We start from the raw sequence: 72089 nt of genomic DNA on the forward strand, positions 1-72089 counted from the left end.
TGGTGAGTTCTGAATGTTGGTAACTTATTTGCTTTCTTAATTGTGTCTTGGTTATTATTGTATCTTGTTGTTGATGAATATCATTTGTTTCGGTTCTTAGTGTTAATCAAAGCAATCTTTTATTTGGTATCATTGTTCTTTCATGGTGTTCATTAAATTTGTTCTTTCATTTGGTATCATTGTTCTTTCATCGTGTTCATCAAAGCAATCTTTCTTATTTGTGTCTTGCTTATTGTTGTAGCTTGTTGTTCATGGCAAAAATGATGGAAATTTAAAAGATTGATGAAGAACGAATTATAACTTCAGTGGGTTTAAGTAAAACTCTAACCCATATATGTATAACTTCAACAATAGAATCTCAATAATCATAAATTTTATATAGATCGTGTTATAACTCCAGCGGTATTTTGTATAACTCTTACACAATTTCTTACAGCTTCAAGTAACAGAGTATATAACTCCTGTAATTCTGACCCTAAATTTTGCATAAAAAATATTACTAAACAACCTAATTTGATATAGTTATTCATGTTATAGCTAAATTTATACAATCATTAATTAAAGTTATAGGATGTAGAATTTCAGCCAAATTTGTGAAACTCCAGTGTTGGGGTTAACCTTCTACATTATATACTTAGAGTTGTACAGTATATGCTTAGAGTTATACATTATGTGCAGTGAGTTATACATTCTATGCGTTGAGTTATACAATATATGCCTAGAGCTATACATTATATACTTGGAGTTAAACATTGTATGCCTAGAGTTTTACAGTATATGCTTAGAGTTATACATTTGTAGATACCCGTATCCGTCGATATTGGAATTTATAGAGAACCCGACAAACACCCGATGATGATAGGACACATGTATTCTATTAGTTGTCATTCTCATTATTTGGGTTCGTTTTACGATGTAGAATGAGCGTTGTCGACGGAGTATTTTATTAATTTAAATTAAATGTTTTTTTTAAAGTGAATTCATTTTATTGCTTTATTTTGAATTTATTTTTTCAAGTTTATTTTATTGAAAATAAAATAAATAATTGATTTGAAAAATCATGTTATGAGTGTATTTGATTTGAAAAATCATTTGTTTTAATGTGTTAATCGATTTGAAAAATCGATTTAAAAATCGAAAAGAACTCGTTTTAAACATGCGTTTTGGAGCTCGATTTTAGCTCGGTTTTTGAGCCCGTTTTCTTTATGAGTTGGAACGAATCTCGAGTACACTAACCAACCTAAGCCTCTACCCATCGAACCCCAGTTCGAACCCCATAATCACGGCCCAAATCCCGTCCCAAACACTCCCCAACAACCCGCATAAAACACGAGCATCCCCCCTGTTTTGCGTGCCAAATCCCGAGCCCAAAACCCGCTCCAAACACCACCAAAACCCGTGCCCATTAACCCTAACCCATACCCTAGTATCCTAACCATATTACCTTAGCTTAGCCACCAAGAAAACCCCTCTCAAACCCTCACAAAAGCTGCTGGACAGCAGCTATGCGTGACTGAGCCCGTCTGCCTCTCCCCTCTAAAAACCCTACTTTAACTCCTTATAAATACCCCCCCTTCACCATACATTCATGCCTCTAAGTTCTCCATACATACTACCGTCATTCACAAGCTTTAAACTCCAGAAACAAACCCTAATTGCTTCTCAAAAACCCTCGACAAAACCGACATACAAACAGAGAATCAGTTTGTGTGTCCTCTTTGAAACCGTTCGTTCTCCCTTCAAACCTCCATCAAAATTCGAGTTTCTTGTTCCAAATTAACCATACAACATCCATCTACACATTAGACAAATATTTACGAGCCAAATTGCCCTTGAGAGTACACGAATTCCCTCAAAAACAGAGTGTTATACACTCTTTTTTCCTTTCCTGTCTGTCCAGTTCTGTTTGTGCTCGTTTTTCGTGCCCAATCACTAAAAAAGAGCAGGGATTGTTTTAAGATCTCTGTTCTCCTCTCTTTCTAGTTTTCAAAACATCTTTTACATCAAATTTTCACCGTGAAACGAGAGAGAAATCGCAGTTTGAAAGTTGCTGTCCAGATTTGCAAAAAACGACCCAATACGGTGTCAACGATATATGTAGGTTGAGGGTGCATCAAATCCTCCTCTTTCTCCCTTTTATTTCGTTTTTTATGTTTGTTTTTTTTTTATAGTTCGTTTTTTTTGTTTATCGTTTTTGTTTATCGTTTGTTCTTATTAACTATGAAACTAGTTTAGTCCGAGTATGAGTTAAAGTACCACCATGAACACCCGCGTTGACTTGAGATGGGAAAGAAACCGCTACATCAGTCGGTTGTATACCCCCGTCTCATTTACATATCCTCGTGTTCAAGGTAGGGCATTAATAAAACAAATTCTGACTTCGCTCTTCGCTTTTGACCCCTCTCTTCTCTCGTGTGATTCGACCTACCCCTGGACCGTTTACATGTTAGTATGACCTTTGATTGTTAACATATAACTCGTTTAGATGACATTAGATCAATTTAATAAACTAATTAGACACTTTAGGGTACATCGACATAGCTTTAAAAATCAACTGACGATTCTGTAACTTAATTGAATGCATCTCTCTATTTCACCTAATTTCTCGCTAGTATAAGAGTGCGTGATTAGCACCTTCTTATTAACACTCGATGAGTTAAATTAATTAGCGAATTTGACCTAATTTAACCCCTTAGGCCGTGTAGAATACACCTTTGCGCGACATCCTTCCAATCGATCAACGTTGTTTCTAACTCGTTTTCTAACTTGTTTCCTATCCCGTTTCGCAATCATCTATCTAACCTAATGAATCTAACCTAAGGATTAGGGTATGCTAGATCGTGTAGGCCGTGTTTGGCCGTGTCCTTGTAGTCCCTTTTCTCGTTGTTTTCTCATCTTTATCTTGTTATTTCGTATCTTGTAATTACTTTGTTTATCGAGTCGTGTTTGGTAGTTTGTTTGTAATTTTCAAGTTAGTTTTCTCTTATCGAGTCAAAACCTCTTTCAAAAAACCTTAGTCTTGTTTGGTTAGATGGTTGTTGTAATATCCCAACTATTTTAGGTATTTCATATTTTATATTTTTTTCTAATCTGTGTAAAAATATATAGATTTGGTAGTATTGTGTTTAATTTTCGGTAAACTCGTTTTCGATCTTTTCAATAAGGAAAAAAATAGAGATAGTCAATTTAATATAAAGCCTTTTATTTTCGCTTTCTACCTCATTAGTGTTTATAGGTCTTTATCCTATCTATACTATTCTTATTATTGACCCTAATTATGTCAATCACTTTATAATACCACTCAAATTTTATAATGTCATTATTTTATAATGTCATTATTTTATAGTGTAATACCCCAAATATTTCGAGTACTATTTCTTTCAAAAAAAATAGATAAAAGTTTCTCCGTATAATTTGTTTTATGAAAAAAATAAACAAACAAAAGTCTATATTTTATTTAGTAACTATATGGTTCGACGTTTTCCTAATTTGACTTGTATTCCTATTTAGTATTTCCAACTCTCATTTATTGATTATTTAAACCCTTAGAAATCAACGCCCTCATCCCTAATTGTTTGTTTTCGTCATCGAGCCGTTCTTTTCTCTGCACACCTTTTTCCATTGTCTCTTTATGGTTCCTTATGCATAATTTTATGGCCATGTCCATCATTAATCTACCTATTAGTCATCAACCATATTTCTTACATAGCAAGCAAATAACTTTGTGCAATTTTGAAGACCATCGCTTTTGCATCGTATTTCATCGAATTTTTCGGGTTCAATTTTAAGAGCAACATATGAAAGACCTATTATTGTTTACTGATCGCTACTTTGAGGTAACACGATTCTACCGATCCTAATACTCTTACTATTGTTTGGGGTTATATGTTATACTTGCTAATTATTATTGTTTGTTTGGGGTTTGTGTGATGATTACATGAATTTTGTATCTTATGACTTTCCTTTGTGTTTTATAATGATTAATATTGACAATAATACTAATTATATTTTATATTTGTTTTTTTTATGGTTAGTTTGGTGAGAGGGAGGATAATAGAAGAAACAAACTCAGTTGAGGTGAAAGTTGCGTATTAAGTTAGACGTTGAATTGGCATAATGAAAGTTTGGGACATGATCATTCATATCTGATTTTTGACGATGGTAAACACGTAAGATTGGAATATTTTGGGTAGAATATAAGTTTTGAGTATTATGCAATATGGATTTTACGCATGAATACAAGATTGAGACTTCGGTTGCTATACTGTATTTTAATCTGTCCGTCCTTTGATCTTGACTTGTGGGTGAGTAGCTTAGAGTCTTACTCTAAGTGTTGAGCACAGTTCTTTGAACCTTTGACAATATTGATATTGAAATTGAGATGGAAATTGGTTACTGGTATTGAGTTAATTGAGTTTGAAATCGATATTGAGATAATTCGTTTAATCTTTTATTTATCGTATTCGTTATTTAATTTAATTCCCGAGTCATTTATATAATTAGAGACGGGTTTTGAGTCGGGTTGGTTAAAATGGAAAACTGCTATATCGGGGAATTTTCCATTTAAGGAAACTTTCCATGTTAGGAAGTTTCTATTTTTAGTAACCTTCTATTTTGGGAACGGGAATAGTTAAGTAATCCTTCATCATTTATTTATCTTTCAGAGGGCGAATTGGTTGTGGAATATTACTGAGCACCCAACTATTTGACTGCGGTACTGAGGTAGGGAAATACACTTGACTTATTATCGTTGTTGTTGAATTGTGTTGACTTGTTTGTGTTTCCTATGACCAAACTGTGAACGTTGACTTTTATTCGTGGTTGTTGATTCATGTTATGATTCATATCCTGGAATGTGCTTGACTGAATTTATCGTATTGAGTATATTATCACAACATTCGGTAACCGGCATGATTCTATGATTTACCAGTTTAATGACATACATATTGTGTTGCATTAATTTCTTGAGCATTCATATGCATTGGAGATGGAGGATGTTGTGGTGATGTGGTGTGGTGATGATGATGTTGTGATAAGGCCTAGGCGGGTTCTGCAGGACTTGCCCTGGTGTCCTCAACAAGGCGCGGATCGGCTACGGTCGATATATAGTCTAATGGGATCGGTATGGGTGGGTTGTACTTGGTTATGAGATATGAGTTGAGATGGAGATGGAGGTGACGGAGGAGCATGCATATCATACTTTGTTGTTTCATTGTATTCCCTACTCAACCTCGTGGTTGACCCCTGTGTATTCGTGAACACCGTGATGATCCAAATATTGGGAGCGGACTTGACAAGTTATGAGGTAGGATGGGAGCTTGATGGGCGTGAGACACTGGATCAGAAGACTTAGTAGCTAGATCATTATTTAGAAGACTTTCACTTTTATTTATGCTAGTTCTTTGAAATTTATGTAAAAGAGGTTTTGTAATAGTTAAGTTAAAGTAATTATATAATTTGCCTTGGAGTTATTTTGTTATTCACTACCTCGGGAAACCGAGATGGTAACAGTCCGGTTTATTAGGGAATGTCTCGTTAAAGGCTCCTTCATAAATCGGGGTGTTACAAAGTGGTATCAGAGCGAACGATCCTCAGGCCTAAAAACAAATGAACAAAAATAATGAACATAGGAAGAGTCAAATAAAATGAACCCAGGCTAGTAACTGTTAGGAGCCCCAGGATTGGAATGAGTTAGGGGCCCCCTCAAACCAAGACACTGGCCCTTTCAGTCTAACCTGGTAACCCTTGAGTGATGCAGAGAGTGGGTAGTAACAAAATAAAGGATCAGACCTTGCCTATATTATACTAACAGTTTTGCAGGAGCGGAATGAGGTAAGTAATGATGTGATACGTGGTTAAAGATGAGCAATGAAAGAATATGGTTGATATTGGCATGCTGACTTATTTGAATAATTGAGTGAAATTTTAGTGTATGGATGACATGTGTTGTGAATTATGAATTATATGATGATATGCATGCGGCTTTCTGATCCCTGAACCCTTAGGTAGAGATATAATATAATGATGTGTTTAATGAGTTGATCATAGAGGCACCATAAGCTATAGCTACCTAAAAGGTTAGATGTAGGAGGGATATGACCATGATTGACTGTAATGGTTAGTAGAGTCAACCAGACTATGTTGTTACAGGATGAAGAATCAAGTTAAGTCCTATGTGTAAAGCTAGTAGACCGAAACAGGTGTCGTGTCCGTTGATAATTGTTTTGCTGTTATTCTAAGTGTGTATATACTTCTTGTTGAATGTCTTATTCTTTGCAAGAGTTTACTGTTTTGCTTACTATGCAAATGTGATCGAATTTTGAGATTTATGATTGTTATTATTTTACTAATTGCCTTAGCAATCCATGTCTAGTGGTATGTGGAATGTGTTGCCCTAAGCCATGAATGTTATATAGTTGTGTGTTGAAAATTTCATGCCAATTTTTACGTCTAATTATATACATTTAATTTAGTTATAAGGTTAGTATTCAATAAGTAACACCTTAGTGATTTCTAGGATATATTTTCGTATTTAAATAAGTTGTGATTGTTACGATGAGAAACTAATGCATTGTCTATACATACATGATTATTGAGTTATTTAGTTGATTTTATTTTCGGTTTCACAATCTTTACCGTTTTCTAGATGGCAATTACATGTATATGGTGCAACGTGATTTCTATGCCTCAAATGATATGTAACATGTGTTGGAGGAAGAATGGTTGTGTGATAATGTGAAGTAATTTAAAGGAACCCAAAAAAAAAAAAAAAAAAAATTTAATAAATTCCAGAATGTTACCTTGTTTGTACAGGCTGCCATTTAAAATGTGTTCTCTATATGATGGTGAAAATTGTATGTGTGATAACGTTCTGATTTAGCTTTTCAATGCTTTTCGTTTCATGCTAATATGAATTATATTTTGAGAGAAATAAATATTTTAGTTGACAAAGGTGGTCGATTATTCTTGCGCACGATTCTGTTTCGACCCATGTTTTTGAAAAAGAAACCATTTAAAACGTGTTTATTGTTTATGCATAATTTCAACTCCAATGTTTAGAATATTCATTCACGTTTTCAAAATGATAAGCCACGTAAAATCTTAACGAGTCGTTATTTAATAGTGATTTTTGCAAGTTGCCCAATTTTCTGTCTAATTGTTGTAAAGTTTTTGTTCCGACCAACTGAGTTGTAAAATTTGTTATAAGTAAATTCCTTAAGCTTTGCAATTGATTCTCTTTCCTATGATTAGTTAATTCATTATATTTCCTAAAAACGATAATAGCTCGCAAAATAGCTAAGCGGTTATTTAATTATGAATTTTGAAAGTTGTTGCATGATGTTTGATTGTTGAAATTGTAAGTTATGTGAGTTTCATATAAAAGTTTAATCAAATATGAATTATGTGATGTAACCATGTAATACTCTGATATGAATTCTGTAGCATGAACGGTAGGCATATGATATGAGCATGAACCTTGTTATATGATAATATAATCTTATTTGTCTCGGTGAGTTTTATGTAAAGTAGTCTCAATTATACAAATGCTATTACATTGCTTGAATTTTGCCTAGTGTCTATCTCTAAACCTGATTTGCAGAAATATGGATTTTACTTCTATGATATGATTACAGATATGAAATATTTTAATTCGTCAAGTATGAACTATGAGTTAGTTGATTGTCTACATTGATGTAAATGTGTTAATTTGGTGTCAAAGCATCCAAGTGTTTGTTACCTTGATTTTGTGTAATGCGTAGCATGAAACTGACAAGTGTGTTTTGTTGCTTGAAAAGTCGGATGCTAGTTGCCAGTATAGAGTAATTAGCTTATCAGATGAATTGTGTCTATTGTTTCAGTAATCTTCTTGAACATTGGATGTGGAATTTTATAATGGGGTTACGGGGACGTAACCACGTTTTAAGGAGGATGGGATTGTAAAATCTTGATGGTTTACGATCTGGCTAAGTGGTATGTTATGATTGGCTGACTGAGAATTGACCATGCATGGAGTCTGCTGTTTTAATTTGTTATTATTCGGTCAATGTTGTGGTTCTTTAAGTGCCACATACTTCTGTCGTATGTTCAACTTTGGGGACAAAGTTTCTTAAGGGGGATAGAATATAACACTTCGCGTTTTAGAGCTTATGTATACGTACTACTTGTGTTTGTCTTATGCTTGTGGATGTTTGGTTATCGTTACGGGGTGGCGAACTTCGGGACGAAGTTCATTTTAAGGGGGGAGATTGTAATACTCCGATATTTTTACATTTTGTATATACGCTTTTCGTGATTTATTTTCGAAAAAAACAAATATATATATATTTACTACTTATTTTGGTTGGGTCGTACAGTAGGTTGTGTTTGTAGTCCATGATAAACTATGTTTACACTATTTTATTCCATTCCCTAACCCTATTATAAAATAGCCTACCATCTTATTTATTCTGCCCTTTCCTTCTTTTGTTGTTTCATGAATCCATGTGCCGCCCATATTCATCAGGCACAAATTGTTTTGAATTTAAGTTCGAGGACGAACTTTATTTTTAAGGTGGATGGATTATAATAACCTAAAATTTTAAAGAGGAGTTTTCGTTTTCATCAAATCCGAACATCGAGGACGAAGTTCCTTTTAAGAGGGGAAGATTGTAATATCCCAACTATTTTAGGTATTTCATATTTTATATTTTTTTTCTATTCTGTGTAAAAATATATAGATTTGGTAGTATTGTGTTTAATTTTCGGTAAACTCGTTTTCGATCTTTTCAATCAGGAAAAAAATAGAGATAGTCAATTTAATATAAAGCCTTTTATTTCCGCTTTCTACCTCATTAGTGTTTATAGGTCCTTATCCTATCTATACTATTCTTATTATTGACCCTAATTATGTCAATCACTTTATAATACCACTCAAATTTTATAATGTCATTATTTTATAGTGTAATACCCCAAATATTTCGAGTACTATTTCTTTCAAAAAAAATATAGATAAAAGTTTCTCCGTATAATTTGTTTTATGAGAAAAATAAACAAACAAAAGTCTATACTTTATTTAGTAACTATATGGTTCGACGTTTTCCGAATTTGACTTGTATTCCTATTTAGTATTTCCAACTCTCATTTATTGATTATTTAAACCCTTAGAAATCAACGCCCTCATCCCTAATTGTTTGTTTTCGTCATCGAGCCGTTCTTTTCTCTGCACACCTTTTTCCATTGTCTCTTTATGGTTCCTTATGCATAATTTTATGGCCATGTCCATCATTAGTCTACCTATTAGTCATCAACCATATTTCTTACATAGCAAGCAAATAACTTTGTGCAATTTTGAAGACCATCGCTTTTGCATCGTATTTCATCGAATTTTTCGGGTTCAATTTTAAGAGCAACATATGAAAGACCTATTATTGTTTACTGATCGCTACTTTGAGGTAACACGATTCTACCGATCCTAATACTCTTACTATTGTTTGGGGTTATATGTTATACTTGCTAATTATTATTGTTTGTTTGGGGTTTGTGTGATGATTACATGAATTTTGTATCTTATGACTTTCCTTTGTGTTTTATAATGATTAATATTGACAATAATAGTAATTATATTTTATATTTGTTTTTTTTTTATGGTTAGTTTGGTGAGAGGGAGGATAATAGAAGAAACAAACTCAGTTGAGGTGAAAGTTGCGTATTAAGTTAGACGTTGAATTGGCATAATGAAAGTTTGGGACATGATCATTCATATCTGATTTTTGACGATGGTAAACACGTAAGATTGGAATATTTTGGGTAGAATATAAGTTTTGAGTATTATGCAATATGGATTTTACGCATGAATACGAGATTGAGACTTCGGTTGCTATACTGTATTTTAATCTGTCCGTCCTTTGATCTTGACTTGTGGGTGAGTAGCTTAGAGTCTTACTCTAAGTGTTGAGCACAGTTCTTTGAACCTTTGACAATATTGATATTGAAATTGAGATGGAAATTGGTTACTGGTATTGAGTTAATTGAGTTTGAAATCGATATTGAGATAATTCGTTTAATCTTTTATTTATCGTATTCGTTATTTAATTTAATTCCCGAGTCATTTATATAATTAGAGACGGGTTTTGAGTCGGGTTGGTTAAAATGGAAAACTGCTATATCGGGGAATTTTCCATTTAAGGAAACTTTCCATGTTAGGAAGTTTCTATTTTTAGTAACCTTCTATTTTGGGAACGGGAATAGTTAAGTAATCCTTTATCATTTATTTATCTTTCAGAGGGCGAATTGGTTGTGGAATATTACTGAGCACCCAACTATTTGACTGCGAGGTAGGGAAATACACTTGACTTATTATCGTTGTTGTTGAATTGTGTTGACTTGTTTGTGTTTCCTATGACCAAACTGTGAACGTTGACTTTTATTCGTGGTTGTTGATTCATGTTATGATTCATATCCTGGAATGTGCTTGACTGAATTGATCGTATTGAGTATATTATCACAACATTCGGTAACCGGCATGATTCTATGATTTACCAGTTTAATGACATACATATTGTGTTGCATTAATATCTTGAGCATTCATATGCATTGGAGATGGAGGATGTTGTGGTGATGTGGTGTGGTGATGATGATGTTGTGATAAGGCCCAGGCGGGTTCTGCAGGACTTGCCCTGGTGTCCTCAACAAGCGAGTGCGGATCGGCTACGGTCGATATATAGTCTACCGGTGATCGGTATGGCTGGGTTGTACGGGTTATGAGATATGAGTTGAGATGGAGATGGAGGTGACGGAGGAGCATGCATATCATACTTTGTTGTTTCATTGTATTCCCTACTCAACCTCGTGGTTGACCACTGTGTATTCGTGAACACCGTGATGATCCAAATATTGGGAGCGGACTTGACGGGTTATGAGATAGGATGGGAGCTTGATGGGCGTGAGACACTGGATCAGAAGACTTAGTAGCTAGATCATTATTTAGAAGACTTTCACTTTTATTTATGCTAGTTCTTTGAAATTTATGTAAAAGAGGTTTTGTAATAGTTAAGTTAAAGTAATTATATAATTTGCCTTGGAGTTATTTTGTTATTCACTACCTCGGGAAACCGAGATGGTAACAGTCCGGTTTATTAGGGAATGTCTTGTTAAAGGCTCCTTCATAAATCGGGGTGTTACAGTTGTGCCCTAATGCATATAAGGGCGTAGTAAATCGCATGTTGTTTAAAGCAACATGGCCCGATTTATGCTAATGCATGCTTTGGTGTGTGACCCAATGTCTAATTCGATAAGATTAAGTGAAAGCACGCATTACGAGGAGTGACCCAAGGCCGTGAGTCATGTGAGCCGTGGGCCACCCCTTTGTGCACGTTTCCCTAGGCCGAATTGGCCGTATAATGCGTCTTGTACGGTTTTGTGTATAGCGTTGTATTTTAGATCGAGTTGTATCTTTAATTTCTTGTTGTGTCGGCATGAAATGCCTGGGTTGTAATAGGGTAGATCCCAACGGCTCCCCCATTCCCATCAAGCCTTGTTTGTTTGCTTTACATGTTGTTAGATCAATCAACCCACATGCTAAATTACAACTTTGACAAAGTTAGTTTAGTTGCATCTAAAACGACATAGAAATTGTTGTCACATGTTAGGGTTTTAAAACGATGTTTGCATATCATATATCGTAGTAGCTATGACCTTGTTTGAAATCCGACACTTGACTTAGTAGAGGCCGTTATCGACGGGCGGGGTTAGGTGTCTTTATGGGCTTCCTAACACGTACCCTCACCCCTTACTCAAGATCTATGGTTTGTGGATCCATCTAAATACCATTGGATTACGAGAGTCATTCTATTCGAGTGATATAGGGTACAAGTCTTTATCTTTAATCACTCGTAGTCGATTGGCTTTATGCTTTTCGATGAAAGGTGTAAAGTTGACTTGAACGGTTCCAAGTTCCCAAAAAACTTGGTGGCGACTCTAATTTGTCTTAATTCGATTCGAAAGAACCTCGAGTCGATTATGCCTAGTGTGGATCCCGTGGACGCAGTTCCCGAGGGCCTTGTCCACGATTTGGCGACTCACGGCTGGGGAAAAAGAGGACTAGTTACACTTTGTTTCTAGGGTCTTTTCCTCCGAGGTGAAACTTGAAAAGAAAGTATTGGAAAGTAAAACATTACTCATAGTACTACGATTCATGCATAATCCCTTAAGGATTTTCCCGGGCCGTCCCAGCGTTTCTTTGTGATGCGTGGGGGGCGACGTCCCACTATGCCAGGAACTCGCACATTGCTTGCTTCCGCTCTGCCTCGCGTGGTTCTTGATGGTGGGGATGCTCTTCTAGGTACTCTACATAAAGGCCCTTGCTCTATAAGACCGCAAAAGGATGGAGGGCATAGACCTTCTTGTAGAAGACTTGCCGAGACTTAGAGATGTCTAGGAGCATACATCCTTATAACATGAGAATGACAATGTGCTAGGTGTTTTTTCCCGAGTCTTTTCAAAATTTCCATGTCAATTTCAAAACCGGACTTTTGAACAACTTACTTTCAAAATAGCATGATTTTCAAAACGCGGAATGCTGCCCAAATAGGACTAGAATTTTCGGCCAAAATGAGCTTTTATAGCCGGCATGCTGCCCATTTCAAATCTCATTTTCAAATCAATTATTCATTTTTTCCAAATTCAATCCAAAATGTTTCTCGAACCTCAACCAAGCATGAAATGCGTCGAGTCGTGTCCGGGTCCTGGCCGTGTTAGGCTAGACGTTTTTTTCGTTCCAAGAGTCTAGAACACGACCCTGTTGGGTCACCCAAGCTCACCTCTTGGGCTTTGAGTCATGTTGGTCTACCTTTTGGTCTAGGATAGTCCACAGAAACGTCCAAGCTAGGCCATTTAGGGCGTTTCACTTGAACCTATGGGCTATGTTAGTCCAATCACGGGTTTAGTCACACCGAGTCCAGTTTAGATCGAGCTATGACAGCTTGAGTCATGTCGTTTTGTCGAGTCTAAAATGAGTCAAGGTCTAAATCCAACCGTGAGTCGAACCTTTTGGTTAATCAGTCTCAAGTCGATTCTTTGTTTAAGTCAAGTTGGTGTCGTGTCCTTAAGTGTGCAGGGGCTCTTACATTCGAATATTGACTCAGTTCGGTGTTTTCTTGTAGAAAGGCCGCCAAAAACCCGACTTCAAGCAATGGAAGATGCTGTTAACAAACTCACTGAGGCCGTGAACCTCATGATGACCAGAATGGATGCAATCGAATCTAAGCTGTGTGAAGATTCCTCTTCATCTACCCCACCTCTGACTGATCTGGAGAAACGGTTCAAATTCATTGAAGACCGTCTGAAGCTCTCCCAGGGGAAGAACATCCACTACGAAAATGCTAGGGCCTATGCCCCAGTTCAGGATACGTTGCCCACAAAGATGGTACTCACTGATATCCCAAAGTTTAAGAGCACAGAAGATCCAGTCCACTATGTTAAGGCCTATAAGGGGTACTTAGCACTGAAGGGAGTACCTGCTGACATGCTCTCTGAAATTTTTGCCCAATCTCTCGATGAACACCCGAAGACGTGGTTCTACAATCTTGACCTTAAGAACTTCCCCACTTTCGAAGATATTACGGTGGAGTTCTGCAAGCACTATGCTGATAATGTTGAGATTCAAACCAACATAAGAACGTTGGAGGTGATGACACAGAAAGACAAAGAAGGCTTTACTGAATTCCTTGCAAGATGGCGCGGCGTGAAACTAGCCAAGAAGCCCGACGAAGTTGAAATGGTAGATAAGTTCGTAAAGAATCTACGACCTATTTACCGCAATGCTCTGAAATACCAGAATTTTGGCTCTTTCAAAGAATTGATAAGAATCGGGATAAAGGTAGAAGATGATGTCATAAGGGCAGAGGCTGAAAAGCCGAAAGGGTACCAAGAGGCGTCATCGTCTAAGGGCAAGGCCCCAGCAACGACCCATTTAGCTGAAGGCATCAATCTCTTAGAAGGGCAATCGAAGAAGTCGCAGCGCCAAACACTTAGGGCATTCACCGATATCGGATGCACTTACACATACGCTCTCCAAAGGCTCATAGCCCAAGGAAAGCTGAAGCCTATTGGTCCAACTCCGGACCCTCCCGCTAAACAACAAGGCAAATGGTACAAACTAAATGCCTACTGTGCTTTCCATCAAGGGAAGGGACACGATACTGAAAGGTGCTATCGACTGAAGCACGAAATCCAAGACATGATTGAGAATGGAACACTCCCGATCCCAACTGTTAAACCCAATAACATCACGAATCCATTTGGCGATCAGGCCAACTTTGTTTCTGTCGAAGACAATGTCGATTATTCCCATCTTAGCCGCCCATGTCACTTGAAAGGGGTGTTTATCGGGAAGATATTTGTGGATTGCTTTGAATTCTTGCCAAACCCGAAGAAAGAAATTCAAGTCGGGAGTCTTGCTCCAGAATGTACTCCTCTCGTTAACGAAGTTAATAAAAGACAATTCGATTCACCAACCTTCATCACTGGCGTAGATCCTCAGAGGACTACCTTGGGATGGAGGCAGACCATCATTGGGATCAAGGACAAAGGCCGAGCATCTAAGCTGACAGCTGAACAAGAGAAAGCTTAAGACCAGATTTGAAAATTATGAGTCGGGATCTGTTTTCTTATCTTAGTTGAGTCGAGTCTAGGATTTTCTTTTATTAAAGTTGAGTCGTTTGTTCCACGATGACTTAGGGTGTGTCCTAGGAATCGTCCCTTCGAGTCTGTTAAGCATGTGTCATTCCAATAAAAGTTGCAGTTCGTTTCCCAATATGTCTTGTTTTCAATCCTCAATCGTTATGAAAGCATGATAAAATGCACAACACGCTCAAAGGCATCCCTGGGGTAGAAATATATCCCGTTTCAAAATGTAAGGTACACTAGGATCCTGTGTTTGATTCCTTTACCTATTCCATGTCTGGCGGTAGAAAACCTCCATCTGAACCAATGTTTATGACAAGCTTTTAAATGATTCTATGACGAACCCGGACTAGCTCCTTGTTTCCCCTATCGATGACGGAAGGCAAGCCTTTTCCCCAACAAAATCATCCCATCTCGAAGAGAGAAGATATCAACCCGTTCTAACAAGGAATTTTTAGTTCCTACCCAAATTAGTTGGCGAAGCCCAGTTTTCAAAGTGTATCCATTTATGACTAAGAGAATGAATAGAAGATCATTTTCAAAGAGAGAAAAAAAATGAAAAAGAATGAAAAATGAGAAAAAGAGAAAAATTGGAAAAATGAAAAAAAGGAAAAAGAAAAGTGATGAAAGAAAAAGGAAAAAAGAAAAAAAGATGTTGAAGTCATTGCAGAACGCTTTTGGTTGAATGTCGAAGTTACGGAAGCCAGAAGTCAAGTCAAGTACCCATAGTTGAAGTTCAATGGGTGAAGCCCAAAAGCTTAAGTAGTAACCTCTTTACCCTCTAAGTCCTTCCTGAGACGATTCAAGGATAGTCGGGAATTTTGAGAATCATTCCGCTTGTGTTGTTACACCCAGCCTTTAGGGTCCAGACATGGAAATTTGAACCCACATCATTTTTCAACCCATTTGCACTCGTGGTCATCAAACCCGAGACACCCATTCCAACCACATCAGCAGCCATAGCCCTTGGCCTTAGCACCACAAGACAAACCTTCAGAATGATGGTTAACCATTCCAACTTGTTATTACCAAGCTCCACATCCCAAAAGATCCAAGCCTTTTACACCTAACCCCAAACACGGGATTTAACGGTACTTTACAGGCTAGAATGGGATATGACATGATACTTTAGGTGAAACCTTCGATTGTGTACACACAATCAAAATGCCATGTTTATGCACCATGATCGAACTACGTCGGATTTGATTTCGCTCCACGCGGATACGTAGGCAGTCCTTCAGAATAAGGGATTCAATCCACTCATCAACCAAGTTGTCATCTTGTCGGTTTCTTACGGGTCTTAACCAAGTCCAAATGAAGCCACCTTTGTTTGAGTCGGTCTTAGCACTCGATGTAGGCTAGGATAAGGATATAGGTTCGGATGAATAGTATCGAGTCTCAGAATGAGCTTTATCTAATGGTTTATGCAAAGATGTTGAGTCACGTAGATGTGGGTTTGTGTTGGGAACAGAAAATATGAAAAACCCGCTGAAAAGAAAGAAGGCGTGGAAGAAAAATAGTAAAAGCCCGCTGAAAAGAAAGAAGGCGGTGGCAAGAAATGATGAAAACTCACTGAAAAGAAAGGAGGCGAGGAGAAGAGTGACAGAATGTTCCCGACAAAAGTCATGAGTGATGTCTAAGTGTTCTCATAAAATCAGTCTGTGTTTAGTGTCTGGGCGAAGCCAACGTTGTCGCTCCGTGAGTTTAATCCCCTTGTCAATGCCAAGTGATCTTGATTCCTATGTGCCCTCGGGAGCACGCCCATACCATACGAAATCTTCGTCCCAAGTCCGACGACCTTGTGATTCCCGTTTGTCGTCTTTTGGCGCCAGAATGGCCAATTTACATTTCTACCCCCAACAAGTCAATAATCGAATTAAAACCCGTGCACACTTACGGTTTTATTTTCCTCTTTTGTTTTACGGTAGCGGGCTACGCCCACGTTTGTTTACGGGTCATACAGAGTGTCTGAGTCGTATTTGCTGCTCACCCGTCAAGGTTCGATTTCAAAATGCCAAAGATTTCAGAATTCCGAAATTTCAAAAACTTTTTGCGAATTATGGGATAGATGATCCAAGTAGTGGTACATTTCAAGTCAAGGTTCAAATCTCAAAGTTCAAAATCAAATTTTGGGTCGACGACCCAACATCCAAGTGATTCATTTCAAATTCAAAATTTGGGTCGATAGCCCAATTATTCAAAATTTTCAACATGTTCAAATTTCGGGTCGATTACCCAGTCTTTCAAACTCAAATTTCGGGTCGATGACCCAATATTCCAAGTGATGTCAAATTCAAAATTCGGGTCGATGACCCAGTCTTTCAAATTCAATTTCAGGTCGACGACCCAGCATTCCAACACTTCAACTTCAGACCTTGGCTCGATGGCCCAACTTTCTAAGTGATGTCAAATTCAAACTTCGGGTCGATGACCCAATTATTCACAATTTTCAAATTCAATTTTCGGGTCGATGACCCAATCTTTTAAATGATCCAATTTTAAGATCGATGATCCAAATGTGCTTATGTGATGATTATTGCTTGTACATTTTCTATGTTTCAAATATAACAGGATATGCTTCAACTGGGGGCTCTAAAGTCTTCGACTTTAGAGCCATTGCAAACTGGGGGCTCTGAAACCGTTGGCTTCAGAGACCATTATCAAGATGAAATGGATGACATCCACTCAGAATTCAATTCAATACAAGAGTATGAAATGGAAGAATTCCGTAGCTGAAAGCAAATAATGAAAGTGGCGGAAACCTCCTTGGAAAGTCCCGTCCCGTTCGGACAAGCGCCCAGTGAGATGATAAGTTTTGGGCAAATGTCACGGATGATGAATTTTGGACATACGCCAGAGATGATAAACTTTGGGCATGTGTCGGCGATTCTGCGAACTACGACGCGGTTTGATTCTCGCCGAAACGGATACGTAGGCGCCTAAGGATAAGGCTCAATCCACCATATATGCAATTTGTGGGTCGACGACCAATGACGATAATTTGACACAACAGAAGCAAGAGTCAATCCCCAACGAAGTTTCAGGTATGATCTCTTCTTATGGCTGGCGAGCTTATATACGCAAGTCTAATGGACTATAAACGACCCGAAGAATCCTCAGGTCGAGAGGGACCTGGGGTATACTTTGACTTTCGCCTTGTCCAAGCCTCAGTCAAAGTGGGGGCTCTGTAGATACCCGTATCCGTCGATATTGGAATTTATAGAGAACCCGACAAACACCCGATGATGATAGGACACATGTATTCTATTAGTTATCATTGTCATTATTTGGGTTCGTTTTACGATGTAGAATGAGCGTTGTCGACGGAGTATTTTATTAATTTAAATGATATTTAAATTAAATGTTTTTTTAAAGTGAATTCATTTTATTGCTTTATTTTGAATTTATTTTCTCAAGTTTATTTTATTGAAAATAAAATAAATAATTGATTTGAAAAAATCATGTTATGAGTGTATTTGATTTGAAAAATCATTTGTTTTAATGTGTTAATCGATTTGAAAAATCGATTTAAAAATCGAAAAGAACTCGTTTTAAACATGCGTTTTGGAGCTCGATTTTAGCTCGGTTTTTGAGCCCGTTTTCTTTATGAGTTGGCACGAATATCGAGTACACTAACCAACCTAAGACTCTACCCATACAACCCCAGTTCGAACCCCATAACCACGGCCCAAATCCCGTCCCAAACACTCCCCAACAGCCCGCATAAAACACGAGCAGCCCCCCCTGTTTTGCGTGCCAAATCCCGAGCCCAAAACTCGCTCCAAACACCACCAAAACCCGTGCCCATTAACCCTAGCCCATACCCTAGTATCCTATCCATATTACCTTAGCTTAGCCACCAAGAAAACCCCTCTCAAACCCTCACAAAAGCTGCTGGACAGCAGCTATGCGTGAATGAGCCCGTCTGCCTCTCCCCTCTAAAATCCCTACCTTAACTCCGTATAAATACCCCCCCTTCACCATACATTCATGCCTCTAAGTTCTCCATACATACTACCGTCATTCGCAAGCTTTAAACTCCAGAAACAAACCCTAATTGCCTCTCAAAAACCCTCGACAAAACCGACATACAAACAGAGAATCAGTTTGTGTGTCCTCTTTGAAACCGTTCGTTCTCCCTTCAAACCTCCATCAAAATTCGAGTTTCTTGTTCCAAATTAACCATACAACATCCATCTACACATTAGACAAAGATTTACGAGCCAAATTGCCCTTGAGAGTACACGAATTCCCTCGAAAAATAGAGTGTTATACACTCTGTTTTCGCGGCTTTTCCCTGTCTGTCCAGTTCTGTTTGTGCTCGTTTTTCGTGCCCAATAACTCAAAACGAGCAGGGATTGTTTTAAGATCTCTGTTCTCCTCTCTTTATAGTTTTCAAAACATCTTTTACATCGAATTTCACCTTGAAACGAGAGAGAAATCGGAGTTTGAAAGTTGCTGTCCAGATTTGCAAAAAACGTGTTGTTTGCTTTGTTTCTTCGTCGACGACGGCCTCTCGAGATAAAATCTACGATCGATTACGACCCAAGACGGTGTCAACGATATATGTAGGTTGAGGGTGCATCAAATCCTCCTCTTTCTCCCTTTTATTTCGTTTTTTATGTTTGTTTTTTTTATAGTTCGTTTTTTTTGTTTATCGTTATTGTTTATCGTTTGTTCTTATTAACTATGAAACTAGTTTAGTCCGAGTATGAGTTAAAGTACCACCATGAACACCCGCGTTGACTTGAGATGGGAAAGAAACCGCTACATCAGTCGGTCGTACACCCCCATCTCATTTACATATCCTCGTGTTCAAGGTCGGGCATTAATAAAACAAATTCTGACTTCGCTCTTCGCTTTTGACCCCTCTCTTCTCTCGTGTGATTCGACCTACCCCTGGACCGTTTACATGTTAGTATGACCTCTGATTGTTAACATATAACTCGTTTAGATGACATTAGATCAATTTAATAACCTAATTAGACACTTTAGGGTACATCGACATAGCTTTAAAAATCCACTGACGATTCTGTAACTTAATTGAATGCATCTCTCTCTTTCACCTAATTTCTCGCTAGTATAAGAGTGCGTGATTAGCACCTTCTTATAACACTCGATGAGTTAAATTAATTAGCGAATTTGACCTAATTTGACCCCTTAGGCCGTGTAGAATACACCTTTGCGCGACATCCTTCCAATCGATCAACGTTGTTTCTAACTCGTTTTCTAACTTGTTTCCTATCCCGTTTCGCAATCATCTATCTAACCTAATGAATCTAACCTAAGGATTAGGGTATGCTAGATCGTGTAGGCCGTGTTTGGCTGTGTCCTTGTAGTCCCTTTTCTCGTTGTTTTCTCATCTTTATCTCGTTATTTCGTATCTTGTAATTACTTTGTTTATCAAGTCGTGTTTGGTAGTTTGTTTGTAATTTTCAAGTTAGTTTTCTCTTATCGAGTCAAAACCTCTTTCAAAAAACCTTAGTCTTGTTTGGTTAGATGGTTGTGCCCTAATGCATGTAAGGGCGTAGTAAATCGCATGTTGTTTAAAGCAACATGGCCCGATTTATGCTAATGCATGCTTTGGTGTGTGACCCAATGTCTAATTAGATAAGATTAAGTGAAAGCACGCATTACGAGGAGTGAACCAAGGCCGTGAGTCATGTGAGCCGTGGGCCACCCCTTTGTGCACGTTTCCCTAGGCCGAATTGGCCGTATAATGCGTCTTGTACGGTTTTGTGTATAGCGTTGTATTTTAGATCGAGTTGTATCTTTAATTTCTTGTTGTGTCGGCATGAAATGCCTGGGTTGTAATAGGGTAGATCCCAAAGGCTCCCCCATTCCCATCAAGCCTTGTTTGTTTGCTTTACATGTTGTTAGATCAATCAACCCACATGCTAAATTACAACTTTGACAAAGTTAGTTTAGTTGCATCTAAAACGACATAGAAATTGTTGTCACATGTTAAGGTTTTAAAACGATGTTTGCATATCATATATCGTAGTAGCTATGACCTTGTTTGAAATCCGACTCTTGACTTAGTAGAGGCCGTTATCGACGGGCGGGGTTAGGTGTCCTTATGGGCTTCCTAACACGTACCCTCACCCCTTACTCAAGATCTATGGTTTCTGGATCCGTCTAAATACCATTGGATTACGAGAGTCATTCTAATCGAGTGATATAGGGTACAAGTCTTTATCTTTAATAACTCGTAGTCGATTGGCTTTATGCTTTTCGATGAAAGGTGTAAAGTTGACTTGAACGGTTCCAAGTTCCCAATAAACTTGGTGGCGACTCTAATTTGTCTTAATTCGATTCGAAAGAACCTCGAGTCGATTATGCCTAGTGTGGATCCCGAGGACGCAGTTCCCGAGGGCCTTGTCCACAACATTCTATGCTTAGAGTTATACATTATATGCTTAGAGTTATACATTCTATGCTTAGAGTTATACATTATGTGCAGTGAGTTATACATTCTATGCCTAGAGTTATACATTCTATGCTTAGAGTTATACATTATATGCTTAGAGTTATACATTCTATGCCTAGAGTTATATAGTATATGCTTAGAGTTATACATTATCTACAGTGAGTTATATATCCTATGCTTGGAGTTATATACATTATGTGCAGTGAGTTATACATTCTATGCCTAGAGTTATACATTCTATGCTTAGAGTTATACATTATATACTTAGAGTTATACATTTTATACCTAGAGTTATATAGTATATGCTTAGAGTTATACATTATCTGCAGTGAGTTATATATCCTATGCTTGGAGTTATATACTTTAGGTGCAATGAGTTATATATTCATTAATCATCTCATGGATGTATGGTTCTACTCCGATGGTCGTAAGGAAGCGGAAACTGAGTATTGTAAGCATTTGGCAGCGGAGTTTACACCTTGTGTAGGACAACAATTTTTTGAAATCGACGATGCAGTGACATTTTATAAAATTTATGCACTGGCCTCCGGGTTTGATGTTCAAAAGTATACGACGAAAAAATGGCGCGGCGGTGAAATCAAGTCAAAGTTATTTGTTTGCAACAGAGAAAGATTCACATATGTCCCAAAAGACGAGGCAGTAATTAAAAAAAATGAGTCCGGGATTAGGGTAGAAGAAATGCAATGGGGATTAACAACTGCGAAGCAGAGGAAATATACAGTCAAGAGGGTAGGGTGTAAAGCACATATCAGGCTATTTAAGAAGGATGGAGTGTTAGTAATTGACCGATTCCAGATGGGGCATAATCACGAGCTTGTATCTAGTGAGGATCGTCAGTTTCAAAAAATGTCGCGGAACATAGAATATTTTCACAAGTACTTGATAATGTACAACTCAAGGGTTAGTTTACTATTAATTAAAACTCCAGTAATTGAATGGCAAACAAGACTCGTTGATGTTATACATAAATGTGGAAGTGTTATACGTAGTGTGCTCTAAAGTTATACACCGATATCTTAGAGTTATAACTCTTAGACACTTCTGTATAACTCTTCAGACAAGTTTATGTAAAGCTCGATTAATTGATTGTGAAACTTCTAATTATTTTTTAAAAATCTAGAATTATTTAAACAACTTTAGAGTTATATAGAAATTTATTAGAGTTATACATAATCGCAGTCAAACTTATACTTTCAGATGTAAGAGTTATAAATAATAAGAAGTTACACAATCCATGAATAGAGTTAGGCATATGTTTTATGAAGTTATACGAAAAGTTGTAAGAGTTAAGGTTATGTAATTTTTGATTATTAGTCAGCACTGATCAGTATATCTTTTCCATTGCAGTTGAGGATAGGAGCAACTAGGAAGTACAACATGTGTAAGGAACTCGTAAACGGGTTCGAGAACATCGGTGCATCGTTAACTGATTTTAAGAACTTCCACAGAGATGTGAAATGCTTCATCCATAAACGGGATGGTCAATTGTTCATAGACCGGTTCAAGAATATGGCAGAAAATAGGCAGAGTTTTATTTTGATTATGAAGTTGACAAGGATAATAGCCTTATGCGGGAAATCTGGGCTGACAGAACGGCTAGAAGGAACTACTCCGTTTTTGGAGATGCAGTGTCGTATGACCCAACATACTCGACAAACAAGTATGATATAATTTTCACGCCATTCACTGGTATAGATCACCATAAGCGATCAGTAACATTCTGTGGGACGTTGATTGCACATGAAGACCATGAATCCTTCCAGTGGGTTTTCAACAGTTTTTTGAATGCTATGGGTGGAAAGGAGCCCGAGTACATTATCACAGATCAGGATACGGGGATTATTAAGGCCGTACCCCTTGCCTTTAAGACTGCACGCCATCGATTTTGCATGTGGCATATAATGAACAAGGTGCCAACGAAGTTCGAGGTGACAAGGGAGGATTATAAGAAGTTCCTTCAGAAATTGAACAACATTTTATGGGACGACAACCTAGAAGCAGACGACTTTGACACTAGGTGGGCAGAAATAATGGAAGCACATGGTCTTATGAACGAAGAGTGGTTCACAGAAGCGTACGATAAAAGGAGCCAATGGGTGATTGCGCATTGCAGGGACTTGAACATGGGTGGTGTAATGAGGACAACCCAGAGATCAGAGAGCATTAATAGTTTTTTTAAGAAGTTTGAGCAGAAGTTAGGTACGTTAGTGGAGTTTTGGATGCGTTTTGAAAGCGCTATGGACCATCAACGGCATACGCAGAAGAGACTTGACCATGAAAACCGACACTCAACACCAGCAAGAGGGACGCATTTAGCCATAGAGGAATACGCGTCAAATGTTTATACCCGTGAGGTTTTCAAGAAATTCCAACTAGAGGTCATTTTCTCAATCGATACATGTAAGACCGGGGGTTATGCTGAAGTCGATGGAGTTGAGGTGACTGTCGTTAAGGATTCATGCAGAGATAAAAGTTTCAACGTAGAGTACAACCCAGGTAACAACATTTTGACTCGATATTTATCAATTGTAGTAGTTCACTGAAGTTGCTAGATATCGTGCCAAAGTTACATTGTCTGAACATAGAAGTTATACAATTGTCATCTAATTTATTTATGTAGTAAATCTTTATCTATGTAGTAGTTCACTGAACTGCAGTCATTTATTGTATGAATCTACTTCTATTTGAATAACTTTAGTATTCAGAATGTATAACTCATGTTTTTATATATATAACTCTACTTTTATTCCGTGTAACTTCTGATTCTCTGACTCGCCCTACTTTCAGAATGTATAACTCTTGTTGTTATATGTATAAATCTACTTTCAGAATGTATAACTTTTGTTATTATATGTATAACTCTACTTTTATTCAGTGTAACTCTTCTGATTCTCTGACTAACTCTACTCTCAAAATGTATAACTCTTTTTGTTATATGTATAACTCTACTTTCAGAATGTGTAACTCTTGTTATCATATGTATAAATCTACTTCTATATGGATTGAGACGTTATTTAGATGACAAAAACTTCTTAATTTAATTTGATTACAGGGACACTAGCTGCACGGTGCAGCTGTAGAATGTTTGAAAGGATGGGAATTCTATGCCGACATATAGTATGGATTTTGTCGGCTAACGGCAAGAAGAAAATTCCAGATGATTACGTTGCTACAAGATGGAGTAAAGATGCATTGCAATTCAGATTATCAGACTGTGATGGTGAATAAACAGATTCAAATAGTAGCGCTGATGGAAAAGAGGTTGAGATGGTGAAGTTGTGGTCAGAAGTTCATGTGACCATTGGTTTACTTCGTGGCATGAGTGTGACTGAAGTTGTGAACTTAAGCTCCTTAATTAGAGAATTGAAGGAAAAACTTTTATCGTACAAAAAAGCTTTGACTAAGCACCAGGAATTGGAACAAATTCTTGGTTGCCCCGCTAGTGACGGGGTAACATTACTTCCACCAAAATAATCCAAAAACAAAGGCAGCGGTAAAAGAATGGTGTCAGCTAAGGCTAAAGCCATTGCCTTAGCTTATAAGCCAAAGCACATGTATAATAATTGTAAACAAATGGCACACCACGATAAACGAAACTGCCCAAACCCATTTTCAGAGCATCCACCGTCATCACCAGCATCCGAAGGAGTAGAAGAAGAAGAAGAAGAAGAAGAAGAAGAAGAAGAAGAAGAAGAAGAAGAAGAAGAAGACGACGACAAAGAAGCAGAAGAAGAATAATAGGGAAACTTAACAGGCTGTAGTAGTTGGCAGTAGAAAAATACCACCGTCTCAACAAATTATTTACAATCTTTTTTCTTTAAAAGGTAAAAAATCTGGTGAGACGGAAGGGGTATTGAGTAGCTAGCTTTTGTCTATTTTGAATGGAGTTTGCACTTAAATGATGTAATTTGGTAACTTCAACTTCCAGATTGTATAACTTCAGTAATATATGATTGTGCAACTTCAAGCTAATGTTGGAATGGCCATTTGTATCATTGTGGATATATTTGACTAAAGCCTTCAACGTATAACTCTTTGCCTTTTTTGTATTACTCATCGCCTATTATATTTTGCCTTTCATAACTGCAGTCATTTGTTGTATAACTCTTTTATACAATTTGAATAACTTTACTTCACAGAGTGTATAACTCTTTTAGTTATCTGTATAACTCTCCTTTTTGTGTAAAACTCGTAGTCTTTTACGTATAACACTTCTAATTATGTGTAACTTTTACCCTTGTTTGTATAACTTTGATTTTAATTATCACAAACCAAGATGATATAATAACAATGTATTCAGAAAAAGTTGCCTAAGTTGTTAAGGAGTTTCTTGACACCATAGTAGAGTTGCAAAATAGAGACTACAAAATGAATAGTAATACATTCTATTTTTCCCAGGTTTTTTCTCTAATTTCCTGTTAATATTTCGTCTGGCTTCTACTTGCTTCAAGATCTGGTCTTTCTCGCCGATGAAACCGTTGACCTTGTTCAGAACTCCTTTCCCTATGATGTTCATATCAGCTAGCACAAGGGTCGCTGCCAGCTGGATTACCAAATATCGACGGTTCACCTTCTTCTCAAGATCAACATGATCAAAAGTATCACCCTCGTACATTAACATATGCATCATTGTGAACAAGCCAGACTCTGTGTCGTTGATCATTTGCTTATGCCAAGCAAACTGAACCTGACGAAATTGGTACTCCGGTATGAATTTCCCTTTGTCCTCATCCCTAGATTCCATATAGTCGCTCATGTGGCTCCCCTGGCACAAACAAGAAATGTCAAAAGTGAAATTGTAAAGCAGTAACAACACTTTTTAGTTGAACGTAATTACATGTCACCTCCACTTACAATTATGTGACACGCTTTGCATATATCCGACAAGCCCGTATTTGAGTAGTACTTATTGTCAAGGAGATCAATCGTACGTGAATTAAAGTTGATACACGCACATGCATAATGGGCTCAAATCTTAATGGGTACGAATATTAAATCAGCCTTCAAGCTGAAATCAGATCCACTGTCTTGTCTAAAGACGTCCCACACATGGTACAACTTTTCGGTGTTCTGTGATTGTTGGACAGGGTTTCGTACAAACTCCAAGATTGTTTCCTGCTTAGGTAGAAGTATATGTATGAGAATAGCAGAGGAGTTATAGGGGTTGTGCAATGGAGTTGCTGTTGGAAATCATATTTTAAATATCACATATTTTGGTTTAAAGTTTTAGTCACAAAATTTAAGGATTTTATGCATGCAAAACAAATACAAGAGTAAGGAGAAAAACGGTTCCTTACATTTGATATTTCGGCCATTTTGGGCACAAGTGAAGTCTCCTACCTCACTTGTTCTCGAGCTTTCCATATGTTAGGGCGATCCTCCAAAGACTTCAAGTATAGAAGCCACTCCTCTTGATTGCACCCAAGATTATCCCTTATCTCTACTAAATAATATGTGCTAGATTTTCGTTTAGTAGTTTACCTTAAAATTGATTACTAATACTCATATATTACACTAATAATATTAGTAATTTAATTGAACAATTTTGATTATATTTTCTCAAGTTTTAGAGAAAGATAAACTATGTAAGAGAAGTGTTGCATGTGTATGAATGAATATGCATGAGTGAAATGAATAAAGAACAAATTCTCTAATGTAGAGGGAGTAGCATCGGTTTTGGGGGAATGGAAGACCAATACATAGTCCTTCCCTTTTTCCTTTTGTTCTTATCTAAACATTAGGCATGTAAGGCTAGGCAAGTAGAGTCATTATGATGTTATTTTAGCTTATTAAAATAAATCACCACCGGCCACTAACCCTCTACATTTCGGTCCACTTATAAAATGGACTACCATTTTATTTTGTCAATTTGTCAATTGTCACACAATATGTCATATGTAGTATATTACATGCCATTAATTAATTTAATGCATATTTATCACATAAATATCATTTTATAAATTAATTAAATTACATACAAAAATTGACTAGTGATACTTGATCACATAAATAAAATGGGTCATATAATTATAATTCACAACATCTTGTAATTTTAATTAACCAATGATTCTTATCTCTATTGTTTCTCAAACAATAAACAATTTTAGTAATAAAGCATTTTATTACTGAAATAAATCTTATTTAATCCCATTATAATAAGATATCAATATTCTCTCTCAAATATTGAATTGTTCAATTTTAAGGAATTGATTAACTTGTATCATCATACAATTAATCAACTTTACAGATTAGGGCATCATCCTTTAGGTGTGACCTTAAAGGATCAACTGACCACCACCGTCCCACGACAGTAACATCAAACTCCTGCAAGCCAATCGTTACCGATTAATGTTGATCAGTTGACTATAAAATGAATCATCCCTTACGTATTCTTAAAAATGAGATTTAAACATGTGATCATCATGATCGACAATTGTGATCGCAATATTGTCGGGGACACTCCAACAATCTCCCACTTGTCCTCGACAAGTGCACGTCACCAATTCTCTTGTCCTATTACTATCTCCCACTCAATGCAAGGTGTCTTTCGGGTCGTACTTGCAAGTGATCATATCGAGAGTGGTTTCCTCGATTTGGAGGATAACTGATTTGACCGGAATTATCTACCATAGATACCTTCCGAGCATGGCCACGCATTTCCAGTTCATTACTCCTCGAGTGGCCTTGAGATATTGTTTTAACCCTGACAAGGGGGTGGACAATTCCTATCACACTATTCCCTTCGACTAGCCACAGCCATCATAACCCAAAATATGCCCATTTGACCACATTTACGAAGGTCGTAGTAACATAAATCAAAGTTAATCTGAAACCGTGCCACCTTAGGCGAACAGTCTTTAGTCAAAAGAATCGACTCATTAGAATACTATAGTAGCTCTCGCCACGACCAGGCTTTATAAATTTGTCAGAACTCTGTAAGCGGTCACTGCCCGACAGAGTGTTCTTAACAGTCTGCCTATGTGATCGACTAGTCATCTCACATGGCTCTATGGCACTTAAACTTGCCATCAATCACATCACACTCTAGTCACTTCGAGACGTCACCTCATACAAGTGACTATGGGCAAATACCATGTTAATCCTGGTTCACTTTAACGGGGTTCAATATTGTCTCCACAACTCGTTTGGATGTAACAAAGTATAAAAGGAGTTTTATAAAAACTCGAACGACAAATGTGATTATCACATATGAATAGTCAATACCTGATTACTACTTCATATTCTTATAATCCAATTTGATTATGTATGTAGTTGTTCATCTCAATCCAATTGAAATGACATGACTCATCATGTTAAGCCTATGAGAAGGCTTTGATTAGTAGGTTTTATGAACTTCTTGTACATTACTTAACCTTACTACATACTCGTTTTCCTTTGTAATGTATACATTTGCATTACAAAACTTTCTGAGTATGTGTCTAGATCCAATCTAGACATAGGCTCTCTTGCCTTAGAATAGCTCCCACTGTTTTCATAGTGTGCGGGACCCATCCTATTACACATCTCATGATTGCAAGTATACTCACTTTCCGTTGTAAGCATCTCTCATTGTTCTTTATTGCCTAGAACCATTCTAGCAAGTCTATTTCTTGAATAACATAGCCATAATGGTTTCTTAACCATATTTTTGTGTTTTGAATGCGGTTTTGTCGGAAACCATGCGCAATCTCAATTGTTAATTGTCATTTGTGTAATACCCTTACACAAATTAGTGAATTGCATCAAAAAACACTTTGCTTTACACCCTTACTGCTTCTTCAAGCACTTAAGGGTAATCCTTATGGCTTAATTGGTAACTATTACCTAAAATCGATTTGAAATAATTCATCATACTCAAAGTATATGAAGTGTTATACATCATTTCCTATTTAATTGATTTGGCAGCGGAAGCAAAAGGAATCAATCAAATATGTTCAACTCGATTGAACTAATCATGAATCTTATCAATATAAGACTTCTTATTTGGTGCTAATATCATGTGGATTTATCTACATAAATCTTGATATTAAAGATGTATATATTTCTCCAAGTCTTAAATCATTCCCAATGATCAATATGTCATCCACATATTAGACTAATTAAAATTACCGTAACTCCCACTAAACTCCATGTATAAACACAACTTCTCGACTTATCGAGAAAAGTTTTATAACATGATCAAAACATTGATTCCAACTCATTTATGTCCTACTTAAGACTCTCTCTTAAGTTTCACATTATCTTAGGATTGCAAGAATCTACAAAACACATCACATGTATCGAATACATTCCTTCTTTAATTAAAGAAATGAGTTTTAAATTCACTCGCTATATATATATCATCATAATGAAACACAATTCCTAAGAAGATCCGAATAGTGCAAAACACTTTGCAACTAATCAAGCCTTGATATCTCTCTTTGATATCCAACAATTCCATTCGGAATTTATTTCGAATTTTCATGGCTCTAAGCCTTGTATTGAGTTGTGACTTAAACACTCTCATGTAAGTCATATGTTCATTACTTTCCAGAAGTAACTTGAATCAAACAATTTCTTTGTAAGTTGCAAGCTCTTTACTTTCTAAAAGTAACATGAATTCATCATTTCTCACAAGTGATGAGTTCAACCTCCTAGGTTTCGAAGAAACAACATCATGTAGGCAAGAAAGAACAGTTTCTTGCGACATGTCATTTTTGACACAATTCTTTTGTGGCTCTTGAATATTTTCTCCACTCTGTCTTCTAGAAATAAACTTGTATTCTAGAAAGACAGCTTTACGAGCCACAATCCTGTTGTACTCGTGATTATTGTAAGGAAAAATGAGCATTTATTTCTTGTGTAAACTTACAAACATGGTACTCTACCATTTCATATCTCATATAATTCGTTTTAGATTTAGTGGAAAAATAATTTAGACAAAATGATAAAATCCCCAAAAGGATCGAGTAACTCAAAGTAACTTGATTGAAGTCCAAACCATATCGAATAGCGTTTGATTTCTTTATCCAACCACACATTATCCCATAATACGTGCTAAGAGAGATTAATTTGTGATACTATATCACATTTCCTTTGGCGTATATCAAAATCTTCACTTTGATAATCCCATCACGATTAAATCGTGATTCTTTGAACTCTTTGAACTTCTTCAAAGATTTCTCTATTTACCTTATTAAGTGAACACATTGGTGTCAACTTAAATCGTTGGTAAAAGAAAATGATCAACCTATTCTGTATCAATGATTTACATTCTCGATCTCCTTTTCAACCAAAAGGCACGAGACATCTTGCTTTGAATACAAGATACGCATGTACCATAAGATTAACAATCTAATGGTTCCAAGAGTACTCGATAACTCTTTGCGTTCATCATTCCAGAATTTAAGGTTTAATCTTGGGTTACCAATTTGAGTCTTGCATCATCTATATGATATATCATGCTAGTTTGGTTTAGAATATAATCACCTTGATAATGGGCTAGCCATATATCAAATCGTGGTGTATAGGGTCACAAAAGTGAAACCTCTTTTGTATCTTAAAAAGATTATATTCTTATTCAGAGTTTATGCACTTATTAGTCATAATTAAGTACAACTTTAAACCCAAAAACTAGATTGAGTACACAATTACTCTATCTCTTAACATCATTTGATGCTAGTCGTCATATTCTAATCATCCTATGTATCAAATAAAATTATGAAAACCACCACCGGTTTCTAATATTGACGAAGTAGTACTAGCAAAATTTATGTCAATCAAATAAACATTTGAAGAAGAAGGTCTCATTAGATGTCCCAAAACTAACTTGCTGATTCTTCAATAATTTGGGGTAGTTTCCTTTCGAGCGTTCAACACTTCCAAAATGGAAACTTTATCGGTCGGGATTGATAGGTTTAGTATCGTTATTCTCAATAACTTTACTTTTACCATTACCTTGTATTAATTCCATTCTAATTTTACTTCTTAGAACCTCGTCCTTTTCTTAACGGTTACAAGAATGCTCCCACTCAATTCAATGAATCTTTGCTTAGAGAAGCAAAATTGAATTTCATGAAGACTACTCTTCATTCGATCGTTTAGTCTTAAAACTTTCATTGAAGTGGTTGCTTTATTTTGGTCAATTACGACTTCTAACAAATCTATTTACCAAATGATTTAACATTTCAAAGTACTTAATTCGATTAAGTATATGAAAAATAATCCATTGTAAGTAGATATGTTAGTCAAGAATCAAAAACCCTTTTGATCATGAATAACTTGTATCTATACTCTTCATAAGAGATCCTTCCAATGGATAATACGAGGTTTCACTACTACAAATCCAGGCAACTACAACACCTCTTTAACAATGCTTATTCATGAAAATCACCATAAACGTTGTAGAACGTATGGCGCGAATTTTACTAAAATTAATTCCAACGGTTATGGTTATATAACCGTTGTTATAAGTTTTAACAACGGGTCAAACATGCACAACCGTTGTTAATAATTTGGTGCAAAATTGGCGCAAAGTTAGTGAAAAGTAATCACAACGGTTATTTTTTAAACCCGTTGTTAAAACTTTTTAACAACGGTTTTTGTTTTACAACCGTTGTTAAAACGTTTTAACAACGGTTTTTGTTTAACAACCGTTGTCAATACTTTACATACTATAAACCACACAAACACAGATTAGCTACAGCCACAAAACACAAACCTTAACACAAACACAAACATAAACACAGACAAACACAAACACAAACACAAACACAAACACAAACACAAACACAAACACAAACACAAACACAAACACAAACACAAACACAAACACAAACACAAACACAAACACACACTTTCTCATCGTCTCTTTCTCTCTTTCTCATCGTCGCTTTATCATCTCGCCGTCACTGTTGGTTTCATCGTCTCTTACTTTCTCTAATTATCAGGTAAATCTCGCCATTACTGTTTGTTTCATCGTCTTTCATCGTCATTATTTTCTTTTTCTAATTATTTCATTTGCATGAATGTGTTTTTATCGATTATTATGTTATTTCTCTAAGTGTTATTCGCTTAATTAGCTAGTAAAATAAATTAAATAAAATAAAACAAAGAAGAAGCAAGATGATAGAGAGGAATGCATGATAAACTTAATATATATATATATATATATATATATATATATATATATATATAAATACATAAATTAAAAAAAGAATTACATTATAAAAATGCAATTCTTATATTTTCATAGAGAGTCTTATTCTCTTCTATGATATCCGTCCTCTCCTCCTTAGCTATTTGGAGGTTCCGTTCAGCAGTTGCTATATCGTCATATAGCCGCAACAATCGCCGCTCTGTCAAGCCATCTTTTTTGGCGTCCTTGAGTGCGGATCGAGCATCCACAAGGTAGCTCCTGAAACTGTCCTCAATGTGGAGCAACCGGCGGATGAAACTGTTGTTGTTCTTGATCATAGTAAGAGTCTTAAGGATGATATCATTCATTTTGTTGATGAAGTTTGGAGTTTGTTTGAAAGATTAATTAGGGTTTGGAGTTTGTTTTAGCAGTTAGGGTTTGGAGATAGTGAGATAATGGAATGGTGGTTGAGATAATGCATGTATTTATACTAAGTAATGTGTGGTTTGAGTTATTTTTTAATTAATATATCTCTCTGCTGCTTCAAATCTTATTATAATCCTTCTCATTCCATATTGCCCATTCATATGCACAGGGATGGCAGTAATAATGCATGCATCGGAATTATAACGGCCGTAATTATGCATGCATCTAGTAATATTTAATTTTTTTTTTTAAAAAACAAACAACAACGGTTATTGAGAAACAACCCGTTGTCTTTAGTTATAACAACGGTTTTGTATATTACAACCGTTGTTATAACTTTCCCACCAAAATTGAGTCACACTTTCCACAACGGGTTTTTATACTTAAAACCGTTGTTAATAGTTTTAACAACGGGTTCCTTAAGAAAACCAACCGTTGTTAAAACCTTTTACAACGGACGCTTTAACAACGTCCGCTTTTTTATATAACAACGGTTTTTAACCGTTGTTATAGCCTGTATCTGTAGTAGTGTTTTAGAAGAAAAATTCATATTTGTCTTAAGTTACGATGTTTTAATGGAGATCTTGTACTATAATCGAAATCATATCGTATAAATTGTGGTAAAGAAATAGAACAATGCGACAACGGAATGATGGAAACTAACATTTATCGTTATAATAATAATACTTGTAAACAAGTAAAACATTTACATAGTGACCTCTACCCAACTATGATAAATGATTCCAAGATCCAAATTCATATTAACTTGGGAACGCTTTGGCGATACAACCCTTATCAATATAACATGGTGGACTAACTCTTTAATCGATTCTACTTTTAGAATTCTTGGTCGATAAAATTACATTAATATTTATCTTTAGCCCAAAACACATCCGGCTATGGTCGAGAACACTTTTGTTCAGTTCAACCCAAATTTCGAATAAATGTGTCCATGATCCAAATTCACATAAACTTGGGCACGCTTTGGCGATACAACCCTCATCAACATGAATTCGGTGGATAGACATTTATCACCCACTTCCCCTACGTAACAAGGTTTGTACCCCGGTTTGGCCAGGCGCACTCCCTCACGAAATAGGTTTTCATTGTTTCTACTTTTTGGTAAGGCTAAGTCTCAATTGTTTATTTTAGCGAGAGGTCATGTCAATTTATTATCTATCACGTTTTAAGTGAACTAAAGCGGTGACTATGATAATTGTAATTGACACGGTCAATAAACTCGATTTAAAATGCATGTTTAGTTATGGCGATTTAGCGATGCATGCAACATATAAATAAAATGCAAAGCATAAAAAATAAAATCCTAGTATGGCCTTCATAAAATAGTAAATCTAATAAAGTATTACAAATTTGGAAACCAACTCCTTTGGTCTCTTGAACTTCGGTCTTGGCACGCATCTCGAGGTAACACCGTCTTCATGGAAACTCCGGGAAAATTACAAGTAATAAATAAAATTACATAATTTCCTATTATACATTTGTAATAAAAATAAAAATAAATCTAATAAATTACAAAACGGTGATACGAAATCACAACAACTACAACCGAATCGATATTCCCATACATTTCGGGTAATACCAATTAAAACTAAGGCCATACTAAGTAAAATTACATAATTTAAAAATTATATAAAATAAAAATATGACAATCATAAATAAAATGCAGCATTATAAAATGTATGAAAATTCTCAATTTTATGGTAAATCGCCTTTTAAGAGCCAATATCGTATATTTTATCGGTTTTTATGGATTTGTGTGATTTAACTTATTAAAATCACAATAATTACATAAATTCATATTTATGTACAAGTTAATTACCTTAACCATCTTAGGACTCAAAACTTAGTCTTCACTAATATTTTGACAATAACTCAACTTAATTTCTTAATATTGTTCATTATGGACCAAAAAATACAAAAATTATGCTATAAACTTCAAATTAAATTATAAAAATTTCAAATAATTTCAAAATTTGAAATTTAAACTCATGAATATTTTGGAAAAATATCATGACACTCATAATGTCCAAAACTTAGGTTAAAAAAAAATCGAAAATTTATCGAAAAAAACAATGTGGCGGTTTATCGGTTTTAACAAATATGACCATTAAAATATGAGAAAAAATATTTTCATCAACTTTTCAGTTTTAGATCCGAAATATATGATAAAATGCAACATGTGATGTTTTTCTTTAGTCATGAAGTATGTTTTAGCATTATAACTAATTATAGTCACTATTTATGTGATTTTTCATCAAAAAATCATAAATCATGCAAAATGGCTTCACTATAGCCAAATATTTTACACACATCTTATAAAATTGCATGTGACAACATAATTAATTTCCATGACCAGATTCGAAATATAACTCATATTAACCTATTTACCCATTTAAATACGATTTTAACTTATAAAATTCATATTTCGAGCAAAACAACTTATTTTAACATGAAAAGTTACAGGCCATCAGTATGTCATTCGAATTTTAGCTATTTTTCGTCCAAAAATGACATTTTTCTCATAAAAATCATATTTTAATGCCAATAATATATAAAATGAACAATAGAATCCATAAATAAACCAAAATGTCCTAAAATCACTTAGGACCAGAAACTTTTAACATGCAATGTTATTTCGTGATTTATCAACATAAAACACAAAATTCAAGTTTTATTCGTTAATCGTGTTATCTCGGAAAAACGATCCCGATCTTGCATGCAACAACCATAATGCTCTGATACCACTTGTTGGAAATCATATTTTAAATATCACATATTTTGGTTTAAAGTTTTAGTCATAAAACCTAAGGATTTTATGCATGCAAAACAAATACAAGAGTAAGGAGAAAAACGGTTCCTTACATTTGATATTTCGGCCATTTTGGGCACAAGTGAAGTCTCCTACCTCACTTGTTCTTGAGCTTTCCATATGTTAGGATGATCCTCCAAAGACTTCAAGTATAGAAGCCACTCCTCTTGATTGCACCCAAGATTATCCCTTATCTCTACTAAATAATATGTGCTAGATATTTGTTTAGTAGTTTACCTTAAAATTGATTACTAATACTCATATATTACACTAATAATATTACTAATTTAATTGAACAATTTTGATTATATTTTCTCAAGTTTTAGAGAAAGATAAACTATGTAAGAGAGGTGTTGCATGTGTATGAATGAATATGCATGAGTGAAATGAATAGAGATCGAATTCTCTAATGTAGAGGGAGTAGCACCGGTTTTTGGGGAATGGAAGACCAATACATAGTCCTTCCCTTTTTCCTTTTGTTCTTATCTAAACCTTAGGCATGTAAGGCTAGGCAAGTAGAGTCATTATGATGTTATTTTAGCTTATTAAAATAAATCACCACCATCCACTAACCCTCTACATTTCGGTCAACTTATAAAATGGACTACCATTTTATTTTGTCAATTTGTCAATTGTCACACAATATGTCATATGTAGTATATTACATGTCATTAATTAATTTAATGCATATTTATCACATAAATATCATTTTATAAATTAATTAAATTACATACAAAAATTGACTAGTGATACTTGATCACATAAATAAAATGGGTCATATAAGTATAATTCACAACATCTTGTAATTTTAATTAACCATTCATTCTTATCTCTATTGTTTCTCAAACAATAAACAATTTTAGTAATAAAGCATTTTATTACTAAAATAAATCTTATTTAATCCCATTATAATAAGATATCAATATTCTTTCTCACAAATTGAATTGTTCAATTTTAAGGAATTGATTAACTTTTATCGTCATACAATTAATCAACATTATAGATAAGGGCTTTATCCTTTAGGTGTGACCTTAAGGGATCAACTGACCACCACCGTCCCACGACAGTAACAACAATCTCTAGCAAGCCAATCGTTACCGATTAATGTTGATCAGTTGACTATAAAATGAATCATCCCTTACGTATTCTTAAAAGTGAGATTTAAACATGTGATCATCATGATCGACAATTGTGATCGCATTAATGTCGGGGACACTCCAACAGTTGCACTGTAACTCTTATAGCATATTGAAGTATGACTAACTTCATACTGGCTGTTAATAACTTCTCATTACAGAATGTGTAACTCTATAGAGGTATCCTGAAAAGTCTAAGAGTTATAAAACATCTATTTTGAAGTTAAACAAAAAAGGCATTATATGCCTAGAGTTATAGAGTAATTGTCTAGAGTTATACATTCTGTGCTTAGAGTTATACATTATGTGCTTAGAGTTATACATTCTATAGCCTAGAGTTATACAATATATGTCTAGAGTTATACATTATGTGCTTAGAGTTATACATTCCGTTCTTAGAGTTATACATTCTATGCCTATAGTTATACATTCTATGCCTAGAGTTATACATTATATGTTTAAAGTTATACATTATATGCTTAAAGTTTTGATGAATGACTAACTTCACTCATCCAATATGCCTAATTCCTAATCAATTAATGTATAACTCCAGTATGGAAATATGTTGCTTCAGCTGATAAACTTCTCTATATTGATAAGTGAACTCACCATATCATATTTTCCTGGTTGAGGGTATGTATAACTTTAGTTTTATTTTCCACTGTGAAAGTTATAAATATCATACCACTTAAAGATATTAACAAAAGGTAAAGTACTGATTACAACCATACCATATGACGGATACCGAAGAAAGGAACGAGAAAACGCGCACTCCTCTGCCTCCAAACGAGTAAGCAACATGGACCAACACTCAATCACTGAATCATCCATTGGCGTCTCAGGTAGCATGGACAACATTTACAACCTATTCATCGTTGCATGACGGGCATAGTTCACCAGTTGTTCATTGTGGTTCAGACGGCAGGTGTTTATCAGGCTATAACGTCTACTAAATTGAAAGGTAACTGCTATTAAAATGACTGCATAACTTCAGTGGTGAAACGTATAACTGAAATTAAGGATGTGTAACTCCATTAACGATATGTATAAATTTAGTTGGTTAAAGTTATACATTTCATAGTTGAAGTTACGAAGCATAAAACAGTACTCAAGTGGTTCTGTTGATTTTAGACAGCTTACCTAAGGGCAAATTTGTAGTCATCAAGGAAAACTTAATCTATCACTTGGTTGCGATACACCGGGATATCCTTAATTAATGACTTGTTTAACTTGACCATCTTGGCGACCACTATAAGGTCGGGGTCCGGTTCCCCGCAAAACGTGGTGCAACCAAGACTAACGCCCTTACCCCGGGACCGGCTACTAACAGCTGAAAGGGCCCGACTAGACGGCGTCCGACCCAGGGCTACTTTGGAAGGTGGAGTCCACTGGGATGAACTGACGTTAGAGCAAGGGCGTTTAGCAATACTGTTCTCTCTGGCGATTTCGATACCTCTATTCCTTCCACTTGTGTTGCCGCCTGACCTCTGTGCCTCAATCATTACCGCCAGTTCACGGTCTTTAACCGCCTTAAAAGTTCTTACCCTAGATAACACAACTTCCCTTTCCAGGTTAATGTCACCGAGGACAAGGGTGACAACAATTTCCGCGCGCATGAGGTTATTGATGTCCTTTATCCCTAAGGTACACTCGAATGGCTCTCCACGGTATAAAAACATATGAACCATGATGTAAAGATCAAAGTCATTCTCAGAAAACCCTACTCCCTGCCAGTTGAATTTAATGTTTACAAAACTAAACCCTTCAACTTTCTTCCCTTTGTCGAGCCCTTTGGAGACCATATACTTTCCCATCTCATCAGCCTGACAGAAGTTAGGCAAGGCGTTTAAAGAGAAGAACAATTAACAAAACCACGAGGGTGAAAATTAATCTAGTCACCAGATTAATAAGTCTTACAGTAATACGCGCGAGCCCTCCATATGGTAACGTCAAAAGATCGTCGTCGTAACAACGATTATCCAGGTACTCGATCTGCTCAGAGAGGAAATTTATGCCAATGCAAGAGTAGTGACCATTATCGCCAGTGCTAACCGGGACGAAAACCTACAAACATGCACCACAAGATTAGTTGATTATCCTGAAAAGTCTAAGAGTTATAAAACATCTATTTTGAAGTTAAACATAAAAGGCATTATATGCCTAGAGTTATAGAGTAATTGCCTAGAGTTATACATTCTGTGCTTAGAGTTATACATTTTATGCCTAGAGTTATACATTATATAGCCTAGTGTTCTACATTATATGTCTAGAGATATACATTATGTGCTTAGAGTTATACATTCTGTGCTTAGAGTTATACATTCTATGCCTATAGTTATACATTCTATGCCTATAGTTATACATTTTATGCCTAGAGTTATACATTATATGTTTAAAGTTATACATTATATGCTTAAACTTTTGATAATGAATAACTTCACTCATCCAATATGTCTAATTCCTAATCAATGAATGTATAACTCCAGTATGGAAATGTGTAGCTTCAGCTGATAAACTTCTCTATATTGATAAGGGAACTCACCATATCAGAGTCCAGTTAGAATGGACTAGAACTCGCTTCTTGCCATAGGTCCCACACGTAACGAAATTGTTCAGATTGATCAACAACCACGTTTTTTTTCCTGCCATCCCAAATTGCAATTGCAAGGTCCTATAAAAATGATAGACGGGGGTTGTTAGGCTATATCACAAGTTACGTACATATAGTCACAAATGTTGTGAATTTTGCGGAAGCGGAAGACTCGTGATTTTGACTTGACATTGTGAATTTTGGATTTTTTTAGCTTTTTGAAAATAAGGGGAAAAGAAAGGATATTTGTCGCGGTTAGACCTATAACCACGCCAATATTTGAATTATCCGATACTCGTCGAATAACTCGACTCAAACTAAGGAGCACGTCCCTTGTTTAAGTAAGGTGCGAAATCACGTTTCGACCTCTTAAGCCAAAGTACTTGTGTAACGACACAAATAACCAAGACAAGATTTTAGAGAATTAACTCAATTTTTATAAAACAACATATGAAAAATAAAACAAACCAAATAGGCCTTATATAGCCTACTTACACGGTTCACCAAGAGGGCTTTAATGCCTTCTTTGACCCATAATTCCAAGACTAATTTAATCTATCTAGTTTTCTACAAATTTATTTAAAAGCTTATGGAAAATTAAAAATACAACAAAAACTAGAAACTAATACAATTAACTAGGGAAGGATTAATGATGGTGCATTGATCTTTTCTTTTCTCCTTTTTCCCAAGCTTGACCGTGTGCCTCAAGCTTCCCCTCCGTTTTTTTATTTTTTTATTTTTTTTATTTTTTTTTTGCATTTCGTGATACGGTATTTTCCCGTAGAATTTTTATTTGAAGCATCGTACCGTATTCACATCAATTCCTCCTTCTTTTAGAAGAATCGTCCCGATTCTTCATGACTCCCAATTCTTCATCGCTTCCTTTTTTGAATTGTATTTTTAAAACGTCTAGGAAGTCGTGGTTGTAAGGCCTTAACTGCGATCCTTGAGGCGGCCGTGCTGCCCTCATCACTTGATTCGATCTTGTTGCTTCTAATTGATTCCTTTATCCACGGCGCTATTGCTTTGCCTCGGCCCCTCCTAGCATAAGGATTTAAACCAATCCAATCGGTCTCCTCGACTTGTCTTTCCAAGGTCCCTTGAGTGGCTATTGTCTTACTCCCGCTCCTCCTAGCATAAGGGTTCAAACCTACCCAATCGGTCTCCTCGATTTTTCTTTCCAAGGCCCTTGGAGTCTCTCCCATTGTTGGTGGATCACTAACCCGAACTCGCCTAAGAATGAACTAAAGGCTGCCTTGTCCCTTTGCTTCAAATCGATACATGCTTGCAATCTCGGTTGGCTCTTCTACTTGCGTCGTGAGCCATCCACCACGGCAAGTCTCAATCCGGGATGGCAAAGCGAATTCGTCCTTTTGAACGGCCACGTCGACGGCGGGCTGGTTGGGTGGTGCGTGGCCTGCCGGTGTCTCGGGGTCACGGCCTGGTCGTGCCGCGGGTGGGTCTGGCAAGGATCGCTTGTCACCAAAGTCGACATTAGGGATTAGGCCACTTCCGTGGCAGCCTTGTTCGTCGCGTGTGGCGGGCACGAATTCCCCAATGGTTGGGTCGATTAAACCAACATTGTTACGGTTGTTGGGGCCTAGTTCGCACCAAGCATCATATTGGTCTATTAGCTCGTGTTGGAGTTCCGACCAACGAAGTCCGTCCTCATCATTGTATATGTCGAAGATAGGTGGTAGTGAAAGGTCGAGAGATGGTTGGTTGAAAAGAGAATCGCATTTCACAGGATCTTCTATGCTCAAGATATCCGAGAGCCGAAGCTCTGATACCACATTTGATGTGAATTTTGCGGAAGCGGAAGACTCGTGATTTTTACTTGACATTGTGAATTTTGGATTTTTTTAGCTTTTTGAAAATAAGGGGAAAAGAAAGGATATTTGTCGCGGTTAGACCTATAACCACGCCAATATTTGAATTATCCGATACTCGTCGAATAACTCGACTCAAACTAAGGAGCATGTCCCTTGTTTAAGCAAGATGCGAAATCACGTTTCGACCTCTTAAGCCAAAGTACTTGTGTAACGACACAAATAACCAAGACAAGATTTTAGAGAATTAACTCAATTTTTATAAAACAACATATGAAAAATAAAACAAACCAAATAGGCCTTATATAGCCTACTTACACGGTTCACCAAGAGGGCTTTAATGCCTTCTTTGACCCATAATTCCAAGGCTAATTTAATCTATCTAGTTTTCTACAAATTTATTTAAAAGCTTATGGAAAATTAAAACTACAACAAAAACTAGAAACTAATACAATTAACTAGGGAAGGATTAATGATGGTGCATTGATCTTTTCTTTTCTCCTTTTTCCCAAGCTTGACCGTGTGCCTCAAGCTTCCCCTCCGTTTTTTTTTTTTTTTTTTTTTTTTTTTTTTGCATTTCGTGATACGGTATTTTCCCGTAGAATTTTTATTGAAGCATCGTACCGTATTCACATCAACCAATTACCTGCGGAGTTCGGAGCACACTTACAGTGTGACCCAGGCTAAAGAAACAACGCGAACTTGCAACAACTGCGGTGTTCTCGTGCGTAAGCTGATTGAGTAGTATAGACCAGCAGTCCATGACATTGTTCATAATCTGCAACCCGGGCATCAACGTCTGGAGATCCTCACGCATTATGCAAAAAGGGGTTAATATGTGACCAATTTTTCCCTACAAAGGATTAGCAAATGAGACACGCAACAAGTATTATTCCTGACCTATTTCACTGTCATATTGAAATCTAGTTAAAACTTATCTTTTACTTACACTTTGTTATAATCGTGGAATTGATCAAAGACATAATCCATGACATCCTTCCTCACCCTGAAAACCGTCCTGAAACGTTTCTTATTAAATCGCAACAACTGTGAGCATACGTGTTGTTCAGGTTCGGGTGCCCCACAATCTTCAGAACAACCTAGGTTCTCAGGTACAAACTCCATACACGGAAGGGGGACAGTTAAATGAAGTAATAAAGGATGGTGGTTCATGTCACATCGCGGCACATAAATGGGGGGGGGGAGGGGGTGGGGGGTGTGTGTGTGGTGCAACAGGCTCCACTCTAGCACCGACGTTATCAACTACCCCAACTTCTTTGTCTGCACTAGTCGTGCGCTCTTCAACCCCGGCAAAATGCCTCATTCACATCTGGCGTGCTCATGAAAGTCAGAGGGATGTGAGAGGCACTCCATTCTGTTGACTGATGATGTGACCATAATTGGCGCATATTTAGCCCCCGAATTAGCCTTGTTTCCATGCTTTTTAGTGCTTATTTGGGTCATTTCTTATCTTTAGTTCTTTGTTTTGCATATTCTTTGAGATTTTGATCCCTTGGTAGGAAAGGAGTAAGAATCTTGTATTTTCATGGCAAAACGAGACTAAATTGATCGAATTCAATGACCAAGCATCAAGGAGAGACAAGATTAGAAGGCCTTTGTACATATTATAGTAGAAGAGCAATGTTGAGAAAAGATCCTTGAGTCCCCAAGGAAATCCCCAAGGAATTTATGAAGAAAAGGGAAGAAAAGAAGAAGATTTGTTGCTTGATCGACAATCCGAGCGGATTGTCACCAATCCGTCCGTCCCAGCGAAGACAATCCGAGCGGCTTTGCCACAATCCGCTCGGATTCCCCCTCCACAATCCGCCTGGATTACCCTGAATCCGCTCGGATTCCAACGCTGCATCCGCCCGTCCCGACCCTATTCCGCCCGGATTCTAGCACAACACGGATTGTCTTCTCCAAGCTACGAAGAAAGAAGCCCTTCTCTCGGAAAATACCGGCTCCTCCTTGCTCAACTTAAAAGTGTAATTACTAGTTTAGCCCTTAGTTAACCCTAATGCATCCTCCTAATTTCCACTATAAATACCCCATTAGTCTAATTAGAGGGGCATGTTCTTCTTATCAATAATTAGTGTAGTTAATATCAATCAAATCTCTCTTTAATATTGTAATCAAGTATTAATCAAGTTTTAATCCAAGTTTTAGTTCTTTAATCTCTCTTTTGTTCATCCTTTATTTTGGGTAATTGAAGATTATTTGGGTTATTGTTGGGAGATTGACAACCTCTCAATCAAGCATTCAAGTACTTCTTTTATCTTTGCTTTATTGTTGGAATCATTAGTAGGTATAATCTCTTAATCCCTCTTTAATTATTGTTAATTATTTTCATTTATTCATCATGTTTCATATTGTTGGTATGATTGACAACCTTGATAGCATGATCAACATGATAATGAGTGAGTAGTCTCTTAGCTAGGGTTAATGGGTGATTAGGGGAAACCAACATGGGGAATGATTCATGCTTAAATTAATATGCTTTCATGTTTTATTTGCTTGCTTGTTTTGATCTCAACTCATGCACATGTTATATTTGATGAAATGCTAAGCCTATGAATCCTTGCATTTACTATCATCTTCTATCTTTTCAATGAGACTTGTAAGACATAACCCAACTCGAGTCTCATTAGACCATGCATGTTGTTGAGTAGGGAAGATTAAGTCGACTTGTAGGTGTTGTACAATCTAATCGATTCGGCTCCGGGACCCAAACTTTCCTAGGATTGTAAGATATAACCCAACTCAATCCATCACAACAATAATTGCTTGCTTATAATTTGAGAACATGTTTGTATGATCATATCCCATAATTCCCCTATGATCCCATGACACCCTAGTGCCTTTAATCAATTGTTTACACCCCTTTAATTCATCTTGCTTGATTATTTTCATTGCTATTTTAGTTTAGTAACCTTCTACATCAACCCAATTTGTGACACCCCTTAGACACCACTAGTTACAATAGAAATCTCATTTCAACTCCCGTCCCTTGGGATCCGACCTTTACTTACCTCTTTACTAATTGAAGAGTTGTTTGTGGAGCTATAAATTGTGTTTTGATTCGACCGTGACCAACGACCACATCTTAATTTGTGAACACTTAGCGGGATCGCATCAAAAATGGCGCCGTTGCCGGGGACGGTGTTTGTTTGATTTAGATTTCTCTTTATTGTTATTAGTTGTGTCTTTCTTCGCCTTGAGGAAGTAAAACTCCTCAAGGTTTGTTCTAATCATTTTTCGAGTTGTTTGATATTTTGCGAGATGGATTTCATAGACTGTTTTGTAGAGGACCATTTGAGTATCCCTTACTTCAAGGATCCCATGCAAGCATTAGAAGCCTTAGAAGCAAGTGAGGCTAAGAGCATGTATTGGGAGTTGGAGGTGGATCTCTTTGAGGCCGCTCTAGCTAACAAGGAACTTACTCGTGCACAATCCGAATTGGTGCATAATATTCTAGTGGAAGCATGTCAACCCATAGAGGATGAGCAATCCATCCTAGAGGATATTTTACAAACTCAAGAGCAAGAGGAACCCATCATAGGATTTGAATATGATGAGGTTGATGAAAGTGTAGTTGAGTATGCTATGAGAATGGAATGCCTAATGGAGATGGAGCAAATTCTCAATGAAACTCCAAAGGAAGAAAGTAAGGTACAAACTCCTACTTTGAAACCCCTTCCCCCAAATTTGAAATATGCTTACCTTGATGAATCAAAGACCAAACCCGTGATTGTTAATGATAGACTTGATGATGACCAATTGGGAAAATTGCTTGATGTGTTGAAACAACATGAGAAGGCTATATGTTATAGTCTAGATGACCTTAAGGGGATAAGTCCCGACTTTTGCATGCATAGAATTCATCTAGAGGAAGACCATAGACCTACCATTCAACCCCAAAGAAGATTGAACCCCCGCATGCAAGAAGTTGTCAAAGGAGAGGTCATGAAATTACTTGATGCGGGAATCATATATCCCATATCGGATTCTTTGTGGGTTAGCCCCGTCCAAGTGGTACCTAAGAAAGGAGGTACCACGGTAGTGACAAATGAAAAGAATGAATTAATACCCACAAGAATGATCACCGGTTGGCGTATGTGCATTGACTACCGGAAATTAAACTCCGCAACAAGAAAAGATCACTTCCCCTTACCATTCATTGACCAAATGCTTGAGAGGTTAGCCTCCAACAAATTCTTTTGTTACCTTAACGGGTATTCGGGATTCTTCCAAATCCCTATACACCCGGATGACCAACATAAGACCACCTTCACATGCCCTTATGGCACTTTTGCATATAGGAGGATGCCTTTTGGATTATGTAATGCCCCCGCCACTTTCCAAAGATGCATGATGAGTGTCTTCTCCGATTACTTAGAGACCATAATGGAAGTTTTTATGGATGATTTTAGTATTTATGGAAAGGACTTTGACTCATGTTTGCATAATCTTTCTCTTGTATTGCAAAAGTGTGAAGATGTTAGCCTTGTTTTAAATTGGGAAAAGTGTCACTTCATGGTCAATGAAGGAATTGTCTTGGGTCATTTGATTTCGGAAAAGGGCATCGAGGTCGATAAAGCTAAAGTTGAGGTGATAGAGAAACTCCCACCTCCCGTGAATGTTAGAGGGGTGAGAAGTTTTCTCGGTCACGCGGGTTTTTATCGTCGTTTCATAAAAGATTTTTCGAAAATAGCAAAACCCCTCACTCAACTTTTGCTTAAAGATGCCCAATTCAAATTTTGTGAGTTTGTTGAAGCTTTTAATAGAATCAAAGAAGCATTAATCTCGGCACCAATCATTCAACCCCCGAATTGGGAGTTACCTTTCGAGATTATGTGTGACGCTAGCAACTACGCCGTTGGAGCGGTTCTTGGCCAACGGGTAGGGAGAGCTCTTCATGCCATCTATTACATAAGCAAGACCCTCGACCCCTCCCAAGTGAATTATGATACAACCGAAAAGGAGCTTCTTGCCATTGTATATGCTTTGGATAAATTCCGTTCCTACTTGCTTGGATCCAAGGTGATTGTATTTTCGGATCACCGTGCTCTCCGACATCTCTTGATAAAGAAGGAGTCAAAACCAAGATTGTTGAGATGGATTTTGCTTCTTCAAGAATTTGACTTGGAAATAAGAGACAAGAAAGGAGCCGAGAATGTAGTGGCGGATCACTTGTCGAGGATCCGGTTTCATGATGAAAATGGAGAAACCCCGATCAATGACTCATTCCCCGACGATATTTTAATGGCTATTCAAACACAACTTGAAAGGCACATCACCCCATGGTTTGCCGATTATGCCAATTATATTGTTGGAAAAGTGCTCCCTCCAAATTTGAACCACAACCAAAGAAAGAGATTCCTATTCGAAGTGAAGAGGTACTTTTGGGATGACCCAAACCTCTACAAGGAGTGTAGTGATGGGCTCTACCGGAGATGCATCCCTCAATGGGAAATCCAAGGAATCTTGGAAGGGTGTCATTCATCACCCTACGGTGGGCACCATGGAGCAAGGAGAACCGTTGCAAAAATTCTCCAATCGGGCTTCTATTGGCCTACAATGTTCCAAGACACAAGAGAATTCATCATTCATTGCAATGCTTGTCAAAGAACGGGGAATATATCTTGGAGGAACGAAATGCCACAAAGGGGCATTCTAGAGGTAGAGATCTTCGATGTTTGGGGAATTGACTACCAAGGGCCCTTTGTGACATCCAATGGGAATAAGTACATCCTTGTGGCCGTCGATTATGTCTCAAAGTGGGTGGAGGCAATTGCCACCCCAAATGATGATGCAAAAACGGTCACCAAGCTTTTCAAGAAGATAATTTTCCCAAGATTTGGAGTTCCTAGAGCAATCATTAGTGATGGAGGAACACATTTCCATGAGAAGAAGCTTGCATCCCTTTTGACCAAATATGGTGTTCAACATCGAACCGGCTTGGGATATCATCCTCAAACAAGCGGTCAAGTGGAAATTTCAAATAGAGAGATCAAGCAAATCCTTGAAAAAGTTGTGAACAAGACTCGGAAAGATTGGAGCACAAAGCTTGATGATGCTCTTTGGGCTTATAGGACGGCCTACAAGACTCCCATAGGGGCCTCCCCCTACAAGCTTGTCTATGGAAAAGCATGTCATTTGCCAATCGAATTGGAGTACAAAGCTTATTGGGCAATCCGAGCACTTAATCTTGATCTTAAATTGAGCGGTCAAAGAAGGATGATTCAAATCCAAGAGTTGGAAGAATTCCGGTTACAATCCTATAAGAATGCAAAGATTTACAAAGAAAGAACAAAATTGCTTCATGATAAAAGGATTAGACAAAAAGCCTTGCACAAGGGAGACAAAGTCCTTCTATTCAATTCCCGCTACCGACTCTTTCCGGGAAAGTTGAACTCTAGATGGATGGGTCCCTATGTGATAACCGAAGTTGGAAAATATGGAGATTTCGAACTCAAGGCGGAAGATGGAAGCAAATTCAAGGTAAATGGTCAAAGGTTGAAGCCATACTATGAAGGAGCGTTTGTTGGAGAAGTCGAGGCTACCTACCTCGGGCCTCCTCCCCCTTGAAAGGACCATCTAAGGGAGAGTTTTGTGGAGTCCTCCCTAAACCACCACTTGTAAATATACTAACCCTCTAACTTGTATTTATTTATTGCATTCGTTTTAATAAATAACTCTTTTCATGAGCGTAAGTAAGGGAGGGTTACTAATGATTTTTGAATGAAGGAAGGAACAAATGCTCAAGTGTGGGGACGTATCTAAGAAAGGAGAAGAAGTCAAAACTCGCACCCGAATGCGTGCGAATTCCCTGAATCCGGCCGTCTTGGAATCCGGGCGTTTAGTGGAGAAACCGTCCATCCATTTCGCCGAGAAATTGAAGATTTCGGATCGAGGTCGAATCCGAGCGTCCTGTGAAGAATCCGCCCGTCTTGAAGAATCCGGCCGGATTTGAAGAAAGACGCCCGTCTTTCTACCTGTGCATTTCAAAGAAAATCTCTGTAGCAGAATCCGCCCGTCTTCTCAAGAAGACACCCGTCCCACCTTAAAAGAATCCGAGCGTCTTATGCACGGGACGCCCGTCTTGAGGCGTCAAAATTTTGGGAATTTCCTCTGTGGCAGAATCCGAGCGGATTGTCAAGAATCCGCCCGTCCCGTGGAGCAAGAATCCGAGCGTCTTCACCTCGAATCCGCTCGTCTTCTCACGGTGTCTTGACCCGACTTCTTCCTAATTAAAATACCCCCCACCACACATACAATGACACATCACTATTCCTTCCACTTACCCTATAAAACCCACCTCCTTATGACTTCCATACATATCCAAATCACTCTCTTTACCCTCAAAATCAAATATCCTCAATTTTCTAGGGTTCCAACACTCAATCAACAAGGAACAACCTTAGCAATCCTCAAATCAAAAGAACCCAACAAAAGAAGCAAGAATGGCACCAAGGAGATCCTCTTTTAGGAGTGCAAGAAGACCAAGGATGGTGGGAAGTTCCTCTACCTCACATCTCAACACCATTAGGAGGGAACATGTAGAGATTGTAGATCTCACAAGACTCGATGATTTCTCAAATGTGGAATTCCTTGATGATGTGCAGAGATTAGTCTTCCACCGGCTCCTAAGTAAGAATATTCTTCCCACTAAATTTCTTTGTCATGCTACCTTAAGAAAGCTTGGAATTTTTCACCAAGTAGAAGCTCTCTTTGAGGTTTTTGGTCTTTCAACCATTTTTCACATGCATGAACCAACCTATCGGTCCCTTGTGCTAGAATTCTTAAGCTTTTTGAAGATTACAACCGTGAACAAAGTGATATGCATAGAGTTTAGGTTGGAGAATGTTTCTAGGATGATGACCCTTGTAGAGTTCGCCAATGTGTTCGGACTTGATGTTTCGCCTACCCGAACATCAAAGCCCAAAAAGTATAATGTTTCACCTTTGTGGAGGGCCATGACGGGCCGGGATTTCATTCTTACCAAGGAATGTCTTGCTTTTCACATCCAAAACCCGATCTTCAGGCTTACGTATCGATTTCTTTCGGGTACTCTCTTCGCCCGCCTAGATCCGGCCATCGTCAACCAATTGGACCTTGTGTTTATGGAATCATACCTCAACATTCAAGGGAGAGATGGGTATCACTTCAATGCACCTCTAGTTTTGCTAGAGAAATGGGCAAGGTTTAGAAATGGGGATGATGATGGAATGAAGCACATAGTGAATGGTGGACTCATAACTAGACTTGCAAAGCACTTCAACCCAAGGTTCAATGAGAACAATGAGTACACTCCACTTAAGGGGAGCACGAGAATTAATGAAGATCTCCTTCTCGTCCAACACCATTGGATAACCCTTGAGGGGGTCGATAAGCGGATAAAGTGGTTGACAAAAGGGAGCGATCCGATCTATCTCCCAATAACCGATCTACCACGGATCTCCCCAAGAAGAGGAAGCTTGTCCCCAATGCCCTCCTACCTCATCCCAAGTCAAACAAGGCGAACTCCACCACCACAAAATCCACCACCACAACAACAAGAACAACAAACCCAAAATGAGAAGATAAAAGTGCCTCCCTACCCCTTTTCCTACCAACCATATAACCATCCAAATCCCTTTATCCTCCCTCGTGACGACTTTGTCACGGGAATTTTGCAAGATTTACACTACCGTCAATATGAGACCTCCGTGGACACTTACTATGCTCTTTACCCCCAATACCATGAGATGGCTAAAAAAGGACGGATTAGTAAGGAAGGAGCTTTCCCCTCATGGGCTCAAATGGATTTGCTCTTTCCCAACTCGGAGAAGGCTAATGAAGGGGCGAACGGTAGACAAGGGGAGGAGAGTGGCAATTCTTGTGGAGGTGACACGGTGAAGCTTGAGAGTGAGGAAGACGAATTCATGGATCCAAGTTTAAGTGATGCTTCAAAGGATATTTGGGATAGCGATATAAAGGGAGATGATGCCGATGTCTAGGAGACCACTTCATCACTAGGTGGAGCAAAGGAAGAGCACCCACCTAAGGTCCTCTTTATCTTTATTTTTCATGAAAAGAAGTTTGTGTCTTGTACCTTTGTATTTTATTTCATTTTGATCATTGTTGGAGTAGTCCTAGCCCCATTAGAGGACTCACACCTCGGTACCATTGAGGTGTTCTCATTCTATTGCTCCCGTTTTCAAAATTCAAAATGACAAATTAGTTTCATGCATAGCATAGTGTGAGCATGAACTATACTCATCCTTGGACATTAGCAATAGTGTCTCACTCGGTTTGGGGAAGTTAATGCATACGCAACGGGAGGTAATCTAAATTATCCTCTCCGTCATAACAAAAACCATGCATCATGTAGTGTAGCTTAGTATAGATTGCATTTAGTATAGAAATCATGCATCATCTTTGCATAATTTCCATCATTTTGACCATTGAGGACAATGCCCATATTAGTGTGGGGATGGGAATTCTAACATTTAACTCTTATTCAAAAATCCAAAAAAATTGAAAAATTTCAAAAATCATAAAAATTTGAAAATTGAAAACCCAAAAACATGTTTATTTCCTTTTGTAGTCTTGTATATATTGTCTTGTATATATATTGTGCTTGTTCAATCCTTGTTCACATTGATTGACTACGCCACATCCGAGACATGAGGATATTGAAGACCGCATGGTATGATCTATCCAATCTCCCTTTTCCTCTTTATGTTAATGACTATGTGGCTTCATTTTGATTGATGCGGTATAACAATGTGAATTTAGGACTTGCATTTAGTTTATATGTCATAATAGTTGATAGAATCACTTGCATTAGGATGTTTATATTAGTTGCATCATGGCATGTAGTTGCATGTTAGAAATGTTTTGAAAAATGCCTATTTAGGAACTTTGACAAGAGCAACTAAGCCATTATAAATACTTGTTCAACTTAAGACTTTTCCTACTAGAATGGTTGTAAGACACCCTAGATAGTGTCATACTAGTGTCTTTTGACCCATGACCCAAGGCCTAGTCAAGGGTTTGCATGTGAGTCACCTATCCAACCCCGTGATGCGATGTGGACTTGGTTAACTTGTCTAGGTGACCTTGTTTGACCTTGTGGTAAGGCAACCCAAAAATATTTTTCTATCAATAAGCTTGAAGTGCTCATTTCAAAGAAATTTTGTCATGTGTAAGTAATGTAATGCCAAGGAAACCTCAAATGTTATGAATTGTTGAAAGATGAGAAAGTTAAGTTGTTTTGATGGAGGCGTACCACTTTGATGTGCTTTGGTGTGGGATCCATTGAATTGGGCCCCCATACGGTTGTGAATTCGGCTGCCCAGAGACAGAGTGACTATCACCCCGAAAAGCTATTGTCTAGAGGTTAACCGGTTGCCTAATAAGCGATTGGCGAAAGCAAAGGACACTAGCCCTAAGGACAAACCCCATCTTAAATTTTTGAAATGTGAAAGTGAAATGAGGACAATTTTGAATACTAGTCATATCCACCCGTTGTGAATAAAGATTTGAGCATTTCATTCCCAAAAAGCCTTTTGTCAAGCCACTTGGTCGAGCTTGGGACGATCCATGACCTTTACTTTTATAGAGAATTCGAGACTTGTCATGTCATATGCCACTAGCATCATAGGGATCATCATTCCACCACCATCCGATCGCTCTTGGAAAAGCATTTAGAAATTGAGGACGAAAGTAGTCTAGTTTAACACCATTTGGAGGTGATTTAGTGCCATCCTCTTAGACTTAGTAATTTGTTGAACTAGTATTTGTGAAGGATTACATGCTCTTAAATTTGTTCCTCTTTAGTGCCTCCGCCACTTGATGAGGGAGTGGCTATTCTTTTTGTAGATGCATCCATTATGTGTTTTTGTGTGCTTAAAGTTTGGATGTGTCGCCATTTTGGCAAGACCCACCTTGCTTTGCAAGAAGGCATCCTACCTCATGGTTGTCTTGTTGTGAGTTGAAGGGGCGGAGTGAGACCCGCTAATTGTCTCATATCGGCTATATTATTAGGATAGGTTAGTATTGGTCCTAGTCTTTGTCACCTCTTTACTCGGGACGAGCAAAGGTTCGGTTTGGGGATATTTGATGTGACCATAATTGGCGCATATTTAGCCCCCGAATTAGCCTTGTTTCCATGCTTTTTAGTGCTTATTTGGGTCATTTCTTATCTTTAGTTCTTTGTTTTGCATATTCTTTGAGATTTTGATACCTTGGTAGGAAAGGAGTAAGAATCTTGCATTTTCATGGCAAAACGAGACTAAATTGATCGAATTCAATGACCAAGCATCAAGGAGAGACAAGATTAGAAGGCCTTTGTACATATTATAGTAGAAGAGCAATGTTGAGAAAAGATCCTTGAGTCCCCAAGGAAATCCCCAAGGAATTTATGAAGAAAAGGGAAGAAAAGAAGAAGATTTGTTCTTTGATCGACAATCCGAAAGCAGATTGTCACCAATCCGTCCGTCCCAAGGCAAAGAAGACAATCCGAGCGGCTTTGCCACAATCCGCTCGGATTCCCCCTCCACAATCCGCCGGATTACCACAATCCGCTCGAATTCCAACGCCAGAATCCGCCCGTCCCGACCCTATTCCGCCCGGATTCTAGCACAGCACGGATTGCTTCTCCAAGCTACGAAGAAAGAAGCCCTTCTCTCAGAAATTACCGGCTCCTCCTTGCTCAACTTAAAAAGTGTAATTACTAGTTTAGCCCTTAGTTAACCCTAATGCATCCTCCCTAATTTCCACTATAAATACCCCATTAGTCTAATTAGAGGGGCATGTTCTTCTTATCAATAATTAGTGTAGTTAATATCAATCAAATCTCTCTTTAATTAATTAATATCGAATTTTCAACAAACTTTCATGAAAACCACTTTTACTTCGTTCCTCCATTAAATCTTCTTCTTTCATGGCTCGTACTAGAGCTCGGAATGCTAAGGCCAAGTCGGCCATGGCTACGCCGGTAGCAAAAGACTCTGTTGATGGTTCTATTGTGGAAAATGGTGGCTTTTTGGAGGAGGACTCTTTTACCCAGCCGCGAATTCCGGGGACGGTGAATGATCTAATTGCCTCCGCCATTGCAGTTGCTGGTATAGCTTCGTCTACTCCATTACCTCCTACTGATTCTTCTCTTGTTCATAATATTGTAGTTTCGCAATCTAGTGATTCTTCTCAACAAATTGATACCACTGAAGTAATAATCCCTTTGGAAAATTCTGATACAGTTGTGAATAATTCTGTTTCTCCTTCAGTTGTTAATAATACTGATAAAGGTCCTAATGATACTGATAAAGGTCCTACTGAATCTGTTACTGTGAATAATGTTTCTGCCAAACCCAAAAATTGGGCTTCCATTGTTAATAATACGAAGCAACATGGTATGGATTTGTTTCTTTGTGAACACATAAAGGATTCTGACACTGTTGATTTAGAGGAAAGTGATTTTGCGGATGAATTGAAATTATGGGAAAACACTTTAATGGGACATATTGTGGGATCTAAACCTTCTCTTCTTTGTGGTCCAAGGATTTGTTTTGAAATATTGGGGGAAATTCGCTAAACCAGTAGTTCAATACTTTAGAAAGGGATGGTTTTCCTTTCGTTTCTCTAATTACGAGGAAATGAATGTTGTTCTCAAGAATGGCCCTTGGAAAATTGGGAGTAATTCTCTTGTTCTTAAGCATTGGTCTCCAATGTTCTCTTGTGAAATGGAGACTGTCTCCAAAGTTCCATTTGGGTCTTATTTCCTGGGTCTTGACCCATTTCTTTGGTCGATGTTGTGCTTAGTAAGATTGCCGATAAATTGGGTAGACCTTTGTTTGCAGATCCTGCCACTACTACTAAAGCTAAGCTCTCATTTGCCCGAGTTTTGATTGAAATTGATGTCTCTAAGCCTCTTTTTGATCTTTGTAACACTTAACATTCCTTACTTGGGGCGGGTTGATCGAAAGGTTGTCTATGAATGGTACCCTTACTTTTGTAAAGGGTGTGGTAAATTGGGTCATACCTTGGATTCTTGTAAATGGGAAAAAGCTAAGGCTCTGTTAGCTAAGGGTACTAAGGATACTCCAATAGTTGAGACTTGTATCTAGTATTCCTTCCGGTCTGTCTCTTCGATCGGGGTGTGTTAATAACCAGGAGCTAGGTGGTACCTCAGATGTCCCACTGACAGTCTCTCCCTCTAAGGAGAGGAATGTTGACTCAGGCTTACAGCAAGGTCAGAGATCCTCTCCCTCTAGAGGAAAGATGTCAAAAGGGGGGTCTGTAAAGCACTCAGCATGCTCTGGTAAAGTGGCTGTCCCCAAAACGATCTCCTTTCCTCTTGTTGAAGAATTGGACACTAACTCTATCCCTTCCTCTCCCAATCAGTTTTCCCTTCTTGATGATCAGGACTCATTGGTTGAGGATAATTTGGTTGTTATGGATGTTGGACTAGGTGGTACCTCAGTGGCTAATCCAGCACAGGTAGGGGGTGATTTAGAGAATGTAGGCTCAGTTGGCCAGAGATCTCTAGACCTTCCTCCTCACCCTGCTGGCATTAGTGCTGTAAAGCACTCAGCATGTCCAGAGTCTTCGCTAGTGGTTTCTCCAAAAGTGGTGGTTCCCCCTGATAAACTTTAATGAAAGTGGCTGCTTGGAATGTTAGGGGCTTTAATAACCCTGTCAAGAATAGTGAAGTTAGGTCCTATATTCGTGAGACTAAGGTGGATGTGATAGCTTTGTTGGAAACCAGGGTAAAGCAACATAAAGCCCGAATATTCTCAAGAACTATTTTGGGAATTGGCACAGTGTTTGCAACTATGATAAGCACTATAATGGGAGAATTTGGTTACTTTTTAATCCTTGTACAGTCTCTATTAGTGTTACTCAGATGGAGGCTCAAGTTATTAGTGGTTTGGTTCATCATTTTGAAACTAACACTGATATAAACCTTAGTGTTGTGTATGCTAGTAATGATGCTGTTCAGAGAGAAGCTTTATGGGACTCTCTTAGATCAGTGGCCACTCCTAATCCCTGGATTGTGTTGGGTGATTTTAATGTTGTTAGATATCCTGAGGAGAAGCTTAGCCCTAATCCTCCCCTCCTTACTGAGATGTTAGACTTTAACTCTTGTGTGTCCATCGTCACTTGGATGATATTAGTAGTTACGGGTGTGATATGACTTGGACTAACAAGCATGACCACGACTCTAGGGTTTGGTCTAAACTTGATAGGGTGCTTGTCAATCCTTCCTGGATTTCTTCTTTCCCTGGTTCTCATCTTTGTCTTCCATGAGGCGGGGTTTCGATCACTCTCCGTTTTGGTCTCTATTACAGAAGATAGGAAAATTTTAAAGAAATTTAGTTTTCTAAATAGTTGGGTGGAGCATCCTGATTTTTTGTCCACTGCTTCGGAAGGCTTGGATCTCTCCTACTGCTGGCAGTCCCATGTATTGCTTGTTTGCTAAGCTTAAGTCTGTTAAGCATGCCCTTACCAAACTGCATAGTAAGGATTATAGCAATATCTCCTTCAGAGTTCAGGAAGCAAAAGTTCAGCTCCTTAGTTGTCAGCAGAAGCTCCAACTTGATCCTTTCTCTGCTGTTTTGATTCATGAGGAAAAGAAATGGATGCGGAATTTACCAAGTTTAAGAAAGTTGAATTAAATATCCTTCAAAAAGAGCCAAGCTTAAAAATATTCAACTTTCTCGACAAAAGTAGCTCTAAATATTTTTTTGATAAGATTTACGAAAGCGGCATCACCAAGTTCTTGGTGCCATTTGTGATCGGTATGGGGTTCTGCAGCAGGTCAAGACAATGTGGGACTGCATTCCAAAACTACTATCGAATGTTAGGTGAGGCTAAATGTGTTGATAACTTCCATGTTGTTCCCATTCCTAATGGGCCTAAAATTTCGAGGATGATTCTCTTTGGATTAACTCAGTTTGTTTCTCCTCATGAAATAAAAGTCTGCTTTTTTAGTATGGATTCTAATAGCAGTCCTGGTGTTGATGGATTTTCACCGGTTTCTTTAAGTCTGCTTGGAGTGTAGTTGGAGGAGATTTTTGTAAAGTCATTCAAAGTTTTTTCAAGACTGGCAAAATGTCTAAACAGGAAAACTCTACTATTCTCTCTCTTATTTCTAAAAAAGATGTCCCTCGTCTTCGTTATGGATTTTAGACCTATTTCTTGTTGCACGTTTTTATAAAGTCATTAGCAAAGTTCTAGCTAATAGGCTCCAAAAAGTGATTCCTTCTATTGTTGGAGAAGAACAGTCGCTTTTGTTAAAGGACGGAGTATTCATGAGAATATCCTTCTTTCTCAAGCTTTGGTGAAAGGGTATAATAAGAGAACTATTTCTCCTAGGTGTCTTATCAAAGTGGATATAAAGAAAGCCTTTGATTCTTTGCAATGGAGTTTTGTTGCTCATATGTTACAGGAGTTTGGGTTTCCCAAGCAGTTCATTAGCTGGATCCTTGGTTGTATCACAGGGACCTGGTTCTCTTTGAAAATTAATGGAGGTCTTTTTGGCTTTTTTCCTGGTAAGGGTGGCCTTAGGCAAGGGGATCCTCTTTCCCCTTACCTTTTTGTGCTGAGTATGGAGATCTTATCTAGATCTCTTAGAACTCTTTGTCTTCAACCTTTGGTATCTTACCATCCCAAATGTAGTCAGCTGGGTTTGACCCATCTTATTTTTGCTGATGATTTAATGGTGTTTGTTCGTGGGGATGTGCCATCTGTGTTGGCTGTTCAGCAAGCCTTAGCTTCCTTTGCTTCTATTTCTGGGCTCCATGCTAATGTGGACAAAACTCAAATCTATTTTGGTGGAGTTGTTCAGGAAGTTAGAGATGCTATTTTGATTTCTACTGGTTTTTCTGAAGGAAGTTTTCCTTTTCGTTATCTGGGGTTGCCCCTTGGCACCTCTAGGTACTCTGTGAGTATGTATGACTCTTTGCTTCTTAAGATTCAGACCAAGTTGCGGATTGGTCAAAGAAAGTCTCTAACTTATCTTTGAAAGGCTCAACTTTTGGATCTTTATTATCTTTGGCATTGAGAATTATTGGTGTTCTAGTGTTCTTTTGCCCAAGCAAGTCTTACATCGATCAATCACTTCAGTAGGAATTTTTCTGGGGCATTAAGGAAGGGGACAAAAAAATGCAGTTTAAAAGTTGGCATACTATTTGTGCTCCTTGGCATAAAGGTGGTTTTAATATCAAGAATGTGCAAATTTGGAATATAGCTTTATTGATCAACTGGATTTGGAAGTTCTCTAATAGTTCCAATAGTCTTTGGGTTAAATGGCACAAGAAATATGTTCTGAAAACTGATACCATTTGGTCCCTCCCTTCTAAAGATCAGTTCTCTTCTAGCTTTAAAGGTATTTTGGCTGCAAGGAGTATTTTCCTCCTCAAAACTGGTTCTCCCCAAGCAGCTGAGGCCATGTTAAACTCTTGGGTTGCAGGTGGTAAGCTCATTATCCGCAAAATTTATGAGTTTTTGCTTGATGTTCCTCAGCAAGAGGACTTGTTTTCTGTGTTCTTTCACCAAAGCATAGTCCCTAGTCATAGGGTGACTGCTCTCCTTTCTGCTCAAAGAAAGTTGGCAACAATTGATAATCTTCAGCAAAGAGGTTTTCAGCTTGCTAGTAGATGTAGTCTTTGTAAGCAAGACTTGGACACTCACCAAAGACTTGTTTTTCGGATGTCCATTTGCTAAAGCGATCGGTCGATTTGATTCAGTGGCAGCATTTAACTCTTCATAATTTAGACTTACTTGATCTCATGCATTGGAGTTATGGTTCCCAACATGGATGGGCAGCAGCTTGGTTTCGAACTACTTTAGCTGCTGCTACTTATGGCATTTGGATTGAGAGAAACAGGCGTATCTTCTTGGATCATGAAAGCACGATTCAAGCGATGGTTAACAAGATTAAGTATACTGTTGCCGTCCGTTTGTATATGAGTCCTAGATTTTCTAATTTTGTTTCGCAACTTAGTGCTTAGTCTGTTTCTTGTTTTTGCTCACTTGTTAGAGCATGGCTATGCTTAAGTTTTGGCTTAGGCTATTCTCTAGTGTGATATCCTTGCAAAAATTACTTGTAATTTCTTTTCTTCATTGAAATGAAATGATAATCTTTTGCAAAAAAAAAAAAAAAAAAAATCTCTCTTTAATATTGTAATCAAGTATTAATCAAGTTTTAATCCAAGTTTTAGTTCTTTAATCTCTCTTTTCATCCTTTATTTTGGGTAATTGAAGATTATTTGGGTTATTGTTGGGAGATTGACAACCTCTCAATCAAGCATTCAAGTACTTCTTTTATCTTTGCTTTATTATTGGAATCATTAGTAGGTATAATCTCTTAATCCCTCTTTAACTATTGTTAATTATTTTCATTTATTCATCATGTTTCATATTGTTGGTATGATTGACAACCTTGCTAGCATGATCAACATGATAATGAGTGAGTAGTCTCTTAGCTAGGGTTAATGGGTGATTAGGGGAAACCAACATGGGGAATGATTCATGCTTAAATTAATATGCTTTCATGTTTTATTTGCTTGCTTGTTTTGATCTCAACTCATGCACATGTTATATTTGATGAAATGCTAAGCCTATGAATCCTTGCATTTACTATCATCTTCTATCTTTTCAATGAGACTTGTAAGACATAACCCAACTCGAGTCTCATTAGACCATGCATGTTGTTGAGTAGGGAAGATTAAGTCGACTTGTAGGTGTTGTACAATCTAATCGATTCGGCTCCGGGACCCAAACTTTCATAGGATTGTAAGATATAACCCAACTCAATCCATCACAACAATAATTGCTTGCTAATAATTTGAGAACATGTTTGTATGATCATATCCCATGATTCCCCTATGATCCCATGACACCCTAGTGCCTTTAATCAATTGTTTACACCCCTTTAATTCATTTTGCTTGATTATTTTCATTGCTATTTTAGTTTAGTAACCTTGTACATCAACCCAATTTGTGACACCCCTTAGACACCACTAGTTACAATAGAAATCTCATTTCAACTCCCGTCCCTTGGGATCCGACCTTTACTTACCTCTTTACTAATTGAAGAGTTGTTTGTGGAGCTATAAATTGTGTTTTGATTCGACCGTGACCAACGACCACATCTTAATTTGTGAACACTTAGCGGGATCGCATCAACTGATCCCCCGAGGTAACCTTCACACCATCGACAACATCTACTTTTTCACCCCCGTGGATAGATTGGTATTCCACATTTTCATTTGTAGCCTTTAGTGCAGTGGCCTGAAAGAAAATAAGTAAAATTAAACACCATGCTTTTGTAAAAAGAAGTTACAGATTGAACAATAAAAGTAATACAAATAGGTCATAGAGTTACAGAAACAATGCATTACAGTTATACATAGATGGGTAAGAGTTATACATATGTGCTGGTGAAGTTTTATATGGGTAATTACCCATATAAGAGTTATACATATTAGAATAAATGTATAACTCTTTCTTGTGTAAAGTTTTATATATATACTATAAGAGTTATACATATTGGTGTTAAAGTTTTACACATATGGGTAAGAGTTATACCAAATGGCCGCTGCAGTTGTACAAATTGAACAATAAAGTTATACAATCAGGCATTAGAGTTACACATATTATAAAAGAACCACTTTCAGTAAAGTTATACATAATAAAGTCAGAGTTATACAGAATGGTCGTTGAAGTTATACAGATCCACATAACTATTATACCTAATTATAAGTTTCACTCCAGAATTACTGGAGTTGTGCATACTGTTACCTTATATGAAATTTAAAGGACTAATAGTGTATAAAAAAAATGAATGTATAACAAATATTTAGCACAGTTTCAAAAACTGACCTCGCCACCAGGACTACTCTCCGCCGCTAGAGGTCCACATAAAGCTTCCTTCATTTCAACAGTCTAAAACATACACTCCATCTATTCTTGTGTATCCATTGGCAACGATGGGACCACAGATTTTTCCATCTCCTTATCTGACGGTTGATGGTCTGAGACTCTTTCAACATTTTCTTTCAGTCCCTCTCCATGTACTTGTTCATGCACCTCAGCACCTACTTGTTCATGCACCTCATCACCTACTTGGTCATGCACCTCATCACCTACCCCGTAAGCTTGGTAAATTTCTTCCACTGTGTACTTCGCCTCCAACAACAACTCTCTATCAGTTTGGACCGGGCTGTTAACAACTTGATCCTCTAACCCTGGGCTAGAATCTGCCAATTTCATAGAATCTACTTTAACACCTCCCACTTCCTCAATAATCTGTGACCATGAAACTGCAACTGATTTCATTGGCGCATCAGATTTGTCCGACTCTCCACGGGACTCAATGCAAGGCTTACCACCCCTGCCACCTCTCTCATTGGCCAAACTAGACAGAACTTCGCTTATTTGACGCATAGATGAATCGATTCCGTCATCTTTTTGTTGGAGCTTTGTGCTCCACAAATTAGTGTGATAACATTTATAAATCTCTTATGGGTTCACGAGGGTATACTTTGTATTTTATCAGTTGATTAACGATTACCTAATAACGGTTGGCTTGCTAGAAAGTTTGACGTTATTATCATAAAGATGGCGGTGATCAACTGGTTCCTAAAAGTCACACCTAAAGGATGTGTTTGAGAAATGTGATTGTATGAAAATATAATCACATTGATGCCTTATATGACTAAACAGTTAGTCAATGTGTTGATGAGACGATTATTTAATGCCGATTAAATAATATTAGCTGAGACGAATTAACTGTCAATTCGTAAATTGAATATAATATGTTATATTTAATTAATGTATATAATGTTAGCTTGGACAAATTAATATGTTAATTCGTAATTAAATGTAATCGGTTATATTTAATCAGCTAATGATAAATTATACGATATTGTCATAATAAATTATTATTGACCCGTATTAATTAATGCGGTATAATATAAATGACAATTTATAAATAATGCGTTATATACATGGTCGATAGACCGGGTATGTCAGTCGATCGACTGATATACATGTTTCAGTTACCTGGTCGATCGACCGGGTGTATCAGTCGATCGACTGATATGCCTGTTTCGTATGTATGGGCCGAGATTTTGGAAAGAAAAATAAATCACCCTATTTCACCCTAATACACGGTTATAAGGGAGAGGTGAGTTTATTTTTCTTAACCTAATTTCTAAACTACTCCCGCCTCTAATCTCAACAAAACACAAAACCCCAATTTTACAGAAAATTTGAGGGATCGATTCTAGCAAAAGAACAAAGCATATCTCATATCGTGTTGGGTGCAACTGATAGGAGAATATCATTGTGATATTGTTCATAGACCATAAAAGCTAGGACCGAAGGTTATTTCTTAATCCTTTATGCTTTTGTTTATGCAATTTAGTTTTATGACTCGTAATCATCACTCTATAATTCGTTATAATCCTTAAATTTAAAGGGATGCATACAGATAAATCCCACAAGTGGTATCAGAGCCAAGGCCACGAATTTTATTTTGATGATTTTTCATAAAATTGTATGTAAACAAAAATTGGTATCGAATGTTAGGGTTTCGGCTATAAATTTTTTTGCCGTAGCTGTTTTTGGTTCGCAGTATGGTCGATCGACCAACACCCCTGGTCGATCGACTGCCTCGACTGGTCAGCCAAGATATTTTCAATTTTTGGTTGTTTTGATTTCCATTTGATTCATCTATATTGTTGTTTTAATCAGTTAAGATAATAATAAAATGAATTTGTAGATGCTTTGATTTAATTCGGATTAAATTAAATTGTAAATGGAATCGTCATGTTGATGATATAAAATTCGTTTTTGCTATATAGTTTTTGGCATATACGTTAATCATGTTTCATTAATTAATATGCTAATCTTGTTAATAGCAACAATAAACGATTTTTTGTTCATCAATATCATGTTTTTGCAATAAGGGCATAATGCCGAATTGATTAATTTTTTTTTGGGGCTGTTTTAATCTTTCCTAGCCGAGACACAAATATTTTTAGGGTTTCTGTTTTTTTTTGTTTGTTTCGGTTTTCAGCCGTGAAAACAAAAAAAAAATTTGTTACTGTTCACTACTGGACAGATTTATATATAAAAAAAAAACTTGGTTTTAGCTGTAAAACCGAGAAAATTTTTATTATTGGGTTGTTTTGGTTTTCACCAAGATAAATTTTAAAGAAAATTTTTGTTGTTTTTTTTGTTGCCGAGACCAAAAGTAGAAAAGGGTTTTTTTTTGTTTTTGATTTTGGCCAATTAAATATTGTGAAGCGGTTCATAATTCATAGATACCTACTTATTTTAAAGCAGTTTAAAATATTGATGGATTAAATTCATATTACAAGTTTAATATGAATTAAAATTAAATTTATTGTGAGTAATTGTCACTTAATTTGATCAATTAAATAGGTGGTTTGGATAAAATTAATCTACATAATAAAAAATTATGTCTTGTATGTTTAATTTTTTTTAGTTGATGCATTTTATTTAGTTGAATGAATCGTTTGAATGGTTTAATTTACGTATTTTTGCAATCGGTTGTAATTTGTAATACTTAGTGTGGCCTTAGTCAAATTATGTTTTCTAATGATGAGAACATAATTTTTAATGTAATTTGAGATCTCGAATCTCCTTTATTTTTTCTTTAGTTTTTGGGTTTTGAAATTAGAACGTAATAAATAGGTTTATTATGTAAAATTATTTATTGTATTTTTCAAAGAAGACTAAAGATGGAGATTGGAGCTCACTCCCGCTACATGGATTAAGATGGAACATCAAGACAAGCTTCTCGGGTCCATGGATGGATTCCAAAGTTGTATTTATGTTCATTTTGATAGGATAGGCCACACTAGGACTTTATTTTGTTTTACGTTTTACCGTTCTTATTGCTTTTCATTCACATGCTAGTTAATGCACCATATTCCGCCTAAAACCAAACCACCTACTAAAATCCATGAAAATTGACACATATAGGCTGTATGTTAGTTTTCATAGACATACAGATGTCACATGTTTATTAAGCCATCACCTTAGTTTATTCATTCACGCATGCTACATATTAGTTCACTTAAAATGAATTAAAATAAAGTTGATGGGATCTTCCTCTAAAACGGAAATTGAGATTAGTCTTTATAAGGGCAAACAACTATGAATCCCTTCTTCGTCGGTAGGCATAATATGACCCCTTCTACGTTGGGTAAGTAGTTCATGTTGACTTAGTTTATCTCAATATTATAGTCCGAAGAGTTTCTCGTGATTATGATGGACTAAAAATAGAATTTACAGAAATTTATCGACCAAGAATTCTAACAGTAGAATTAGCCAAAAGGTTGGCTTATCAATTTACAGATAATTGAGTCTTGGGATCATTTATATAATTTTTGAGGAAGGTCAATTGTATAAATGCTTGAGTCTTCGAGTTATGACATTAGATCATTAGACTTAAATTAAAATCGATGCACATGCTTATTATTTGTTCTTCTTTTCGCAGTGTAGAACACGTTTACATTACTGTTACAACAAATGGCTGGAAATAACGAAATCCCAATGCCTAGTGCCACACTTGGACGCGAGTCCTGGCTGAAAGTTTTTATGGACAACATGAATCAGTACACGCGACTGCAGAATGATGGGTCCAACTTTGCGGATCGGGAGGCAAAGACTACGGAATGCTTTTGCCATTGCGACGTAAGCTCAAGTACTTAACTGAGCCAATACCTGTAAACCCAGGCCCCAATGCGGGAGTTAACGAGTCACTTGCTTATAGTGATTTAGTTATGGAAGTGGGTGCGATAAAGAACGTACTCATCTTTGCAATGGAAACCAATTTGCAGAGACGCTTCATTGCCCAAGGTTCGAACAAGATTTCCACCACGCTCACTAACGAGTTCTCAAAAGCACTGAGGATCGTTACTTATGAGCATACCTGTCGCTTCTTTGATGCGAAACTCCAAAATGGCCAACTGGTTAGCCCACACATTCTTAACATGATTAAGAATGTCGAGAAGTTGGAGGCACTTGATTGCAAAATCAGTGAGAGCATTGTCATTGACCGAATGTTTCATTCTCTTCACGATGGTTTTGCCCTTTTCAGGGCGAACTACTACATGAATGACTTGAAAAAGAGTCCTCATGAGCTACACTCCCTTCTCGTACAGACCGAGAAGGATATGAAATTGAGTGAGAGCATGAAGTAGGATGTTCTCACGATTTCCAACAAGGGTAAAGGTAAAGGGAAAGCTCCAGGCGACCTAACTGTAGGTAAGCCAAAATTCAAGAAGCCAGGAAACAGTAAGAGTGGGCCCGGTGAGACTAGTGGCTCACAGGGCAAGGCAAAGAGCAAGGGCGGTGACATTGAGTGCCACCATTATCACAAGACTGGACATTGGAGGAGGAACTGTCCCGTCTACCGTGAGGACATCAAAGCAGGCCGCGTCGTTCCTGTTGGTATGTCATCTTATATTCATATGATAGAGATTAACCATGCAAGTTTCGGAACTTGGGTACTTGATACTGGTTGTGGTTCTCACCTGTGTAATCATTTGCAGGGCCTAAGAAACATCACACCTCTCGGAAAGGGTGATGTGGACCTGCGAGTCGGGAATGGAGCCAGAGTTGTTGTTGTCTCGAAGGGAACATATGTAATCCAAATCCCTAGTGGTTTTGAGTTATTTTTAAATAACTGTTACTATGTACCCAGTTTGTCTAAGAACATTATTTCAGTTTCCGTACTTGATAAAGACGGATTTTCATTTTTAATAAAGGATAATAGCTGTATTTTCTTTTTCAATGAAATGATTTATGGTAAAGCGGTTTCCATGAATGGAATTTACATCTTAGATCAAACCACGGAAGTATTACACATGAATAATAAGAAATTAAAGGTTGGTGATAAAGATCAGATCTATCTATGGCATTGTCGAATGGGACACATAAATGAGAAACGCGTAAAGAAACTCGTCGATAATGGGACTATTCCCGCATTCGAATTTTCTACATATGGCACGTGTGAATCATGTCTCATTGGCAAAATGACTCGAATTTCCTTCAAAGGTGTTGGAAGGCGCGCTAGTGACCTATTAGGACTCATACATACTGATGTTTGTGGACCTATGTCAATTACCGCTAGAGATGGCTATAGATATTTTATCACTTTCACGGACGATTTGAGTAGTTACGGATATGTCTACTTAATGAAGCATAAAAGTGAGTCCTTTAAGAAATTCAAGGAATACCAGAACAGGGTTGAAAACCAACTGGGTAGAAAGGTTAAAGCACTCCGTTCAGATCGGGGTGGCGAATATCTTTCAAATGAGTTTGATCAACACCATAAAGACTGTGGAATAGTTTTGCAGTTAACTCCACCTGGAACACCTCAATTAAATGGTGTGTCCAAACGGAGAAATTGAACCTTACTTGATATGGTTCAATCCATGATGAGTCACACGGCTGAGGACACCAGGGCAAGTCCTGTAGAACCAGCCTGGGCCTTATCACAACATCACATCGTATCTCAACATCGTCACAACCACTCCATCCTCCAACTCCAATGCATATGAAATGCTCAACAGTAATCAATGCAACACAATATGTATATCAATGAATGAAATCATGCCAGCTACCAAATGTTGTGATAACATACTCAACACGATCAATTCAGTCAACCACATTCCAGTATATGAATCATAACATAAATCAACAACCACGAAACAAGTCAACGTTCACAGCTTGGTCATATGAAACACAACAAGTCAACACAATTTAACAACAGCGCTGATAAGTCAAGTGTATTTCCCTACCTCAAAGATAGCAGCAGACAGATAAGCAGATGCTTTAAAGGTACTCCACTCGAAACTCGTCACCTAAACATATACGTACAATAATTAATTTACTTGCAACGATTCCCGTTCCCAAAAATAGCAAGGTTACTAAATACAGAAATCTCCCAAAATAGATGTTTCCTAAAATAGCAATTCTTCCCAAAATAGAAGGTCACTATTTATGGAAACCTTTCCGAAATGGAAGTTTCCAAAAATAATTCCCGACTCACAATTCGTACTCAAACCCGACACAACTTAATAATAATTATAAAATTAACAATTAAATAAGATTAATAAAATTAATAATAATAATACTACTAATAATAATAATATTAGTAATTTCCGTGAAATTACGCAAACCCGACTCAACACGTCTCAAAGCAAATCGCAACGAATTCACGCAACAAACCCGACACAAGACACGCACGCGCTCCATTCCCGACTTCACACTCGCCTCACGCGCCACTCCCTAACGTCGACAACCACCAGGCCTTGACACCAGGTCAGGCCTGGCCGTCGTCGAACACCACCAACAGGGTCGACTCAGGCCGGCGAGTCGAACCATAGCCATTAACTGGCCTGGTTCACAGCCTAGCAGCGTCAACCACCTCCTTCAGGCCCTAATAACTCACAACAACCACCCTGCTTCACCACTGACACCTCACCGAACCACCACCACCACCACGACTGTCGTCCCGCGACCCTGACACACGTGGCACCACCGGCTCGACCTCTTCCGAGTCCACGTTGGCGCCACCCCAACGTCCTACCCTTGCCGCTTCTAACCCGACCCCAAATCGCAGCCCCTCTATCAATACCGCTACTGCCACCACCACGAACACCGTCAGCCGCCTAAACCACCGCCATCAGGCTCGACTCCGTCCCCTCTAACCACTACCCTCAACGACAACCACCACCAAGCCCTTAAACCACCCCTGCGACCCGAATTAAAACAACTAATGAAAAAGGGAAAGGGTTGTGCTTACCTACGACGGCCGCTCGTACAACCACCAGCGACGATTCGAACCACCAACAACCACTCCTGCCGACTCTCTGGTACACCGTCACGCTCGCTGCTCACACGCCTCCTGCTGATCGTGTGTGTGTGTGTTGGTGTGCGTCGAAAAGAGGGGAGAGGGAGAGGGTGAGCGGCTCTTAGATTAGGTTTAGGGTAAATGGTGGTTACAAGTTCCGGGTAAGGCAAATGGGTTAAACGGGTATGGTAATTGGGTAAAAGTAGATGGGTAAATGGGTGATACGATTCTTGATCCAAAAGACAAAATGTGTTGTAACCCGACTCAACATATACGATATAAACCCGACTTAATAACATTCACGATATTACGATGCAACCAACATAAAATGTATAATAACTAATATATAACAATATCCGTTTAATCGATTATATAAAATACGGGGTATTACAGTCTTCCCCCCTTAAAATGAACTTCGTCCGGAAGTTCGCTCCCGTACTCAACATCAAAAGGGGTATTGTAAATCGTACATAGGGACATCACGCATTTCTAACACAGTTAACACACACTTTTGACACATCAATTAAATATAACAGACACGAAATGTTACATTCTACCCTCCTAAAATAAACTTCGTCCCGAAGTTTAACTCATCTTCACTTAACCCAACTAACTACAACTAATAACTACCTGAGAACACAAATGTATAACAACTAAATAACCACCTGAGAACACCGTCATCTTTCCATCTCAATATTCCATGTAACAATACTAAGACCAAGACAAGGGGTGAGTGAACTGGCGGGATTAAACCGCGAAACAATACTTCCATCTCAATATCGATTTCAACTCAAGTAACTCAATAACTCAATAACCATGGTCACTCCGGACCGAAAACACAATATGGCACAACGGCCCAACACTCATAACTCAATACTAGTAACCAATTTCCATCTCAATTTCAATATCGATATTGTCAAAGGTTCAAAGAACTGTGCTCAACACCTAGAGTAAAACTCTAAGCTACTCACCCACGAGTCAGGTCAATACAATACGAACCAAAAATCAATATATGAAAATCCGAATAAAATAAGGCTCAACTCAAGGCCAAAGTCCACACGGTATATTGTAGTAGAACTTAAGCTCCATATTATGAGAATCAATAGCACAACACAATCTTTAATTAATACGTAGTACTTCCATTATCTCCTAGCAACCAAACGAAAGGCCATTACTGCAAACCATTACCAAATCTAATTGTTTCCTTTACAAACTTATAGATTTCCAATCCTTGTGCTCAACCAATCATATATGTCATTCAAATCTACCCAAACCCATCTCACCAAAATCCCCCTCTTGACAATAATATATATAATACGTACTTATATAATTGCAAACCGAAATAATGACAATCATCAGAAATTCACAATTACCATGTATAAATTGATATCACAAAACGATGACAAATAATGACACATACACATACAACCCCGAACAATAATAAAAGTATTAGGGATGGTAATATCGTGTTACCTCGATAAAGAAAATAAAACTCAACCACGTCCTTGCATATGACGAAAAATAGCTCACTAACTAATGGTCTTCATAATCAAAGTTGGTGTTGGGATAGAGTAGGCACGAGGGCAATGGAGATGTATGTAATTAAGCAAATTTGATGATCAATTATAGACCATGAACGAGCGAGAGTAAAAATAACAAAACAATTTAAGAAACTTCTCACATTTGTAAACATATCACAGAAAATAGATCTACCACTACTATCCATCACAATCACAGGATCTTATTGACATGTCCATACAACCATTTACTCACTCACTGGTTTAGGTCACGAATTAGGCCGATGAATTTAAACAATCAACAACATACTCATAATTCATATTTTAAATTATCAAAATTGTTTGCACGATATGAATTCTGAAAACATATTTCCCCAAAAAAGTAACAACATATGATCCATGACAACAACAACATTACTTCCATATCACACATGTGTTTAACATTTTAGCAACCATATCATTCAATTGTGTCCAGCAACTTAGTATAACTCATTTTCAGCAACAAAAGATATCGCATAAATAGCTTAAACATATACATTTGCCATCTTATACTTTGTAGAACATTATCTATGATAAAAGATTAGCAACTTGAACAACTTCTCTGATTTGCACGATTTGAATAATTAGGTAACTCGTAGGCTCAATTAAACGTAACTATAACGCCTATCATTTAAACCAACGCATATCGTGTGAATCATCAAAGGGTTATCCCATTATAATTGCCAACATAGTTATCATAAACAATCTTCATTAGAATATAATTGATAGCAACGACTCGAGAATATAGATATGTCAAATGTCGTGCTACATCAAACAGTTTCCTTTATATCACGCCCATACAATTGCAAGAATCACTTTAGCATTTTATGACAATATAATAACGAACATATCCAATAAGGAATAACAACACTGTTTATTATCATGTCATAGGTTTAGGTTCAACTGAAATAATTTAATGCGATGAAGGTAATAAATATAACTATGGGCACACAAACTCACATGAAAGACATTAGAACTCAGATGGCATACTACATGTGTGGACAGTTAAACATAAATCATGACTACCATACGTGTGTAAACATTTAAACATGATTAATATTATCATAAAACATTCATGCGGAAATAACAATAAATTGGCAACATCCAACTATCAGGTGCGATTCCAGCTTTCCACCAACATCCGTAGCATATATTATCTATGCAAGAGAAAATAACGATGGTAACAATCAAGAAACATATTTTAGAATATTTGGATTTAATGCTTACCTGCCACTAACCTTAATAAGGTAAGACAACATAGGTATATATGTACATATTCCGGCAATTACAGAGATTATGAACAACAAGAGACATTACGACATGACAACATCTAAGGTACGCAAACAACTGAACTCGTATAAAACATGTCACCTTTGATTAAGAATCATATTCAGCTATTCAATTTCACACATACTATCATGCCAACAATGTTATAAACTAAACTTTAATTTTTATCACTTGTTAAGATACATAACCAATGAATATGCGTACTACTATCATCATATAAGGACATTATAATTTCACATTAATAAGGCTCATGAAATAATCAAACAACTGTATGAAAACTCAACATAGAATTCACATTTTAAAAGTTATGATTCACGTTGTAACTTCCAAAAATCACGAATAAATAACCGTTCAACGAAAACTTGAGTTATATTACTTTTTGTAACATACAGAGAGTTAATAATACGTGAGAAAAAGAATGAGGTCCAAAGCTCAAGAATTCAATTTTTAAAGCATTTTAAAACTCCGTTGGTCCAAACAGCATGTAACAACAATTGGTCCGAAACTTGGGTCAGTTTGCAAAACTTACCTTTTAATATCAAAGTATCAAGAATTTTCGTGGCTTATCAATCTGAAAACACGTGCGAGTATTCTAATCAGTCCAATTGGAATTATGCAATAATCATGAGTACAAATTAAATGAGAAATTTTACAAAATTGTTGGTCGAAACATCATTGTACAGGAACTTTCTGACCATAGACCACTAAAATGTTTATTACTCCTAACCGTATATCCTATGAACATGAAACCAACGCCAAATGAAAGCTAACTCACCAGGCTACCTCCCATAAAATTTTCATCCATAGGCGATAAACAGAAAACGAATGGCAGTAAGATCAATTAGAGAGTAAAATCAAACAAAACGTGTTTCAGCACTAGGTAATTCATTTACTATGTTCCAAGCTCTTACAACCACACTATCGATACTAATCCATCCTAACTTAAATCTCACACTGTGTACCTTCGTAACATCTACCCCATAGAATCCCTTCGCATCTCGATCTACTCCTTACATCTAAATCACGATTGCTATGACTAGAAATATGCAATTCAATAGTGTTTCTCATTACTATCACAATACTATACTAGCATGGCTTCGGGATCACATAACCGCCTATCACTAGACATAATAGTACTATCAACACATCATTCAACATCCATCCAGATAAATATCATCAATTCGCAATTATTTTCACGCTCGCGATTACCACAATCCAACACTTCATTGATTATCAACCTGAACACGAAAATTTTATTTCTCATCTCCACAACATCATATGATCATGCCATCATTCATACAAAATACTTACCGTAACGTTGTCCTGCAGCATGGTTAGAATATACGGGTCTCAAGGTGTAAATCCACTCGATTATATCCAAGGTTTTCCTTCTAACTACCCCATTCACTCAATTTCTCTCGGGTTACCTGGTTCAAAACTGAGAGGACAAGAGAGCACGTATTAAGGGCGCCTTCTTAACCGCACTGTGAGCTCCTAACAGTTCCTACCCAGGGGTTCATTTTATTTAGACACATCCTATGTTCATTGGGTTCATTGGTTTAGGCCTGAGGATCGTTCGCTCTGATACCACTTTGTAACACCCCGATTTATGAAGGAGCCTTTAGCAAGACATTCGCTAATAAACCAGACTGTTACCATCTCGGTTTCCCGAGGTAGTGAATAACAAATTAAACTCCAAGGAAAATTATATAATTACTTTAACTTAATTATTACAAAACCTCTTTTACATCAAAGTACAAAGAACTAACATAAATAAAAGTGAAAGTCTTCTAAATAATGATCTAGCTACTAAGTCTTCTGATCCAGTGTCTCACGCCCATCAAGCTCCCATCCTATCTCATAAACCTGTCAAGTCTGCTCACCAATATTTGGATCATCACAGGTGTTCACGAATACACAGGGTCAACCACGAGGTTGAGTAGGGAATACAATGAAACAACAAAATATGATATGCATGCTCCTCCGTCACCTCCATCTCCATCTCAACTCATATCTCATAACCCGGAACGCTCGGCCATACCGATCCCCGGCAGGCACAACAATCGACCGTCGTCGATATACCAGCTCAACGGCTGAGGACACCAGGGCAAGTCCTGTAGAACCAGCCTGGGCCTTATCACAACATCACATCGTATCTCAACATCGTCACAACCACTCCATCCTCCAACTCCAATGCATATGAAATGCTCAACAGTAATCAATGCAACACAATATGTATATCAATGAATGAAATCATGCCAGCTACCAAATGTTGTGATAACATACTCAACACGATCAATTCAGTCAACCACATTCCAG

This window comes from Silene latifolia, chromosome Y, assembly GCF_048544455.1.
Source record: "Silene latifolia isolate original U9 population chromosome Y, ASM4854445v1, whole genome shotgun sequence".
Taxonomy (NCBI): domain Eukaryota; kingdom Viridiplantae; phylum Streptophyta; class Magnoliopsida; order Caryophyllales; family Caryophyllaceae; genus Silene; species Silene latifolia.